The sequence below is a fragment of the Centruroides vittatus genome, unplaced genomic scaffold (genome assembly GCF_030686945.1).
Source record: "Centruroides vittatus isolate TY-2023 unplaced genomic scaffold, ASM3068694v2 contig_150, whole genome shotgun sequence".
NCBI lineage: Eukaryota > Metazoa > Arthropoda > Arachnida > Scorpiones > Buthidae > Centruroides > Centruroides vittatus.
In genome coordinates, this window is record NW_027120928.1 from 1,284,625 (window position 1) to 1,356,713 (window position 72,089).

The window sequence follows — 72,089 nt, forward strand, 5'->3', positions numbered from 1 at the left end:
TTGTTAAATACAGCCTTTTCTGTCCTATCTAATTTCTTAAATAATTTTTAACTTGTTTTGAAACAGAGAAATCTTCTGCACTGAAGCCGGGCCCCTCCGAATTACGGGCCCTAGACATTTGTCTACTTTGCCTATTCGATAATCCGGCCCTGGTCTTTATAAGTAATAGTACAGTACATATTAATTAAGTAATTATTAATTATATATTTTGGACGTAAGGTTGTTAGGGTTTTATAAAAAATTTTTTTTGTTAAAATTTTTTTTTTTGAATTATGCCTAAATATTACGTAAGATAGGTAAGGGGAGGGGGATGAAAGAAAATATTACGGTTTTTTACACGGGGGTAGGTGGGGGTGTAGAATGGCCGAAATCGCCCTTACGTAATTTATGGACGGCCCCTTAAGATAGAAAACAAGCGTTGGAAACGTAGGGTTGCCGACAGGGTGCTGACTATGTCAAGAGGCTCGAGCGGTCGCGAAGGGTCGTATGTAGGCGATCGGCACTGAGACAGACTCTACGGTTACAAGAAACCGTTTATTTGACACGAAAGAAGCTTACAAGATTTCCGCGATCTTGGAAGTTCTAGGTCGGTAGCAGCCTCGGGGTCTTCCTCTCCTTTCCGATATAGTCTCATTTCGAAGGAGTGTCCCTGGATCGCGAATGGCCTGTTCCCTCGACGACTCCAGGACGATGCGGTCGACTTCCGTTGATGCAAAGATGTCGATCCGAGGTCGGGAGACGCAGACGAATATGGGCACGAGACACACACACGACAATAGATCCGTCACTTGGAACTTTCGGGAGAAGAAGCCGTCGCGTCCTTGAATTCTCAGGTTTTATCTGTTTTCCTCCGATTCCACTTTCCGATTGGTCTCTCCTCGTCACCTGGTGACAATTCGAAACCTTTCGGGGGCGCGGGAGAGGTTAAAATCGAAGTTTAATTCGATTCCCATTCGGAGATAGACGATCTACGTTTCTCCATTGTTCTATTGTTTAAAAGTTCGCGTCGTTTTCATTAAGAAAAACTATTTCTAACTTCTATTTTTTTTTCTAAAAAAAATAATTTTTTCCTAAAAACAAATGATTTTAACGCGAATTTCAGTGAGGTTCGGACCTATCCAGGACCTATCATCCTCACAGAAAATATGAACAGATAGAACTAGAGCTGAGAGAGGAAAGCAATTTTTCCCCGGACCGAAAATAACTTTAGGTCCATTATGGCTTTTACCCACTATAAATTATTATTTTTACTAACCAAAAACTCTTTTTAAATCTGCTTTTTATTAATAAGCATTATACGAATTTTGTTCAAATTAAGAAAAAACAAGGAGCTCTTTTTATTCTCTACCCTGTGGGCACTAAGAGGGTCTCTCTAAGCAAGCCTATTATGGGTTCGGCCAGGCCCACAATGGGGCAGCTGGTGGTGAGGGACGGGGCCAGACATATCCGGACGGATCCCCCCGAAAAATTTCTGGGGATGTTTCGATCAGAGTGGTAGGTTGCCACCTTGACCGCGGCCATCCGGCTGTCGAAAAAAAACGGGCTTCGAGCCCCACGTAAGCTGTCGACTGCCTTCGATATAATCGTTGCGTTACTTTTCTCGTGGCTTTACCATTCTCTAACTCCACAGATTAATAAATGCAACAGATATAATTAACTGCATATCTATATGATTGTAACAAATATACAGTATTTTTCTTCACTTGTATTTTTTCTATAAATAAAAATATGCGCTTTCTTCTGATGTTATATATATTTTTTTCTATAGGTTATGTATTGGGTTTTTTTAAAAGAAATAAGAAGGCGGATCGAATTAGAAAAACAAAAAAGAAAGTTTTCTTCCTATTTTTGTAAGTGAAGTAAATTTAATATTAACCCACCAATTCCACTACAAAATCTTTCTGCAGTAAATGTCAGAAGTTCTATAAATAACTACGCGTACACTACATAGCGTTGGTGTTTTCCAACTGTAGCATATTTTATTGGCACCCTTTGAACCATTCTATGACGCTTTTGTCTATTTGTAAAGTTCATTGGCGCGACGTAAATAAATAGTCACCGCGCGGCCATCCGACGAGTGATGTCACGTAAGAAGCAAACGAGGCTTTCTCCAGTTCTATAGAGCTTTTACGAAATAAACAGATAAACAGTTCTGGTACAAATGTTTGAATCCATAGACATACTGTAATTTAATATTTAAAATGGGTACCGGATATTACAGTTAACACAATCAACAATGTTAAATATTTATTTCAATAAAATTTTAAAAAGCATACGAATTATATTTCTGGAATGCTGAAAGTTTCTGTTTTTTTTACTATACAGTATATATATTTCTAAATTTAAGAAAAAGATTTATAACATAGAACAAAATTACAATAAGTCATACATCAAATTTTATTACTAGTTATTTGTATGTTTATTACAAACCTAACTATTTTTTTAAATACAGCATTAAATATTTTTACATAATTATTAAAATTATTGAAAACAATTGTAACTACAGTACAATAAAAAAAAATTACAAAAGAAAATTTATATGCTTTCTTATATATGAGCTAAGGTTTGGTTTATTTGGTTACGGTAATGCGAAATGCCTCCCGAAAGGAGTTTTATGGGAAACTGACTCCTAATTAGATGTTTTTTTTTTAAAGCTCCTATTTAGGCGTTAGATACACAGAGAAATCCCGGAAAAGCCTAAGTGACCAGCTCGTCCTGGCCAGGCACGAAACTGCTACGCCCTCGATCGGCAAAAAGTTCGAATGCTTAATTTCTATTAAATACAAATTATTAAAATAACCATTAATTTAATCAAATTATTTTTTTACATTTTCTAATTATAATTAAAATAACTTTGATATTCTTTTATTGTTTTAAATTAAATAACGAGCATTTTGGCGCAGTAATTTTCTAGCCGGCCGATTGGTGGAACGTGTTTAAAATGTCTGAATGGCCGAATTAGTGTTTATCAATACGTGATGGCCGTGTCGTGTAAAAAGAAGCATTCTGTATCTTCGATGCGATGCAAGAAATAATTTAGTCGTAATCAAATACAGATGGAAGTGTGGAATGAAGTGATTCGATCTTTTGCCAATTTGCTTTTACGAGTATTGTCTTATCTTGGAGTTCGAGACGATCATAAAGAATTAGATTTAAATAAGATGAAAATTAATATCAGATTCAATAATAATACAAATGTCGTCTTAGATCTTAAGCCAGAATGGACTGTTGCTAAGGTTAAAGAACTGCTAGGATCAAAGCTTAATACTTCTCCCGAAGAGTTGAGAATGATTTTTGCTGGAAAAGAATTGGATGATAATATTAAAGTAGAGGTTAGTGAAATTGGTATATTTGATTTGAATAAATTGATTTAATTCAATTGTCAATTTGGAATACGTTAATGTATTATTTCGTTTAATAAGTAATGGTTGATGTTACCCTGGGTGTCGAGACGGCGGCTCGTCTTCGATTCCAGAAAAACGGAAGCGAGGAAACGGTGGGGATGCACGTTTTAACCTAACCTAACCTATTCTAATAAATTACCATAATTATTAGAATAGGTTAGGTTAGGTTAGGTTAGAACGTGCGTCCCCGCCGTTTTCTTCCTTCTGATTGCCGGGATCGGAGACGAGCCGCCGTCTCGATACCTAGGGTAACGTTAACCTAAGTAATTCTGTACGTATTCTATTCTTATATTTCTCCTACGTTTTCGACGGTACAAAGTAACGTCTCGCGGAACTCCCGTGGATTTGTAAATAGACGATTCCGGGTTGCTTTCTTTGGGAGTATGGAAAAATTAAAAATTTTAAAGCGCGGCTCGTCTTCGGAGGCTGCGCAAATCTAATTGGGAATTAATAGTAGTTGTTAAAATTGGAGAAGAAAGAATGAATAAGACGAGACAAATTTTTACGTTTTATGCTCGGTACATTGATGACGATATAGAAATATGGAGGAAGAACACGTAGGACGTGAGTTTCGTCGAGCAGATTTCCGACAACCGACTAGGTTTGTGCTTAGGGAAAGACTGGGAATCGGGAGATAGCATTCGCTTCTTAGAGTTTGTGATAAATTTCACATTACAATAAGAAAGACATTTACTACTCCACTTACATTCCACTTCACTCAAAGGATCCAGCTCGTTACAAGATTTTCATGTTTAAGGATCTGATTAAAAGAACTTTAGATCTGAATTTGGGAACATTTGGAAAAAGAATTGCACTTGCTTTGAGAAATAGCACTAATCATTATATTGGCAGCTATTGTTTCAATAAGTTTTTAACAAATATAGCAAACAGGGATTACAGAAAGATGATACTGCTAAAGGGAGACAGATGGCAATCTTTCACTATAGCCTTTACTAAATTGGAAAGCAGGTTTCTGTAAATACACTTGAGAGTTTTGCCAACAAAAAGAAATTGCCATTATAAGAAATTAACCCTATTTGACTGTTTAATGAATGATAAAGAGAAGCAGAAGCAAGTAGAAAAAGCTGGAGTCTGTGAAATTCCTATGAAGGATAAGGAAAAAATGAAACTCTCATATAAGTGCATCCTGAAAGTCATTGGAAGTTAGACTAAGAGAATACAAAGATGTGAGGAAAGACAGAAAATCTACAGCATTAGCAGAGGAAAGTCTAAAAGAGGAAGCATGGTAGAATGGGAGAGAACTCATATACTACAGGAAATTAGGGAAAAAGAGAACTTATCTGAGGCAGAGAGGCTTTAGATTTTTAAACAATGACTATACAAGTGCATAGTTAATATTAGGGATACAAAAAGGCTTTCTACTGTGTGCATAGAAATGGTATCTACAACATAAAAGTACAGTACATGTAGACAATAAGTACAGAGTGCACAGTGGAAGGTGTACAAGGACCATTTTCTAATCTTATAATGGCACTTTTCCACTTTTTGGTTGTCATATTGTGTTTTTAAATTTTTGGAATGCTACACCATAGCATTTAAATTTTACAGTTGTGTTCACAATCATTGGTGATTTTCAAACCATTGGAATTTTGTGAATGTGTACAAATTAATTTTTTTTGTGCTGTCTCTGAAGATGACATATTTAGTTCAAAAGTAATAAGGCATTTTGAATTTTTCTGTACTCCTAAAGAAAGCAATGTGGAATCAAAACATTTTGTATTCATTAGGTTGAAGAAAATCTCGTAAAGGATTTCTAAAACATATTTCACATTTTTATAAAAAAAAATATACGATATATGATTTTTAAGTGCTAACTAAATGAAATAAATTAATTTCGGTATTAAATGTATTCTAAAGGTGAATTTCTAAAATTATTTAAAAGTACTGGCTATAGAATATGAAGTTACAAGTTCATCTAGTTAGTTTCTATAGTTAATGGATAACAAGTAAAAGTGAGATATGTATTTATTTTATTTTTTATATATTGAAAGCATCACTAGTAAAGAATAAAAACAAATATTTTACTTTTAATATTTCACTAATTAGCATTATGATTTTAATGAAAAGGATTGTCTCATTCATTTGTTTTAAAATTATGTCTTTGGCAAGTATGGCACAGATTCAGAAGATGATGTTATAATTTGTTTCTAAGATTTTTACATGCATTGTATAAAAAAAATATGTACTGAAAGCTTAATTTTATTATTTAATTTTTTCAATGTTTGTATGTTTTATAAGTTTGTTTTTATTTTATTTTTTTTATGTTTTATTTAACACTAAAATGATTAAAAATTAAATTACAAAACTAGAATAAGATGAAGAGATTTGTTTTGGAATGAAGAGAATGTTTTGATAAAAACTGGAAATTTGTATTGATAACAGTTAGTGTATTGTACCGTATTGTATTGTACATATGCAATAAAATTTTTCAACCTGGATGTGTTACAACATGAAGAGAATGATGAAAACAGACTAAATAAAATCAGAACTAGCTGGATAAAATAATATAGTACTTGTCTACTTTCATGTAATAAATAATTACTAATATGTCTAGAGTAGAAAGTATAAATCAATAAGATTTGATTGTGTTTTGTTGTTCAGTGTGTTAGATAAAAATGAAACATAATGAGCAGAAACTAAGTCTTCTTAGTAGAGATAGTGTCTTCGTATAACTAATCAGTTTTTCGATATCTCAAACTGGGTATATATAATTAAGCACTACACATAAAACCAATATTTAGCAGGAACTTCACAAATCTACAAAAGCAAACATTTTCACCTACATTGAAAACTTTTACCCTGACAATGACTGTTTAACACAGGTGAAAAATGTTTGCTTTTGTAGATTTTTGTAGTTCTGCTGATATTGGTTTTGTGTGTAGTGCTTAATCTGTTTTCACATTAAGTATAATAATCTATAACACTAATAAAACTTACTCTGCTCATTGTATTTTAAGTAATAATTTAATATTATAATATAATAAATATATTTTTGTTATTAGGACATTGGTGTGGTCCATAATTTTTGAGACAAGGTTCATAACAAAATAAAAATTTACCAAAATAATAATAAAATTTTTAATTCAAAATAAGCTCCATTTTAGTTACAACTGTTAATAATTCAGATTACTTGTACACTTTGACAACAGTTTTGAGAACATAATTTTAATGGAAATGAAAAAATTTAAATGAAAAATTACTGCCATTAGTATGGCAGTAAAATCTCAGTCTCAGAACTTATGGATTACATATGTGTACACATGTTAGGATATTAAAGCAATTACCATATTTACTCACATATAAGTCTATCTCGCATATAGGACGAGGTGTGACTTTCAAGATCAAAATAAAGAAAATTAGATTTATTAATACAATTCTAATTTTATTTCATTTAATCACAAATAAAATATCAAATGCACGTAATTGTACACATTGTCCTGCAAAAATTGCTGGAATTTTAAACTTTAAGGAAAAATCTTGTAAAATCAATTACATAATTTGTTCACGTAAAGCTAGACAATCGAGAACCTTTGCCAATTCTTAACGGTCGAATTCACTCTTCGTCGATTACACTTCCGAGTTTCTTCGAATTCTCCGATTTCCAAATAATCATTTTTCGTGTAAGAATGTATAAAAACTTATATCGGGTTCCCGTGTAATTTTGGAATTCAATTCAAAAACTTTGCTTTTCCTATTGCTATTCGTTGTTACTCCTGACAATACACAAGAAGGATTCAAACGACCCAGAAAAAATACTTTTGTTTTTAAACACTAGAGGGTGAGAATCCGGTAAAAAATGTGAATACGCAGTTTACAAAAATTATACAAAAACGAAAAGAATCCTTCGCTCGTGCATATAGGACAACCTAGGTTTTCGAAGCAGCGAAAAATGGATAAAAACCTCATCTTATATGCGAGTAAATATGATAATTATTAATGAATAAGTGAAATAAAATGTATAATGATAGATATTTGGAAAAAATTGTATTGAATTTATGATGTTTAGACTAGAAATCTGTTTACTTCTTATAATTTTCTATATTGATTTTAATATCAAATAAAGTTGTTTTGATAATAAGGAAAGATTATGATATCATATGCAAAAAAAAAATCAAAAGTTTAACAAAATAATTTTAAAATATACAGTATATGCATATATATATGCAATGCAATTTGCAATCAATGATGATCATTAGATCATACTGTGGTTCCAGAGGATATCTCTTATTCTCTCATGAATAACGTGATCTTTTACCTTAAGCTTCTAGCATTCTTCAGAATCAGTAGAGTAGAGAAGATGTCAAAAAGATTTCTGATTTCTAATTTGTGTGAATATCAGGATTTCTTATTCATTTGTGACAAATTGCCTGTGTAAATGTCATTTTACTCTGTCTAAACTGGAACCAAAACTGACTACAACTAGTAGAAAAGTTCTTTCCTCATCTGATATTAAATTAGATGTTACAATTGAATGTGTATTGGATCTAAATAACTGGGAAAAACTCACACTAGATCCCAATTATAAAATGACTGACAAACACAGCACTAAATTTGTTGATACACTGAATTTGACATTTGCATCCATTGCCCTTCTCTGGTCAGTAATTTTTACTATTACATTCCAGCATAATTTATTACTAGCAAACAGTAATAGATTATGCTTGACAGAATGATGTAATTAACAAACAAAGCAGTCATCATAGCCAATTCAAATCTGAAAATAGTTTCTATTTATCAAGAATAAATAAAATAATAAATAAATAAAAAAGTTTGAACAGTGAAATTCAAGCATTACTTAAATTTTGCATTACTTAAGATGACTAATTTTGCTTGGCATTATAGAGTGTAGTATACAGGATGTATCAGTACAGCAGTTACAAACTTTCAGGAGTACACCTAGATGATGTGAAATCACATAGAAATGCATGGTCGGAAATGCTTTCCTGGTGCAGTAGTGATGATACAAAACACAAGAAAGGAAGGACACAAACACTACAGCAAAAATGCTGGGACGTCTTTGGCTGGTGTACGAAACTCCCATTAACAGTGCCGAGGAACTTGTTGCACGCATCGTGGCAGCTGCTGGAGAAGTCAACATATTTTTGACAACGTTAGATGTTCAATGCGCCGGAGATGTGAGGCCTGCATCAAGGCCTGGAGTCGTAATTTCGAACACCTTCTTTGATTTTTGCCGTACTAAGAATAATAAACGTTTTCTTACTCCATTCGTGTTTCTTGTGTTTTGTATCGTCACTACCGTGCCAGGAAAGCGTTTCCGACCATACATTGCTATGTGATTTCCCATCATCTAGGTGTACTCTATTCTTCCTGAAAGTTTGTAATTGCTGTACTGATACACCCTGTATAGTATATTTTAGTAAAATTATAGTAGAAATGAATCAATCAATCTGAACTTAGATATGTCATGTTTCTAACAAATACAAAGTCTTCCAATAGAAAATCAAAATAAATATTTTACTAAAAGAAAGTTAAAATTGAAAATAAATTTTAGTTAAAGAAATAGTGATTAAGGTAATTAAAACTAAATTTTGTTTATGATGATTAAATGTAATTTGTGGTGTTTATTCAATAAAATAATTACTTCAAATTCATTGTAAAATAATAAAGTTTAAATTTCACTAACTTATTTCAACTAATTTAACTAAATTTATTGAGTGTCAGTGTCAGTTTTTTCAATAAAACTTTGTATTTTGAACTTGTACAAAATTACGGCATTTAATTGAATGTCATATTTTTATTTTATTTCAGGAATGTGACGTTAGTCAACACAGTATAATTCATGTTGTTCAGGTTAAAGGCAGGCTTCTACCAATTTCAAAGCCTGCAAAATCATGTCGTCTTCTTAGTGAATCAGTTGTGAAACTTCAAATATCTGAAGAAGAAAAAAGAGCAGGATGCTTATTACAAAGTAATAAGTCACAAACTTACTTAATTTTAAATTTTTTACATTTTATTGAGTTGCAAATTTTAACAATTGAATTTATTAACACTTTTTAATATTGACGAACGTTTTCGAACCTTTCAAGGTTCTTCTTCGGGTCGCAACGAATTTCCGTTAAAATGTCGTCAAGATCGAATATTACTTGAAATTCGAATACGTAAAATTCCGTGAAGCCCCGTATATTTACAAATTCAACAATACATGCATCAACCACAAAGAGGAATTAAATCTCTCTGTGGCGTGGCAAGTACTCGTAAATAAAGAGCTGTAAATTCTCCTCAACACTACATATCTAGTGCGCATGCCTTGTAGAACTTCACGGAATTTTGCGTATTCAAATTTCGAGTAATATTCTATCTTAACGACATTTTAACAGAAATTCGTCGCAACCCGAAGAAGAACCTTGGAAGGTTCGAAAATGTTTGTCAAATCTAATTTTTTCATTTTTTGGATGATTAAATACTCACTTTTTAATATGTTACTAATTATTTCTAGTCAGTTTTTAAGTTCAGTTCATTTTATTTGTGCAAATTATTTTTTAAAATATACATGCATTTGAATTATACAATTCACATTAATAAACTAAATCACAGACATAATAATGAAAATCTTGAATATTGAGATTATTTGTCATTGAAAGTATAACTTCAGTTACTTCTATTTTTAACTGAATATATCTAATTTCCCCAAAATTTAAAATATACTCAATTATCTGATATCATTATTTACAAACAATTAATTTGTGAATTTTTAGTTTTTTTTTTATTACTATAATTTTATGCAGCTAATCTATTAATTATCTGTGTTTCAAAGTGGTTGCTGGTTATGTGGTGATATGGGTTATCTATTGATTTTAACGTATAATTACAAACTTATCGAACACGTTTTCTGCTGTCTGAAGTCACTAAGAATGTCTTTATAAAATGTAAAAAATACTTTATGTATTGCAGATATATAGTCATCTGCCATTATAATTTTTCTTGAAATCATCATCAAAGACACAAATGCCTTTCATTCAGTTTATTTCCCATTCATTTGCTTTGTCACTTTGCATATTTAATTGATATTATTATGCATTCTTACCTGAATTTTTATCTTAAAAACGAATAAGTTTTCAATAATTTGAATACTATTTCCAAAACAAAAATAGTTTTATGAGTAAATATGGTTTTTTTTTGTAGAAAGCTAATATAATTTGCAATTTTAAAATGTAAAAAGAATACTTATGTTTTAAGCAGTTAATACTTATTTTAACAAATGATACTTAAATATAAAAATTTGAATCATATTTAATACATTTTATGAGTTTCTTTTAATGCTATAATAATACATTTATAAGATTGATAAATTTTTGTTTTCATTTCAGAACCAGAGAAAGCTCATTTTTTCATTTATTGCAATGGTGAATGTAAAGATGTCTGTCCAGGAAAACTCAGAGTTAGATGCAAACTATGCAAACAAGGAACTCTTATAGTGTCTAAGGTTGTTTTATTTTTACAGTACATAAAAGAGTGATTAAACATTTTTTATTTTTTTTTGTTGCTATATTTTTATACTAAAAATGGTTAATGTGAGCTTAGGTATACAAAAATAGTGGCACTTCCGGCCGCCATCTTGATTACGACTATCGGCGAAAATATTTATGCAAATTAGGCCTCGCGGATTATTAGACACTAATAATCCCTATTTTAAATCTATTTTATGTAAAAAGGTAATTATTAAATTGAACAAACAGATTTACTTACATTAAGATGCTTCTTTTCCCTTCTTCCAATGCTTGTTTTCTACAACAGTTGATTCTGACGGACCGGTCTGATTTCATTTCTTCTTGGTGGTTTTTTCGCTCTTTTTTGTAACATCACATTTCTTGCATGTTTCCTTTTTCACTTTTTTCTTATTAGTACAAACGGGAGCGGCGGGAACAGTCTCTGGTTCTTTCCATTCGGGAATTCTGCCTGATCCAGGAAATATCTTTCTTAAATGTTGTAAGAATATATAAAATCTTTCGCCGGGTTTCTTAGATGGCCAGTCTAAAAACTTCTTGTACATAAATGCATACATGTACGAATCGGATAGATCGTCGGTAGAATGTTTCGGCAGATTTTTTTTATTTTTTAAATACCCCCAGAGTCTTTCAATATTTTGGGTGTGATCGCCTGTAGTTGGATTAACAAAATTTTCTGAATGGTTGACTGTTCTATGTTCAATATCGATTCCGTGCAGATCGTCTATATGCGTATAGCCTTTCCACTCGTCGGTCAGGACTGTACTCCCTGAGTTAACAAATTTAGAAATTATCCAGTTTAAGGTGATTTCAGATCGATCATTCACTTGACAAATAAAGTAGTTCCTGTCTTCTCTGCATATTCCACCGACAACCCATTTTGTACTTTTCAATTTCCGACCTTTTTCATATTTGCGTTTGCATACGACTGTTTCGTCTATTTCTACAGTTTTGTTTGGCCCGCCAATTTTAAATGTAGTTAAATTATGCATAGCAACCATCATTACAAAATGGATGTGGTTTGACCAGTCTATTCCAGCTCTATTAGAAATACCTGAGGCTAAGGCGGCTGTTGTAGTAGAGCAGTCTAATCCAATGTAATGCGACATAAACGAAAAAATTCAATTCCATGAGATTTTGCCGCATTTTCCTTTAAATGTTCCTTCAAAAGCTGAAGAATTGCTTCTGCATGTTTGACATCGCATAACACATGATTCTCTGTCAATTTGATAGATTATTTTACATAAATTAGAACACTTTTTACACACATCCTGTACGTGCTGTATTCCTAATGTTACTGCTAATTTAAAACCTTTATCAATTCTGGTATCAATACCTAATTTGGAAAAGTCAGATTTGAACAATTGGAAAAACGATTGAGAGGTGCATTCAGCCCAAAATGCTTCAGAATTAATATTAAATGAACCAATTTTTAACAAATTACTATTAATAAATAACTAAATTCAAAAATTAGGAGTTTTAAAAAACTCAAATTCAGTATCACCGCAAAATCTACAATTCTCCTACCGTGTCTCCACACAAGGGGCGTTTCAAAAAATAATTTGCATATCACGACACAATCGTCAGCAGCTCCCTCTACTTCGCAACTCGTTTAGTCATTACATTTGAGATTACTGGAAGTGCCGTCATTTTGTATACCTAAGCTCACATTTACCCTAAAAATCATAATTTTATATAAATCAGAATTGAATTTAATTAAATATTTCTCTCTAACTTTTGTAATGCATAATTATATATTTTTAAACTTCTGTTGAATAGTGGATTTACTGATTCTTAATATTTGTAATCTGTGCTCAAAACTGTATGTAGTCAAAATCAAGTGCATAATTATAAATAGTAAGCAGTCTAGCTTATAAATGTTCAATATAGTAGTAAAGTTTTCTTAATACAAATGTGTAAATATTTAGTTTGTGAAGAATCTATCAGAAATAATAAATGAAATGAGACTAAAATACTAAATAATTAATACAAAAAAGTCAAATATAGAAACAAGAAACAGCTCACATTTATAGTTTGATAGAACAATATTTATCTACACAGTGAATTTAAAGTTACAATGTATAAGTATATAGAAAGTAAAATAACACTTAATTACATTCTCAAAACAAGTCTCAGGATTAGCTGGTGCATCTATAAAAAAACAAAAATTATAAATATAATTAGGGCTACAGAGCATGATCAAGGGTAGTGGCTACAGCCTTCTAAGACATCTGATTTGATATTTATTACATTTATTTTTTATGCATTTGAAATATAAATTAATTTTTTACAATTTATAATTAAAGTTTATTATACAGATTCTGGTCTATACAGGTCTAGACCCCAGGGTACAGTCCTGTTTTTTCTTCCCTCTTGACCATCCTGAATATAATAAATGTTTAATCTATTCTGAAATAAAATGCCAAATTCTGAAAAATTATTTTCAAGTCTAAAATAAACTCATAGACCTAAGAATGTTTCATCTCTTGATATCTTTGTATTGATTGCTGTTTACTTTATAATCAGTAATTTCAGATATTTTATTAATGGTTCAAAAATATTCCTAATGCCAAGGTAACCATAAGATCATTGTAATTTTTTATTAAATGACATGTAAGAATCATCAGTTTATCAGGAAAATGATGAATATTTACAAAAGTATCTTTGCTCAAACAAAATACTACCCCTCATCTGAAAATATGAAGTGGTAAAATTATGCGAATCTTATATAGAACAAGATATAACAATAAGTGGAAATTTGAGAATCGTTTTTCTACTTGTATAATCAATATTTTTTTTCCTTGTTTGATCCTTCAGAAAATTTTTTAACAAGATACAAAACAATACAAGTATTTTGTAGTCAATTCCAGCATTATTTTAACATCTATTATATATTAATTTGAATGTTTTTGTCTCAATAGAGGTTTCAATAGCTTAACCATTCTATAATTAAAAAAGTATATAAGAACTATATCTGTTTCAGGTGTTGAGACCCATATAAAATAATTGAGACATGAAATAATTCATATTTTCAATTGTATTATTTTAGCTGATATATGATGCTATATTTCATGCATTTTTAAAATGTTTATGTAGTATAAACTTTATATTATATAAAGATTAAATTCATATTTCATTATATAATTAATTATTTCTAAATTAAAGGAATAAAATAAATGATAAAAATTTATTTATTTTCTTTGATATTTATTTTTTGTAACTAGCATATATAATTGAATCTTATAGGATCCAACATGTTGGGATGATGTATTATTGCCTAATCGAATTCCTGGAGTTTGTCAATCACAGAATTGTCCAGGAAATATTGCTGAATTTTATTTTAAATGTGCATCACATTCGTCAACTCAAGAAGAAACAGCTGTGGTATTATATCTTGTTAAAAATAATTTTCGAAATGTTTCGTGTCTCTCCTGTACAGAAATAAGGTATGTTAAAATACTTCTTAACATTAAATAAAATATCTATAAATATTTTAAAAAACTGTTTAATTAATTTATCTATAAAGCAAAAGTTTGTGTTATTTCATTTAGTTATTTTATGTTTGACTAATGTTATTTTTAAGTAAACTGTGCTAAAATTTTACATTAATTACAACTGTTTAAAAGTTTTCAATAAGTTGAACATTTATCTAATTAAGCTTTAATGAATTTTTAATTTTAAGGAATTTTTTCATCCTTTTTAAAATATAAAATGATAATTTATAATTTATTTTCATTGTACAAGTTTATCTACATAGTTTTGATATCTATTATTCAACTTATACCATGGGTACACACAGATTATAGAATCTGATTTTAATTTTAATATGTGAATGAACTAAAATAAATCATTTTGCAGATTCTTTAGATTTATTCAAAGTTTTCAAATAACATTTTGATGTAAACTAATGTTCATAAAATAAACAACATAAGCCATATAGTGGAAAGAATACTAAATATTATTTGTCATATGTAGAAACTGTGGAACCTCGGACAGCATGTTGTTTTAATCAATCTCTAGCTTATCCTTCAATAATATCATACAGAAAAATTTTGTACACTTATAATTATTTTATATTTATTACTTTTATTATAACTGAAGATTTTACATAAAAAAAGTTATGAGCAATTGAAAAAAGCATGTGAGACAAAAAACACTCAGATGTAGCCATTTCTGACAAATAATACCTCAGACAGTACATTAGTATTTACTTATTTCACCTTTGGCTTGTATAACAGCATTCATACGATCATTCATCATATCAATAAGATTTCAATATGCATTGTGACGATGTTTGTATATAAGATTTTAATAAATTTAAAATTTATTAATTTAGGATGATAAAAGTATTACTATTTTTATAACTTTTCAGTTCTGTTGTATTGGTTTTTCCTTGTAAAGATGGACATGTAATTTGTTTAGACTGTTTTCACCTTTATTGTTTGAGTCGACTTGATGAAAGAACATTTATTCAAGATGAAAAATTAGGATATACCTTGCCATGTCCTGGTAATATTTTAAAATTATTTGATATTTTTAAATTAATTTAAATATTATTTATATGTATGCACATTATAGCATACTATATATCAGGTAAGGCCAAACTTTTATCCCTTAGGGGCTACTTATTCGGTAAAACGTAGTCTGCGGACGACTATGAATATGGGCAAACAATTTTAGGATTTTTCAAATTTTTCATAGATATTTTCATAAATAATTAACAAGAATTTCAACTAAAAAAATATTATGGCAAATAAAGAAAACAAATAATTATATTTTTTTATTTTATGAAGCACAATCATATTTATTAAATTTTAAAAAAATACAATGTAAAGAAATAAATACACAAAAAATTTTAGCAAAATAAAGAAAAAAATGTTAGTTATATTTTGTTTATTTTTTGAGATGAAATACTTATTAACTTAAAAAAATACACTGTGAATAAGCAAATGAATAAAAATGTTTAATTGGACGAAATCTGACATTGCATAAGCACAGCAAGTTTTTCAAAATTTGGCAATTGCCATTTATATGCGCATGAGTTGCGATTACAATTAATTTAAAAGTTAACATTCATTTGCATTGTTCGTCGGGATAAATACAAACAGTATGGGTACGTTACACAGACAGTCTATTATTGTAAGAATAAATTATCGAATTATAAGAAGAATTATAATATATCGAATTATTATTGTAAGAATAAATTATTGAATATTAAGATTTTTAAACATCAAGTGAAAGCAAATTGTTCAACTTTAGCTTCGTGGGCTACTTTCAAAACGTTTGCGGTCGACCGGTCGACTGCAGTCTACGTGTTGACCATCCCTGCTATATATTATATGTAAATGACTATATATAAAATCTAATATATAGTTTAAAATCTCAGAAGCTGACTAATAATTTTAATTTTAAAAATATACCAATATGATTATTGTTACAATATAATCTCTTTATAAATGAACTTTTTTAATAATGAACTTTCCAGAATAATAAACTTTTATATTTTTCCCATCCCAACCTCCACAGCAGTTCATGACAAAATTTTTCAGTTGTGCAAGCATATTTATTATGAAATTTATACAATTTTCATTTCACTGTTATAATTTCATTACAACTTCTTTCCTCTTCTTTACTATTGCTTCAAATGGTAAACAACTGTAATCAGAGAGAGGGATAAACTCAGAAGTAATTAACAAATTACAGGTGTACTAACCACAACAACAGCCACAAGTTGTCATGGACACAAGTGTAAGGATGGCTATTTATGCCTCTTTTAATTTTATTTACCTTCCTCACTTGAGGCTCTAGGTCAGTGGTTCTCAAACTTTTTCTGGATTTCTTGCATGACTGTCTTTTTACAATTTTTTAGATTGCTTGTGAACCCTTTAAAATTAACTACAATTAACATATAGGCTACTGTTATCAAAACATTTATTTAGAAAATGGCAAATCTTAGTCATCAAATTGTACGTAGTATGATGCATGCTATCATAGTATGTAAGCAAGCAACTGTTACCATTCATTACTTGTTATTGTTAATAGAGGTGAGTTTGTATATAAAATTTTTGCATCCTGATACTTCTGGTTGATGGCACGCATCATACTACGTAACCAAATGGTACAGTACATTCAATGGGATGGGTACATTTTCTTTGCCCGAAGTGACCCCTTTGCAGTCCCCTAGAGAACCGTGGACCCCAGTTTGAGAACCACTGCTCTAGGTTAAAATGGCACCAAAGGACATCCATGGAAGGGATACTTTGCTGGGCTTCTTCTGTTCAGTGGTACAGAATAGGAAGCATATGATTTGGAAGTTTGAATTAAATTGATAACTCCAAAATTAAACAGTACTTTGTTTACATGAAATATGTAAAACAATATAAAGAATATCTTATATTGTTTTACTTATTTCAAAGTACAAATATAATATCTTTGTTTCATATGTGGACTGCATTTTTAGCTACTTAACTTGTTTATACTTTATATACATTTTTCATTATAACAAACCTTTCAGTTTAACAAACCTCCTTAGTGGTTCTCTCAAGTTTGTTGTAATGAGATTTCACTGTACTTTTGTTTGTGAATTAAATTACAAGTATCAAATTTAAGATTTTACCAGATTTGAAATTCAAAATTTTAAAAATTTACACAGAGTAAAGCTTTCTTATCTTTTTATACAGGATGTAATGAAACTCTGTACTAATATTTGAGGTGGAGTGTTAGCAAAGCCTCTTCTATGTGGCTTACAAAATTGTGTTCATTCTCAAATCTGTTCGATCAGTTTTTGATTAAATCTTGCCATTTTCAATTAATTGCAATGAGGAATCCAAAACTGTAATAAAAAAAATGGGAAGTCTGTGACTTCATTTTTAATATAAGTTAGTTTCACGAGTAGTCACAACAAAGTGATATTGCACAAATTGCACAGCTTTATCTTGCAATTTCCATGGTTGCTATCATGTCTTCTATGGGCTTTGCTGCAGAATTGTGTTTGTTCTCAAGATTTAATGGGTCGATTTTGATAAAACTTTGCCATTTTCAATTAATTGTAGTGAAGAATTCAAAAATGTAAGGAGGGTTCATTTAAATGTAAAAAAATGATAAATAGAATTGCTTGGATATATTATATTTTTTATATATTAAAAAATTTTATTTGTTTATGCAGTATCAAAATTTATTGTTTCAGCTACTTAATCAAGTGCTAAGATGTAATTCATTTTAAATCAATTAATTTTATCTTACAACACATCTCCATTTATGTTCAAACTGTATTGTTGTAATAGATTAAAGTCTTTTAGTGTCAGTAGAAAGGAACACACAGAAAAGAGTATTATTAAAATTTAATATAACTGTTATAGTGTGTACAGGCACAATGAAGTGACGTTTATTTTTCCAACACTAGGCTAGTTGAATCTTTATTTAGTTAGAACGTGTTTTTCTACATCGACGTTTCGGGCTTCAGCCTCTCATCAGCTAACTAAACATATATAAAAAAATATATTTTCTACATGACATAAATAAAAATCAAAAAACTAAAAACTCATATAAATTCTTTGTAGACTATACCTTGCTTTAGCATGGGTACTATACACACAGCAGAAATCTGACGACACTTAGGTTTTACATTTTCAATATCCATTTTTTCATTTTCAATATCAATTTTTTCACGCAACTTTAACTCCATAAAAAACGAAACCTTTTTTTTAATTTTATTACATAAATAAGATAACTTCTGTAGAAATTAAAAAGTTAAAAACCAAAATTTACAAATTCCAAAGGTCGTTTTTACTACCTCATCGACCAATCCGACAATTTGCATATAGCACTGTGTGCCGTAAGTTGCACCTATTAACAAATTAATTAGCCAACATTTAGAAACCCTTAAGGGAATTACAAAGATTTTTAATTTTCAATTTTTTATATTACAATAAATCACTATTTGGCTTAACGTTTACTCTGTATATTTTTTCTCTTTATCTAATTTACATAACATTAATACGGAACATTAATTCATTAAATAATTCTGTCTTTACCATTCGATTATCGCAAAATATAATAATTTAGTACATTTCTTCATATTATTTTCATTATATTATTTTTAACCAATTATTATGAATTTTAACACTTAAGTTTTTATTTATACAACCTTGGTTTTTGTTTCGTAGTATTTCAACGCTTTCTTTAAATTTTCTATCATAAATCCTTTTCTCTTTATGTAAAATCTGTATATTTGATTGATTTATATTACAATTATTGATTACACAATGATCATAAAAAGCTGAGTTCAAACGACTATATTTTAAATCGGATATGTGTTCTTTGACACGCGTTTTTAATGTTCTTTTGGTTTCGCCTATGTAAAAACTATTATTCTCACAAGTACAGGGTATTTTATAAACGACATTTTTAATTTCATTTTTATCTTCTATATTATTTGTTGAACGTTGTTTCTGATTTAATCTAGATATTAAATTTTTATAATTTGGTGCAAGCTGTATGTTATTTTTTCTAAGTTCTTTATTAATTTTTTCATATACACATTTTATATATGGAAAACTTAAGTATTTAATTTTTTTATTATTTGCATCTTTTTTGGAAGGGAAAGGGCCTTTATTATGTATGTTTTTTTGCCAATTGTTAATTAATCTTGTAGGATATCCATTCAAACTAAATTTCTTTTTTAGACCGTTTATATATTTCTGATTTGTTTCCTGTTCGCTGGTTCTACTAAGTATATTCATATATTCCATATAAAAGATATTCCTTTTTATATGTAAAGGGATATTTGAACGATAATTCAGTGTCTTATTAACTGAACATTGTTTCCTAAACGGTTCAAGTATTAATTTTCTATCTTTCCGTTTAATCATCACATCAAGGTATGCTATGCTGTTATCAGTTTTTTCTTTTTCTATAGTAAACTTAATTTCATTATGGATACCGTTAATTAATTCTTCTATCTTGTCTATTGTTGTTTCAGCTTCGTTATATACTATTAGTATGTCATCAACGTATCTTCTATAAAAATCTATACCCAAAATGTTTTTTATTTTAATATCGATTTCAATCATTATTAATTCCGCTAATTTCGGTCCTATAACTGACCCCATACTAATGCCGTCTTCTTGTGTGTAATATTTATTATTTAATTCTAGGTAATTACTCTTATAAGCAAACTCAATCAAATCTATAATATAAGGGTCTACATTCATTTTGTTTAACTGATTATTAATCAATTTCCATGTAATTGACGGATACATTTCAACAACGTCAATACTAGCTAACTTAGATGTGTTGTTTATCTGAACCTCTTTTAATTCTTGTAAAAATCCTTCCATATTTCGAATAGAACAGATTGAGTTTTCGTAGTCTTTAAGTTTTCCTTTTAGATATTTCTCTAAGTTATACAATACAGTAAATTTGAAGTCAACAATTGGTCGTACTTTTTCATTTTGTTTATGAGTTTTTAACTGAATATTTAATCTAGGGGTTCTTTCGTTATCCTCGGATAGTATAAATATCTTTTCGTTTTTGGTAACCTTTTTTTGTTTGTATAGTATATTAATTCGTTTTTTTAATTCTTCGTATATTATGTTTTTTGGATTTATCGGTAATTCTCTGAAATTCCCCTTATTTATAATTTCTAATTTTTTCGCTATTATCCAGTCTCTGGTTACAACTACAATTTGTTTTGACTTATCCGCTTTTATTATATTAAGGTTATTATCATTTAAATACTTGTACAGTTTTTCTATTTCAGCATTATATTTATAATAGTTTTTATCTCTAATTATTGTTCTATCTTTTTGCCTTATAATATGATGTTTTATAATATTACTTAAATTAATTTTCATTATCTCAGAATCTACTTCAGTCAGTCCTGCACAAGCTTTATCTAAGGTCGGTATTATATCTATTATTCTCCAGTTATTAGGACCATTAAAGTCTAATCCTTTTTGCATAATTTCTAAAATATTTTCAGGGATCGCGTAATTTGTTTTGTTTAACACAAGGGACTTTTTCCACTCATTTATTTCTTCAATAGATGGATATTTAAACTTTTCTATTAATTTTATACTTTTAGCCTTTTTGTAATTGTCAATGCTATCGGTATAAAAGGTTTTAACTTCTTCATTTTCATGTTGGTTTCTTTGTTTCTTATATTTTTGTAGGCTGCGCTTCAGTCTTCTAATTCTAATATATTTAAATTTTACGGTTGATTTCATAATTCTATTATTAATGTAATTCCTCTCATATGCTGGTATGTTCTGGCTAATAGACTTAGGAAGGGTAAGTGTTTTTAACTGTTTATTCTCTGCAATATGTGCTTTTAAGTAGTCTATATCAACTTTAAGTCTTCTAATCTCACCTTGTATCCTTGTAGCGTAGCTCGTTTCTCTGTGTGTTTCCTCCTCCATATCTTCCAATATATATATGTCAACTGCCGTTTCAATGTCAATAATTTGTTGATTTTGTCGAAACCGTGTTGTGTTTGATTAGTGTGTACAGGCACAATGAAGTTGTGCACAATGTTATATTTCTAGCTATTTTGTTTTTCTTCAAGTCTCAAGTTAACTGGTTATATGACATGACTACTTCTGACTTTTCCTGACTACCAAAAATGTTTAGTTGCAGTTTCAGTTTCTCATGTTTTCTTTGTAAAATCAGCAGGATTTTATAATGCTTGATTCATTTTGTAATTAATATTGGCACAAAAATGAATAAAATACAACACAGATAATTTTTGAATTTTTCCACAATTTTGAATCCCTGCCAATATTCTAAATGAATTATTATTTCTTTATTCCTGAATGATAAAAATAAATAAAAATTTTCAGAAAATTTCAATAGGGATGTTAGATAAATTTGTTGCACTCAAATATGTTGGAAATGTATGTAAAGTACATTTATTACGTAAAAATTTTTAAAAAACTTGGCCAATGATATTTACAATTTATAAAAACATAAAATGCCATCAACATACAAAAGAAAAAAAACAAAAACCTATTTTGTTTTTTTTTGTTTTGTGTTTTTGTTTTTTCTCTTCTGTTGTTTCAGCCAGCGACAGTTCAAAAACAATTTTCATACATGGAGATGACTTTTCATGGGAGGCTACGCCCCCACAATAGAATGCAAATTGGAAGCATTTTATCGTGGGGGTGTAGCCTCCAATGAAAGTTCATCTTACTGTATGAAAATTTTTTTTTGGACTGTCACTGGCTGAAACGATGGAAGAGAAAAATGGAAACAAAATATTTTTGTATGTTCATGACATTTTATGTTTTTACAAATTACATTTATTACACTTATACTATATTTGTGTGTAACCAATATAATTAAGAACAAAGAAATGAATTGAATAAAATGATGTAAGGTAATCATGACACAGACTGACCCCCAAGTGACCCGTGTCATGATTGGTGTGTCATAAAGGGACACAAGACTTGGTATCTTTCCTCCCTTCCAAACATATGATGAAAATGTCACAGTTAAGTATGAAAGATCATAGTAGGGATAGTGACATCCTGACCCAGTAAAGTAAAATGACAATTAAATGTATAATTTCAACCACAGTAGAACAAATGTCAAAGTTTTATGTAAGTGGTTTATCTTAGTAGGGGATGTAGCAAATATCAACAATTTGATAATTGGATTCACTGTCTCATCTAGTGCTGTGATTGTGCTAATATTATTGAATAATTTATTTGTAAGGAAAAACACATAATTTTGTCTTCAAAAAAATTGTTCATTTAATCTAAGTTCCTTTTGATGTATGAGAAACTGGTTTCTGGTATACCTGTCTCACTGGGTGATGGACATTATTTATCTAGAGAATCGGTAAGATCTTCAGAATCAGGAACCTGACACCACTTAGTCAGTTTTGCAGACTAAGAAGCAATGAAAGTATAAAACAAAATAATAATTTACCAGAATCTTAGGATGTTCTAGTTTGTAACATGGGCTGACAATGGAGTTAGGCACAAACAATTTGAATGCACTAATTAAAATATTTATTTATTAAGAAAGAATGAACAAAATTATACAAATAGGTGAAATTCTAAATAATACAAAATGAACATATTAAAGAATATAAAATTCTAATGATAAATGATCATTATAGGAATACAATATAATGTCAACCTATTATTTAGTTCCTTTTTTAGAGAGAGAGAGAGTTTACATAAATTCATATTATCTATGGTACATGTATGTACTTGATGCTATACAATGAGTACTCTTCACATGAGGCACAAGTTTAAAGTTTCTTCATATTATCTTTTCTCATCTCAGAGGAGAACAAGTGAGAGAGCCAGAGAATCGGGAGTGCCAATCTTATCTCAGTTAGGAATACATGAGTAGAGAACTGGGGAGAGGGAATGAGAACAAGAGTGAGGTCACAAGAGAACAATGTGAGAGGACTAAAGACTAGAGTGGAGAGAGCTAGTTGCAGTTTGGAGGTGACCTATCATATTTTATACCAAAATTTCCTCCAATCAGATTATTTGAAATAAACCCTCCACGCTTCTGACACATCACGGAAGTTGGGTGGTCTTGCAAATAGTGTGTGAGAAATTCCACACTATAACTTTTGGAGGAACCGAGTTGTTTTCCTCCATCCAAACAGAAAGTTCCTTTTTCAACTTCACTTAATTTTATAAAATTAATAAAATATTTATTTAAATATATTTTGATAGAAGTTTAACAAATTTGTTAAAATTTATTTCTCTACTCAATTCTCACAAATGCCATTTTAAAATATTTTTCAATTAAATTGTTTTATTACACATTGGAAATTATTTAGTACCCAAGTAAAAAATTTTTCAGCATGATATAAAATTGGTTATATGGAAAAACATTGAAACTATAGCTGAACATTTTTTGGTGGTCATTGTCACGGGAGATCAGTTACTAGGTATCAGTTTTCCTGGTGATCAGTTCTTCTGTCACTCACTTGGCAGGCAGACAATTGGCAATGGTCAGTTGGCAGATTCATACTTAACTACATTTAGGATAACATCATATTTTTATTGGAAGATGTTTAATAAAAGTGTAGTGGTATATTAAATTTTTCATTTTAAATTAAATTGTTAAATACAATTATACTGATAATATGTTCTGAAAATTTATTAAATTTTACTTAAAATGTTTCCAAGTTTATGATTTGAATATAAATTTTGAAAATTAAAAGAAAGTTGCATTTCCAATAAAGCATTGAATGATAATTACACTTTATAATATGTAAATATGCAATAATTTATTTTAATTGTATGTTTAAATTGTTATTTTACAGTTGGATGTGAAAATTCTTTAATTAAAGAAACTCATCATTTTCGAATTCTTGGTGAAGCACAAGTATGTATGTATAGATATTTATTTTGTATGGTATGATTATATACTTGAGTTAAAATAAGATATAGTGATTATATTGATCTTCAATAATTTTCATTCATATTAATGAAATTTTTTGGCTAATTGAAGATAAAAAAGTAACAAATTTTATTAATATTAAATTTATTATTATATATGACCATACTGTATCATATAAACATTCAACTTTCAGAACACTATATTGTTATTTTTTCCATAAAATATAATATATGAATCATTTATAAACAAATTAATATTACTAAAGTTTATATCAGAAAATTAAACAATAAAGCCATATTTTAATGGATGTTATATTTCAGCTTATCCAACAAAATGTAATTTTTATTATTTTGAATATAACAAACTATAAGTATTCCCAAAATATTTATGTAGAAACTAATTATGATAGTGACAGTTTTGTTGAATGAATAAATGAGCCGAGATTATTTATTTATAAACAATCAACTAAGACCTGTATTTTTAGGTGAACAATTAAATTTTAAAAATAATATGAGCAATTATCAAAGTATGTATTAATATTCAGAATTTTTAATAAAGCTTATAAATTTATATCATGGATGCAGAATGTGTGTGATTATGTGAATGAGATCCAGAATAAATTTCCTCTGGACTCTTAATTTACAGTAGAAAAAATATGTCAGTATCTACAAAAATATTACAAAAAAAAAAATGAAGTAGCATCTTGGCTAGTCCTATAGACATAATTGGGGAGAAATTTTTTAAATTAATGTCAAAATGCAGGGAAATCCTGTATTACACATACAGTGGTGTCTCATATAACGTACTTAATCCGTTTCAGTTGCAAGTCCGTTGAGTAAAAAGTCCATTATACGAAATGCATTTTCCCATAGAAATACATGTTAAAACATCTAATTCGTTCCGCTGCATAAAATAACCGTACTGTACCATTAAAAAAAAATGAAAATGGAGCAGTCACCAATTATGTCGGGTAGTCAGATGTTGTGAGGAGGAGGTGGAGGAACACTTTTTTTACACATTCATACAGACAGACACACTTTTTACACATTGCAGCAGGTCTCTTTTTTATTGTTTTTTAATTGGAGTCAGATTCAAGAGAGGTTACTGGGGCTTGCAGGGTCAACTCCTCTTGTTCCATCCTTTGTATTTTGGCAGCTGGCTTCTTGAAAAACATGTCCAAGGTGGTCTGTTTCTCTCTCTCTTCAACACCTGTCGGAAATGACGGGCGAGGGTGTTATTGTAGAGATCATTGATCCTGTTGGCCTCAGCTGTGTTTGGATAGTGATAGTTGGTAAACTCCTGAACCTTTCCCCATTTGACAAGGAAGTCCTTGATGGCAGCAGTTGAAATTAGTTGATTGGATTGCTCCTCTTCGTTGTCAGATGAAGCTTCCCTTTGAGCTTCATCGTGTTCCTGGGCCAGAAGTGCTTGGAGCTCTTCAGTTGTCAGCTCTTCTTGGTGTTCTTCAATGAGCTCCTCCACATCCTCCATTTCCACCTCCAATTCCAACTCTCGGGCTGTCGAGATGATCTCCTGCACCACTTCTGTATCCTCAGCTGGTTCTTCCTGGGTCCATTCAAGGAACAAGCCTCTTCCAGGCTGAATTGAGGGTCTTCTGCATGTCTTCTTCCCAGGCCTTCTGGATGAGTGTGATTGCCACAAGAACATCAAACTTCTCTTTCCAGAACTTTTGGACAGTCATGTCTCCACAAAGCTGACATTCTTCAAATACCTTCATGAAGAGAGCTCTGGTGTACAGTTTTTTGAAGTTGACAATGATTGCTGATCCATTGGCTGAAGGATGGCAGTGGTGTTTGCTAGCAGATACTGCACCTTGATGAAAGGATAGCTTTCTTCCAGGATCTCCTCCAGGTCTTTTGGGTGACCAGGGGTATTGTCCAGTATCAGTAGGGCTTTGAGCGGCAGCTTTTTGTCCAGAAGGTATTTCTTTACAGCAGGAGTAAAGGTTTCCAGGATCCATTCCTTGAAGACAACCTGGGTCACCCAGGCTTTTTGGTTAGACTTCCAATGGACAGGCAGGTTGGACAAAGAAGAAGAAGGAAAAAAACAGCTTACTCTTCTGCAGCCAAAGAGCAACTGTTTTCAAAGGCTCCCAAAATATCTACATCAAGAAGCTATTCTGGGAAGCCAAGAAGGGAAAAACATCTTAAAAAAAAAGCAGATTGTCATTGGCAACAGCAAAAGACTGGAAACATCATTTGCACTTGTTCGCAGAAAGTTCGTTGTTTGCCTCGCGTATCTGCCGAACGGAAAGTCCATTGTTCGAGTCACGTAACGGCCAAACAGAAAGTCCATTGTTTGCAGCATCCGTTATTCGAGGCATACATTATACGAGGCACCACTGTATATTATTTCTGAAAAAGTTGCCGATAAAATTTTCTGATACTTTTTACTTATTTTAGAATAAAGTAATTTTAACTAATTTTATTGAAATTACAATCTGTTTTATCTCTATTTTTCATTTATAACATTTTACTGGAACAGATATATTGGTATAAACAGTATAACTTCTGTCAGAGAAATTTTCTTTATCTGTAACAGCATCCGTTTTTAATTGATTTTCTTTTCATTTAAGACAATACAAATGCTTAATTTAACTTATTAATGAATTACAAATTTAAACCAGTTGACAACAAACAATAATCAACATAAATTTCACTTAAGATTTTGCTGATCCTTCAGATATGTCCCCAAAATTTTGGTTTTTTCCCTTCATTCCTTTTCTACAAATAAGAAAATGTTCCAGTCTCAAATTTTAAATTATTTTTTCTCCTTTTTTCTGTGTTCAAAAAAAAAATTTTTCAAACTTTTTTACAACTTTATTAATAAATTTTTATAAAAATTAGCTGTTAAGAGTTCATTCAATATGATTAAAATTATTACAGAACTTTAGAAAATCTGATGAATAAATATTATAAGTAAGACAAAACCTTTCACACTTTGTTTCTAGCAGGTTAATCACTAAGTACAAATGTTTTTGGCCATTTTGAATGGCCTTCTTCAGGTACAATAAGGTCATTGAAACGTCTGCTTTACAGATATTTAAAGTATTTAGTTATTTATTTATTTTGAGTGCAGAGAAGAATAAATATTCATCAGATTTTCTAAAGTATCATGTTTTGATTAAAATAATTTAATAAGAAAGGAGAAAATTTTTCAAAAATTTATTATTAGTTCTTATAAAAACTACAGGCTATCAGCAAAATTTTATTATTTAAAATGAAGAAATACAAAGAATGGAAACTGTTCAGTTTTCAGTCTGTAAAGCAATGCATTAATATTTTTAATTAACAGAAGAAATATAAGAATTTCCAATACACTAATACTTAAATATAATCATTCTTATAACAAACAATAAAACAATAGAACTGAAAAACAAAGTTGCTTGTTAAGTATTATTGTTTCATGGCTTGCAGTTCCATTTTGTTTATTGCATTGAAGAGGGGTGATCACCTGGTTGTATTTGCTGAATAAAAAAATTTTAGTAGAAAGGTTTGTTAGCTGTCTCATTTATCTAGACACTTGAACACCAGAGAAGAATAGAAGAAAGATTACTGCTGAATATAAGTCTTTATAAAAGGCAGTTTACACTTATAGTTAATTGTACTAACTTTGAACCTGGTCTTATATATGATTAACATACAGTAGAGTCTCAGAAACTCAATTCTTGATAACTTGACATTCTGTAAAACTTGTGTCATTCAAAATAAACAAGACAAAAAAATACATATAATTAAAATTTTTATTTCTATAACTTAACACTACAATTAAATAAATCATTCTCGATAACTTTTTATCTTTTTGGTCCACATTAAGTCCAGTTTGCAGGACTCTACTGTACTGTTAAAAAGTACAATTGCTGTTTTAATGCTAATTTATATTCCTCCAAAAAATTGTTATCCACAAAAATTTTAAATAAATTATGATATCATTGATAAATTGCTTATATATATGTATACAGTATTAATTTAACATAAATTAGTTGTTAATTTTTATGATTGAAAGATTAATATAATTATCACATTGTAATTCATAATTTTTATGTAATATATAGTATGCAAGATACCAAAGATTTGGAGCTGAAGAATTTCTTCTGCAGTCAGGTGGAGTTTTATGTCCGAGGCCAGGATGTGGAGCAGGAATTTTACCTGATCCTGAGTGTCGAAGAATAGTATGTGTTCCCTATGGAGGACAAGGATGTGGAGTAAGTTAAGATTTATATTTAAAAACTTTTTAATTATATTCATAAATGAATAATTAATTTTAATATAAAAATTCAATTTATTTAATATATAATAGGAAATAGAGCTCACTGTGTGTGGTGTTACCAAATATTTTTCTTCCAAGCACTTTCGACGAATGTATTTCCGTCGTCATCAGACGAATAAGAGATTTTTATATCGAACATGAACGTTCAAATAGAAAAGAACAATTTTTAACATATATATATAATATAACAATAAATATAAATTTAAATAGAACAAGTTTTTGGACCACATTCGATATGAATCCACTACGATTTTCAAATACATACAACGTTATGAATGGGATGTAATGCAGTGCATGCATGGTGCTGTTTCCCGTCAGTGGTGTGACAGATGATGTAAATCACTGTTTAATCGTTTGTATAGGGCGATCCTTATGTTGGGCAGTTCCAGAGTAGGTGCATTGCATGTTTCCAAGGATGTTATGAATAGAGACTCCCATATAAAAATGAGCTTTCGGTCACTGCAGGACCCAAGTATAGTAGACTGGGCCCATAACAGGTTGTAATTCATGTCACGCACCCTTCTTGCAAGTTCAGTGTTGCACTTTCCTTTTGCCACATCATCCTGGTGTTCGTCAAGCAGGTAGCCAATATTCTTGCCCCAATGTATCTTGTATTATTCCCCATTACAGGATTTTCCAATTGAACTGCATAAATTCCTGACTTCTCAAAGACAGAGAACTTGTCTCAGTCATTGCAGAGGAGTCTGTGCAAAGCCTGCCCCTTCCTCTATTAGGTAATGGAGAAAGGAGCAGGAGTGGATTAAGTTGCACTCATAATATCTAGTCAATTAAGTTGTGCTCATAATATCTGGTGGATTAACTTGCACTCATAATATCTGGTTGAATAATATCAAGTTATGCTCATAATATCTGGTGGATTAATTTGCACTTGTAATATCTGGTAAATTAAGTTGTGCTGGTAATATGTGGTGGATTAAGTTTATGCGTAAAATAATCTATTCAGTTTTTATTCAGTATAGGACAGAGATTATAATGAACGAGTGTAATATCTGCTGATTTTTGTATTCTGAACTTTTAAAAAATGAAAATGATACACTAAATAATAATACAGTTTGCACACTGAATTGTGTGTACTTTGTGAAGATATATTTAATTTTTATAAAAACATATTTATCATAGTGTAAAAGTTTCAAATACAAAACATAGAATATTATATTAGTCAATGTTATATATCTGATATCTATAGCTTTATGGACCACTTTTTATTGATAGAATGTGTTTCTATCACAATTATGTTTGAATTCAAAGTTTTCGTAGAACAATCCATTTAATTTTAATGATTAAGTGATTAAATTAAATTTATAATAATTTTTGAGTTTCAGTTCACTTATATTCAAGTAAATAGATTACTTATGATGATATGACCCAGCTTAAAATTGACAAATTTTGATTTCTCTTATTGTTTTAACACATTATAACTATTATTTTATATATTAAATAAGAAAAAAATTTAAAATCTTTTAAAATATAACGTTCAAATATACTGGATATACTGTTTAATTATGTAATTTATATATTAATATATATATTTAAGTAAGAAAACACTTTACAGACATGATGTTTTCAGATTTCTCACATATATTGGAAAAGCATTTAAAATTTTTATTTGATTTAAAAAAATAATTATTATTTAGACTAAAGTGTTCAGTTATGATTAAAATTAATATTTTAAATCATAACTGAACACTTTAGTCTATTATAAAAACACACTTTATTATAAAATTGAACATCATTAAATGTTCAATTTTATAATAAGAAATATCTAGACACATGCAAAAACCTTTGTAAGCAGCAAAAGCAATTCAATTAAAAGCATTTTTGGTCATTTTTAAAGACTATCTTCAGATAGAATACATTTTTTCCAAGTTCAAAATTGAATGGATAAACTTTGGGACATAGAATGCCAATTATTTACATTGATTATTTATTGTATCTACTTTTATATATGTTCTTCATGTATTCTTGTGTATGTACTGTATTGTTTTATTATTTATTTAGTCATTATGGATTTTCATGTATTTATATTGTATTTTTATTTTATTATTTTAATTTTTAATTTAAACTCATCAGCATTCTATGTTCTGAAGTCTGTTATATTCTATTTTTCTCTGAGTTCAATTTTGTATTCCATCTAAAGTTAGTCTTTAAAAATGACTAAAAATGTTTGTCATTAAACTATTTTTGCTGCTTACAAAGGCTTTGTGAGTGTCTGAATTTTCATAATCACAGTTTCTATTTTTAAGTAAAATATCAACACTTAATAGCATTGTTACATTTTTTGCAGAATTAAAAATATATATATTTTTTATTCTAATAAAATCAAGAGTAATTGATATCAGTATGAAATTATATTTAATATGAAAGTTCAATTTAATTTTAAAATTATATTCTTTATTATACAACATTTTTCTTGTTTTTATTAGAATAAAATATATTTTTATATCATAAGAATTAACACAGAATGTTATCTTCTAACTTCACATTTACTAACTCTTTATAAACTATGTTTTGGGAATAAATTTGGCATTTTCATGTATTAAATTTATCTGTAAAAATATATTATTTTCAGTAAAACTTTATAAAATTGTTTTTATAAATACTGTAACTATAAATTTAATTTTTATTGCTGGGTGAGTATCACATTAATACACATATCCAAAATTTAAGAATGGACAACGTATGTTTGTGAATAGAGAACTGTAGATGAATACTTAGAGATATGAAAAGAACTATATTACTTGGCATCTAAGATAGGGTAATAAACAACTTGTAGGATTTTTACAAATCAAAGCAATAAAAGTAAGTTTGTGAAAAAGATATATACAGCAGTTGGACTTAGGTGAAGAATGGGTGGAAAATGCTTAACAATATCCAGGCAGAGAGATCAGTATGGAATATGTCCCCACCAAACTGATGCAGTACTCAATATTGCAGCAGGCTGGTTCTTGGGATAGATTGGGTCACTCTTCTCTCAGAGCAATTGTGTTCATCCGTAAGTTTTGGATACATGTGCATATTTTCTAAATTTAAATTTATTAATATGAAAGCATTTAATTGAAATAAAATAAACTTAAGAAAATAATAATCACAGAAGAAAATTAATATGAATGTTTTTTTGTTTAGTATGTTTTCTGTAGACAGTGCCTTCAAGGTTATCATCTAGGCTCTTGTGATGAAGAAGAGCTATCTACTGATGTTAATAATGTAAGTTAAGTTGAAAAATGAAAAATATAGTGAACAATTAATATTGCTAAAATTATAAAAGTTGTGTGTTTATTAAATTTTTCTGAAGTTTAAAAATAGTTATCTAAATGTTTATTTTGTTTTTCTATAAATTGATTGTGAGTATGATTATTATTCTTGGTAACTGGATTGATAACATTTATTATAATTATATTTTATTTTGTTACTAACAAGTAAGTTACAACTGGATGTTTAAAACTAAAACACAATAATCAACTTATTTTCCAACAGTTCATCTAATAACTAAATAACATTTTTCATCACTTTTAGTGTTCATCATTGAGCTTACATATTCTTATAAATTTAAACAAATCTTTAAAAACATCATCAAATCATACTTTTGAAATAGCCATAGAAATTTATGATATTAAATCATAAGTTTCTATGGCTATTTCAAAAATAATTTTCTAGTACAATTACTACTACAAAAATAAATTGTGAATTTAAAATTCCTATATAAAAATAGAGATTGTCCATATCTTTAACATACCTTTTGAATCACTTCCGTTTGATATAAAGTTAAAATTTTGCAAATATAATTTCCCTGTTCAAATGAAAAAGAAAAATTACAAAAGTTTTATTTAATTAGGGCTCATGTAAAGGAAAAAAAAATTCTTACCTAGATAATATTGATAAAATTGCTGTGATAAAGAGTTGATGTTTTTAAATAACTTTTCATTTACTCACATTCTTATTAATCCATTCATAAATTATCCTGAAGACTAAAAAGCAGTTTGTAAATTTTAAATATTCTTGATTTATTTAACATTTCTATTTCTTTTTGTACTAAGGTTTTTGAAAGTCACTTATAAATGGCATGTAGTTAAAAAAATGTAAGAATAGTGTGAGATCCCGGGGAGGTAAGAGGGAGTCGTACCTCCTTTTCCGGCAACTCGCTTGTCAAGGATGGCTGTTACGTCGACGGCGCGTTACGCGTTACGCGAGTGGGTAAGGAGGAAGGATGGGGTCGACGATAAGGCGAAGCCGACAGTCAAGAAAGACACCATTTTAACAAAACAAGATTTATTAAAATCGAAACGAACAAAACTACACTTCTACCCTCATATACAAAAAGGGGTCCGGAGAGAGAGAGTTTACAAATATTTGTTCATACCTCTTAACAAGTCCGTAATAGATGGAATCCGGTAAAATGAGTTGTAGACTGTCGTAGATGGGCACTTAAAACTGTAGAATTCTTTAGAACTTTAGAAAACCTCTATAAATTCCATAATAGACGGAGTTCGGCAAATGGAGTCGTAGTTGGACACTGGCACTAAAAGAACTTAGAAACTTTTGTGGGTCCGGCAGATGGTGCAGTGTACGTCGTACTCAAGAGACGATTGAAGAGCACTTTAGGGGGGAAGGAAGCGTCTTTTATAGGTTTTTGATGGGAAAATCTGTCACGTGATCGATAACTGATCGCAATTAGGGCCATAGGTGTTCCCGGGATTTAAATAAACGACTAGTTCGGACGCTAACTGTAAACTATCGTGCAAGATGATCTACCTGCTCCGAGGGAATAACGGCTTGTTGACAGTTAGGGGACAATCGTTGCCAGTTGAGGGTCAACAATTTCCCGGGTATGGAATGTTGTTGATTAAGTCGTTTATAACTGGAGTGAAATAATTCAGAAATTTTAGGTTCTTAACTTCCAGATTTCACAATAGTATATTCACAGATCCTGCATTTGTTAATCTATCATAATGCACCCAAAGTATAAGGTAAATAAAATAAAAAAACAAAATATGATGTAATTCCAAAAAGAAAAATATTTGAAAAAATAGGAAGTTAAATTTGAAGAATAACAAGATGATTTTTGCATGACATTTCTTACTATTAGATGCAAGAAATTTTAATGAATGTGTTAGAAAAAATTAAAATAAAGTGTAAAATCAATAAAGTTATATCTGTTTGTTTCCTTTACTATAAAAAACATTTTTTTATATAACAATGTAATTTTTGTACTACAAAAACACATAAAAATAAAATCATTGAATTATGTTATTTGTTTCCTTCAAATGAAACATAGACTCAGACGTCCAATGTATGCGATTTATTGAACATGCAAGGATTTACAGACACAATACACTCAAACTGAACAACTCACTCATTCATAGGTATACTCCTCCACCTGTACACTAGTGTCTTACTCTTCCTCAATATTGTCAGTGTTGCTACTACAGTCTACAATTCATTTGAAGGAACAAAATGTATTTAAGTTATAAATATTCTTATTTTATTTTATTTTTTTTGTTTATAGCACTGCAATATAAAACTTTATATTGTGTTTTAATGAAAATATAATATAATAAAATGTCCGTTTATAATAATAATAATGCATTATGAATGTTTTAAAAATTATTATTTTGATGAATCAAGAATTTTTATTTTTTTTCTTTTTACTTTCAAATACTTTTAATACATTATCATTGCTTGAAATGAAAGATTATATTAAATTATATCCTAAAAAAAATATTAATTTTATATAACATTTGGCATTGTTTAAAATCAATAAATGAGTCATTCACAGGCCAAATCGAATAACTCCATTTGTAAATCCTTAATATAATTGTTATTATTTTCGAATTTTTTGCGTAACTAATTTTATATATCGTTATATGAAAGTACATTCTGCAATGTTTATTTAAGTTTAAAGTTTAAAAGGAATTTTAAAAAATAATTTATATTATCAATTTTTATACTTTTTGTTTTGTGGAATTAATCGATTTGGCAAGTGAGAGGCTCAAATGATAATATAAATTTGTATTATCTACTTTATAGGTACAGTATGTGATAGATGATTCTAGAGCAGAAAATTCTAGATGGGACATAGCTAGTAAAGAAATGATCAAAAGCTATACTAAACCGTGTCCTAAGTGCCGAACTCCTACCGAAAGAGATGGTAAAAATATTTATAAATATTTAAAATAGGAAAATGAATTTAAATATCGTAAGTCCAGTATCATTTATATTTAAAGTAATGGTGTTGAAACAATTAAAATGAATTGTTATTTAAATCGATACAGTTTTATAGAGTAGGCACTTTGTCTTATGATCTTTCTATTTACGACTATATGAAGTGGAATATATATCAACAAGCTCTCTAAACCCGATTTATAGTTAATTCAAACCAAAGGATTTGTCAAATTATCAGGCTATTATATGGCTAAGTAAATGATTAGAAATTAATTAACCACTTACCTCTAGACAAATTAATTAGTTTCTAATCATTTACTTAGCCATATAATAGCCTGATAATTTGGCAAATCCTTTGGTTTAAATTAATGAAGTGGAATATTTAAATGCTATATTTTTTGTTGTCCATCTGTGTGATATTATATACTTCAAACTGTTTTTTCAGGAATATGATTTTAATATATGATGATGAACTTATAGGGAGTGCACTGATTTGTTTAATAATTTTGTAGAAACCATCAAATCTTATAAGTTTCAAGCTGATCAATATCATTTTAAATATAATTAAATACTAAGTAATATAAATTATTCATTGTCTGTAATAATTGTATGAATTTAGATTACATAATTAATATTATCAGATTTTGTTGCAAACAATTTCAAGTTATCATTTTTTACATTTAAAAACTAATAGCCTTGATAGCATTTTATTCATATAAAAACTTTATGAAATATATCAAATACAATTTATTATTATTACTTTTTGCTTTATCATTTTAAATTACTGTAATTATGTTAATTGTTACCTGAGAAATATGCATTGTACACCAATCAATAGAGTAACTGTTTGAGTGTCATCTACCATCTGTATTCAAACATTGTTTTTGTCTGCTGCCTCTGGGAAGTCCCATAAACAAAAATGATAACTCTGGAACAGAAAAGGCATTTTTCATTCTGCCATCCAGAAAGTATGAATCAGTTATCATTGTGCAACAAGAATACTTGCCTTACACAGTAGATCACTTTGAAATTGTCTGCAAAACTTAAAAAAGCATTGAAAATCATGTTGCACAATGATGACTGATTCCAACTGTACAAACTTCAGAACACAAAATGCTTTCTCTGTTATAGTGTCTCCATTTTTGTTTACAGTGCTTACAATATGCTGGACATGGCATACTTCTCAAGTAATAATTAACATAATTACAGTATTTAATGAAAATATTTAATAAAATATTTTGTTTAGCCAGAACATAAGTACAAACTTTAAAAAAAAAATTCACAAAAAAAGAATTCTAATTCTTCTAATTCTTCTTGGACTAACTTTATAAGTGTCTTTCTCCTTGTCTCTTTGAATGCCTACAGGAATAACAATTTCACAGGCGGAGATGACCTTTCTTTAGAGGCTAATATTCCCTGCCTCAATATGTAAAATGTTAAAAAGTTCCATCTGACGGCTGCTTGCACACTTTAAAAAAATTATACATTTAATAAAATATTTTAGCCAATAAGTACCATAGTGTTTGTTTATCTTAATTATCTATATTCACACAGAATATGAGAAAAAATGAAGGTTATGGACCTATCAAAGGATAGAGAGTAGACAGGAAAATAGGGTTTTAAGTTAAAAGTACTGATAACACTAGTTTAAGGCCATTTTGCAACTGTGGGAAAAATTTTTTGTTATTTTTGTTAATTCCTATGCACTGAACATGAAAATGAAGTTAAAAATTCCCTGGCATGTAAGGTTTTTGAGTTAAGATTTTACAGAATTTAAAAATACTTGATGCAGAGACTTTGTGTTAAAATACAGATATGTGGAAACTTAAAAGTTATAGGGCTGTTACTGGGATTTCAATGTGGTTTTACCAAATATTGTTTTCTTTGTCTTTGAGATAGTAGTCAACACAAAATCATTTTAAAGTAAAAGAATTGCCTCAGAGAGATGAATTTGTTCCAGGTCAAGCTAACATAAAGAATAAATCTTTAGTTGATCCCAAAAAAGTGTTGCTATCCCCACTGCATATAAAACTTGGATTAATAAAAAAAAACCTTTGTCAAAGTGCTGGATAAAGAGGGAGTTGCTTTCAAACATCTTTCAAACAAATTTATTTCAAAACTAAGTGATGCTAATCATATTTGATGAACCTCAAAAACAGAAAATTACTGTAGGATGCACAGATTGCTCAGAAATTGAATGATGAACTAAATGCATGTTTTGAAGGAATTGTAACACAGTTTTTGGGCAACAAAAAAACAGAAAACTAAAAATCATTGTATGAGAATTACTTGAAAACTACAATAAAATTGGTTGTAGAATGCCCCTTAAACTATACTTTTTAGATTTACATTTTAATTTTTCCTTGAAAATTTGGGTGCCATCAGTGATGAGTGAGGGAATAGGTTCCACCAAGATAACCTAATAATGGAACAATGGTATCAAGGCAGGTGAGATGATGAGAATCTGTTACTAGTTCCTTTCGAGAGAAAGTGGTATAAAATATAAATGAAAATCAGCTTTTACAAAAAAGTTATCAGCAGTAAATTGAGCATAAATGTAATTTCATATGTATTTTTGTATGTAAAACAATTTTTCAGTTTGATATAAATTGAATTTCTCTCTTATTTTTACCTATATTTACAATAAATAAAAATAAAAATTATATTCTAGAACTCAAAATATATATGTGCTGAAAAATTATGCTCGCTATATTCATAAAAAGGATGCTTTATAGACCCCTATACACCCACTATAATACCAGTTGCATAAATTTTTTATTATTTGTTGAGTAATGTAATTTGACTTAACAAGATTACATTATATGGAAAACCCTATATACTGTGCCCAGGACTTGTTGACATCTTTGAGTTAACACAGTTTGACTTAGTGAGGTTTTACTGTATTTTAAGATGATAATTTTAAATAAAAGTTTCATTTTTATTCAAGAAAAACAATCTCTTTGTATTAATTTTAAAAAATTGCTAATTCTTAATGATATGAAAATATCAATCATGTTGTCTGTCGTATACAAGATCTCTTTGTTGCTGCCTTATAAATATTTTTAATCAGTTTCTTAGTTAAGATTTTAAAATTTAATATATCTTTTAAATTATAAAAGTTAATTTTTGTTGAAATGTTATTCTAAAATTTGTCATTGTGTAATTTTTAAAAATACACTCATGTTTGTGAAAATTGCAACACCATGGAGGAATTGTGCAAATTGAACCAAACTTACAGGAAATGTGAAGTAAGACATGCAAATGATTAGAATTACAAAGCAATTGTGCGTGCGTGGAACGAGAAACGGCTCCTTACCAGCCACTTGTTCCAGGTATATGAAGTACTGTAAAGATGCATTGAAATCCATTTATCTTCCTCTGTCTGCGGTAAACATTTCAATGGTGGTCACTATGCCTAGTCAAAAGCGGAGGAAGCCATACCAACAATTAACGGAGTTTGTATGAGGTCGTATTGTTGGTATGCGAGAGGGTGGATTTTTGTATCGAGAAATCGCAGCCTGCACGCAGTGTAATGCCACAACAGTGATGCATGTTTGGAAGAAATGGACAGAGGAGAACCAAATAAGGCGAAAACCTGTCAGTGGGGCAAGCAATAGCACAACAGCATGGGACGGCAGACACCTCATCCGCATGGCTGTGACAGACCGTACAGCATCCTCTCTTGTGTTAGCACAATGTTGGAGCACGGCTACAGCTGTTTTGTTGTCTAGCTCCACAGTTTGTCGCCGTCTGCTGCAGCATGAACTGCATGCAAAGGTTCCTCTATGCAGGATTCCCCTCTCGCTAATTCACAGATGCCTTCGACTTCAATGGGCTCGGCAACACAGCGCGTGGCGTGTCCAGTGGCAACAAGTTGATTTTTCCAATGAATCTCGCTACAATCTGCAGTACAATGATAGAAAAGTATGTGTCAGAACATTAGAGTGGAACGTCTGCTCCCACAGCGTGTTATCCAGCGTCATACCACACAAACGCCTGGCATTATGGTGTGGGGAGCTATTGGATATAATTGTCGATCCCATCTGGTGCACATTGCGGGCAACCCGAACAGTGATCGCTACATACAGGAAATTGTGGAGCCAGAGGTCCTCCCCCTTCTTCGACGCATTCTGGGTGCTGAATTTCAGCAGGATAATGCCCGTGCACATGTTTCTCGGACGGTACAAGCCTTCTTCAGTGCACAACAGGTTTTGCTTCTTCCATGGCCTGCTTATTCCCCAGATATGTCGCCCATCAAGCATATCTGGGATTTTATTGGTCGGCGACTCGCTCGTACAGCTGGTGGGGCACACAATAAGACTGAACTTTGGCATCAAGTCGAAGCCATCTGGAATGCCATTCCCCAGGATTACATTCAGAACCTCTACGATTCAATGCCACGACGTGTACAGACTCTCGTCACTCAGTGTGGCGGACACACAAAGTACCGATTTCCGACGATCTTTTTGTTTTTTTGTCTTGTAAATTTGATCGTTTATTTGTACCACTATCAGTAATATGTGGAATAAATTTCATTAATTTCTGACAATTCCTTCATGGTGTTGCAATTTTCACAAACATGAGTGTATAAATTTTTTGTAAACATTTATCTTAAATGATTAATTAGATTCCATAAACTATAATAAATAATTAAATATTTAAAAATATTTCCAATTATTTATTTTATCTAATATGCTATTGTTCTATACAATTTGATACAAGAAATTGTTCATTCTTCTTACAAATAAATTAGAGACAACTCATAAGTAAATAGACAGACACCCTGAATGTCTTCCAATGCATGAGACAATATTAACTCTGAAGAATATATTGCCATGTTGGAGAAGAGACTTCTTTGAATATTCTCTGGTGGGATAATGGACAAATATGCATTTGCATTGGAGCTCCTTGACACACTGCCAAAAAGAATTGGCTGGTAATATAAGGCATCTGCAAGCTTCCATGGGCTAGTTAGTCATTTGACATGATTCCGATCAAATACATCTAGAATTTGCCGGATTGTGCAGTACAGTGACATTCACAAAAATGCACTTCCCATGGAGAACTTTTAGATTGTTTGTATGTAAGTAAGCCAACATTCCACAAGCCAAGATAGCAGGGTCCACCAGTGGCCAACTGGTTCTGTTCCCTGAACACTGGGAGTTCAGTCACGGGTTTGCACCTTGCCAGGACAGACTGGAGTTTTCCCAGTTTCCTCCTCATCTGTAATGCCTGAATAGGGGTTAGTTACCCTTAAAAAGACCTCCCATAAGGCATCTCCCTAGGTAGATCGCATTGCTGTAACTTAACAAACAAACAAACCAAGATAGCAGAACTCATTGATTTTATGCCCAAGGTTTAATTAAGGCTTTGTTAAGGTTGGTTAAGATTTTGTGGTTTTAATATGCATATCTGACATTTGTATTATGTGGATACTATGAAATAGAAGACAGTGTCTGAAAGTAAAGGTATCTATTTACTTCTGGATTGCCTTTGCACTTATATGCAATACAGTAAATTTACTACTTTAACTAAATAATTCTTTAACTTTAATATAATACTTTAACTAAAATTAGTCATTATACTTAAAAAATCCTTCTTTACGAAATCTGTTTCCAAATTCAAACAGTTTGAAATGATTTTAATTTTTTCGGTCTTGTGTATATATCGTTTTTTCTTTAGAAACATGATTTTTTTTCTATGTTTAAAATTTGCTTCTTGAGTTTAAGACTCATATTTTTGAAGAGATTACACAGGGTGACTCAAAATCATTTAAAAGAACAATTTATTCATTACAAAATTCCTGTCTTTGTCATAAACTTAATTATTTTCCAACTTTACAAAAATTATTTAAAATAAAACTTTGCTTGTTTAGTGCACAAATTACAATACTTCGAGTACAATTTATGATTCATATTCGCAAGCATTCCTGGAACAAAAATAAACAAAACAGTTAACAACTTACTGTGGCCTATCCTTATTAGAAAAACTTCATGTTGTACTTCAATAATTTATCTTTAGTTGCCTTCTAAATATTTCTGAACCAATAACCAATTAATAAATCCCATTGTCACAATAATAACATTTTATAACTTATCATTCATTTTTGTCTTAGTGTAATCTTTGTGCATTACATGTTTCAAATAAACTCCCTTTACTTTGTACAAGATATAAGAACAGATCTCGTATACATAAACCTGTTTTATAATAAAAAATATCAGCAAACCTGGCAATATTATGTAATAATGTAACAATTTTTTGTTTAAGATTATTAAAGATTTATTTAAAAAAGGGCTGAAACATGTATAAAAACATATTTTATTCTTTTTATTAAAGTTTGTTAAGGTTTATTAGAAGTGAGGATGGCCTAAGTTAGGCCAGGAACATTTCAGTTTTGTTTTAAATACAATTGTGATAATCTTAGGGTAGTACTCTCATTTCTGTTTTTCTGTATAAATCTGTCCCCTTCTCCAAACTTATTTCATATCGTTATATTAATTTTCCTTACATTAATTCTGAATTTATATTGTTTTATGATACTTTGTATCTATCAGTTTTCTGACATGTATTATATTTTATAAATAAATTTTAAATATGGCATGAATAGGATTATTTAATTAAGTATACAGTACATATAAACTATACATCATTCAATGTCCATTAATATTGATTTATTTACTTATTTTTTTAAATTAAATAACAGAAACTCCATAATTTATAGAATGTATTAGAAAATTAGAAGGGAATGTATCTCACAAATTATCAACTGTACAATGTAGTGTTATGAATCTATTAAATCCCTTGTGGGTTATTTAATTTGGTGTTATATGTAACATTATATATCAATTTCTGTATGTCATCCTCTTGGGGTATGTATTATCTCTGATTAGCAACATTGTGTGTGTGTGTGTGTGTGTGTGTGTGTGTGTGTAAAAGAAATTATAGCTGAACAATTATATAATCTGTGTGAACAATTGAATGATTATTTTTTAATTTAAACTGAGAAGAATTAAAGATTAATTGTATGGATAATTAATTAATATTAACTGCATCTTCCCTCGACTGGTAATTGTGTCGGCAACGTTTATAGAAGAAACGTAGAGTTTCTTCTACAAACGTTGTCGATGCAATTACGAGTCAATTAATAACTTAAAAATAATAATAAATTCTGTGGTTTTTCTATAGAAAATACATGTTAAATTTGCATACAAGAAGAATTATTCTTTATACGTGTATTATATTCTTTATATTGTGTATTAAGCTAAAAAATATTCTTAACTTATACCTAAAATTATATTATTTTTTATTGTTTTCTACAGTCTTATAATTTGCATGTCATAAATTGCATTTAATTTTCATAATATTTAAATAAAATGTTTTAAGAATAATTAACTTTTAAAAAACTATTTTTACTACATTTAATACACTTTCTTTTATACAGGAGGATGCATGCATATGGTGTGTACCCGTCCACAATGTAACTATCATTGGTGTTGGTTATGCCAGACGGGATGGAGTCGCGAATGTATGGGAGATCATTGGTTTGGTTAAAACGTAATCGAACGCTTTCGTCTCTGTGATATTTACATTAAAAATTTATGCAGTTTACAATACAAAAATCTTTACCAGTTTTATTCATTTTGAAATACGAATAATAAGCAACAGAAATTGCCTTTTTTCGACCCGATATTATCCGCTTATATATATATAATATACGGGATATATAATAATAATCTCCGAGACTTTTTTCCTAATAAAATAAATGGAAAAATAATATCAAAAGAAACATCAAATTAAAAATTTGTTATTCTGAAACATGGAAAGATTTATTTATTAATTAGCAAATTTGCAATAATGATGAAAATCAAGAAGAAAATCTATACAAGATTGCAATATTTCAAGATTTTGTAAATAATAATAATAATGAATATTACAAATGTGAAAATATCAAAAAAAAAAAAACCAATTTTTTTTTGAGTTTTTCACATTTATATAAACTAATTTTGCAAAAGATATTTGTCAATAAAAAAATAAACTGAATTATTATGTAATTATTTATAAATAAAAAAACATATTTTAATCTTAAATAACTGTTTTAAGTTATTTTTTAATTTTATATCACATTTTAATTCTAAGAAGTGAGCTGTTTGGGGGGAAGAAACATAGTCTCAAAAATATCAAATAGTTTGACAGTTTTGGCAGTATTACACACATTTTATTTGATTAAAAAAAATTTTTTTTTTTTAAGATTTTTTGTTTGAAAGTTTGTGGATTATATATACAGAAGCTTAATTATCATTAAACTGTCCAAAAATTCTTTTAAAGGATGTCTTTACTCTTCAGACATTTTATTGTTGTTAATTATTGAAAGACACAAAATTCACATTTACAAAATTTATAAAAGCTTTAAAAAAAACTATAAAAATTTTAATTTTTCTATAACAAAGCTATAAACGTTATTGGAGCCGTCAAATTCGTGTAATGCGTAATAAAAAAATAATTAATTAAAACGTTAATTCAATTTAATGTATATTTTTTTTACTCCATAAACTTCAAATTTACTCAAATTACATTTATTTATTCCTAAAATTGATGATCTTTTATTACTTTAATGCATGAGTTTAACTGTTGAGTTGGCAGATATAATACAGGCTTTAGCATAATGCTATTTTGTGAAGGTAAACAGAATGAGAGACATTAAAATCTATACAAAATTTGTAATATGATGTACAACACAAATACTTATCTATATATATATATGGATGAGTCTTATAATTTAATAATAAAGTAGAATTGGTTGACAAAAACAAATTTCTTCTTTTTACCAACAGATGGCTGCATTGTGTCAAAGTCAGAATAATGTATTTTGTTATCTTGATTCTATAACATGTCTCCCAGGATAAAATTAATTTTGTCAAAGAGGAAAAATATTGCTCTGCACACAAAGAATTTAGAAGTAATTTTTATATAATGAAGTGAATTGGAAATTTTAAATATTTTTTACAAATTTTTGAATAAATTCAAAATTTGACAGGGTGAAAGAGTTTATTATTCCTCAAAATATTTAAATTACTTTCTTTGATGTAATCTTGAACATTTCTATTTGTGTTTTTGGAAGATTTCACATTTTAAAAAAAATTTATGGGAGGGTTCAAATCCAATTTTTGAATGTTTGTATGTTTAAAAAAAACACTTTAAATTGGAAGTCTTTGGAAGTGTTTATATTTATTCTCTTCTAATTTCTGAATTCTTTGGAAAGTTAGATTAAAAAAAAAATACAGATTTGATTTTTTGAAAGAGTTAGTGAATATACATATAGAATCTTTAAACCTTTCAAAGGACTTATAATAAAAAAAAATATTGTAAATTCAAATATTTAAGAAGAGTTTATATAAAAGAAACCTCAAAATCACTTTTTGGAAAAGTTTACAATCAATATACAACTTAAATTCAAATTTTCCAAGCTCTTACCTCTCCAAAAAATTTAAATTTTAAGCTATTTCACAAAATTAATTTATAAAAAAAATATGTAATAAAAACAATATCAATATCTAATAAAACTTCATTTTACATAGAAATATACAAACTTTTCAAGTTATATATAACATAAAAGAGATATTAAGATTGCATATAATATTGAAGTTGTAGAAGTAGATAGCTCAATGTTTAAATACGGAAAAAAATAGAACAAAATAAAAGATTTTACGTCGATATTAAATAAAAAATTTAATATAACTACATTCTTTAGATCGATTGTATTAAAACATAGAAGAGAACACACACCACACACACACACACACACCTACAAACACGCATGGTGTACCTCTCTCTCTCTCTCTCTCTCTCTCTCTCTCTCTCTCTCTCTCTCTCTTCCTTCTCTTCTCTTTCTACTAATAAAAAAATAAAATAAAATAAATATTCCTCTTGTTTTATTTATTAAAATTAGATTTTATATTTTAAATATTTAATATTTTTTCTTTTATGATTATTGATTCATTCATAATTTAGTATAGAAGCATTTATATGATTATTATAAATTTTTTAACACCATATTTTAAGTAAGTTTTCTCGTTATTTTAAGTACATTTAATAATAATTTTTATTTATTTATTTATAGGAAGCTTTCGACGTCGTAATTAATTACCGATTCTTTTCTCCGTTTAATTATCGGATAAGATAAATACCGAAGCCGGCCGATCGAGCGCGCGCGCGTAATCGTATACCGCAATAATCATTATCTTAAACGTAAAAGGTACAAAATAGGAACCGACGTTCCGATAACGGATCTTCCTTTTTTTTTTTCTGCAAATGCGGTCGACGAGGAAAGTCGGGATTACCGTGGGAATCGTTTCCTTAAGGATACCAATCGACTTCCTTCTTGTGGATAACAAACTATTCTTAAGTAGAATTTACTTTTGTTAATAGTTTCTTTCTTTGCTGGATTTTTTCTAAAATAACATAAGAAAAATCAAGTAATGAATGAGATTATGGATAATGGATGGAAAATTTTAGATTTTTTTTTATTTTAAAGAAGTTACTTGGACAGAAATGTTGAAGTTTCCTAAATTAGAATGTGTTTATAAAGCAAAATAATATAAAAACTAAGCTATTATTTTAAAAAATACAAAATAAAAAACTGTTTTGATAAGTTTTTTGCTTGTTTTTTTAACTTAAAATTGAACAATAAAGGTGGTTATTGGTAATGGGTGAGTTGAAGAATCTAAGGATTTAAGTCTTATTTTTGAAGAGATTTTTTTTTTCTTTTTATCAACTGATTTCGAGAAAAGCTTTAAAATTTTATAAATCTTATAGTAATGTATTATTCTGACACTTATTTCTCTTTCTAAAACATTCAAATATTGGCTAATGAATGTGAGATTGGGAAGGAATGGATGAAGAATGTTTAAAAAGAGGGAGACAAATTCTGTTTTTTAAATAAGTGATTTAAATAAATTATTGCCATAGTTTATAATTTATTATATACTGTACTTATAAACCACTTATTACACGAAAAAGATTATTTTGATAATATTTTTTAGTGATACATCAAAAATACATGGTGTGAGGACTAAAATTAAAGTGTAATATGAAAAATCTTAGAATTTAAGTTTTATTTTAATATTAAATATATAATTAAATAAAATATTAAGAAATTCTCATATTTTAATAAATATTTTTGTTTATGATTTAATTTTTTAGAAAGTCATCTGTGAGTAAAATTATTGATAAAGAAGTCGAGGAAAAATTTTAGAATTTAGAAATGTTTTTAAACATTTCTTTACATTAAATAATTTTTAAAAACTTAAAGAATATTATTTTTTAACGACAAATATTTTCATAATTATTTTTCTGATATTTTAAATAAAATATCATAAAAATTAGTTATAAGTAATATTCTTCATCTTATTTATTATTTAAATCTCCTTTCTTAAGTTTTTTAAAAAATAATCACAGTTTTAATTAATTAAAAAAAATTATATTTAAAAAATCGAAAAAACGTTACAAATAAACAAAATATTATTTTAGCCAATAGTTTCTATATTTTTTTCTAAATTTATCAGACGAAACATTATTAAAACAAGCCAACGTAGTGGATTGTGGATAGTGAATGAATATAGAAATATTAAATATAAAAGAAGGAAAAACTTTTTTAATAATTAACATTTTAATTAATTTAAACAAAATATTTTTCTTTCCAGCCATTGATAACCAATTACATACAAATGTTTTATTATTAAATCCCAAAAGGAAGAAGAAGAGGAGGAGGAGGATGAAGGAGAGGAATTTCCAGTTTTTTAATACATCATTTGAATAATTCATTACGATTTTTTTCATTTTCTTTTTTCATATTCCAGACGTTTGTACATTAATTTTACTAAAACGATGATTTCCAGATACTTTGACTCTCATTTCCAGGCTTAATATTACCTATAAAATGAATCATTTTCCACGAAAATAATCACAATATAAGTAAAAAAATAATTAAGAAAAATCAATTTTTAAATATTTAAATAGATAAATTTAAAACAATATTTTGCTTAAAAATAAATAAATATATTTATATATATTTAGTATTTAAAGCTTAATTACCGAAAGAGAAGTGAAGTAAAATATTCACGTAATTAAGCCGAGTCTTATCTAAATGACTCGTACCGATTACCTAGATACGTTAATAGAAAATCCCACAATACCTGCGCTATCGAGATTAACATATATTTAACATCCGAACTAACATTATTAACAAAGTATCGAGTTAGTTTTCGATGATTTGTCATCCCCATTTTAAATTCTTCCTCGGAACTTCTCCTCTACCAAGTTATCCGCGACGAAACCGTGTTGAAAGTTAGTTAAGTGTTATATATATAATTAGAGGAAGAAAAGGGCCAGAGGGACGTGAATTTAGTGGGTAACTATAGCATCACTACGAGTATAATTACCAGAGCATCATCGGATTAACCGAGATTAGGTGGTAAGTTAGCTAACAGATTATTAGTTAGACTACAATGCGAGTGATTTACTCGCAGGGATAAGTATCCTGGGACGATCCACTCGGATTCTAACAATTAAGACAATTTTCTTTAATCTTACGAAAGTAGCGAGTCGTTATCGGTGCCTTTTTTTACCCGGATAGAAGTTCGACTTACTCGATTACTTCGTATCTTCACTCTCCCGATGAATTTCTATCGTCGCATTATTAAGTAAATGATCTGGAAGTTATTAATTGTCGAGATATTCTTAATTGAAAGATTAGTAAGACGTTCGTTTAAATCATATTTATATACTCGACATTCCACATGTAAGTTTTAATTAATTTTAAGCTTTAATTTAAAGATGTAATGTTCGTATGTGTGTTATAAGTAATATTTGTTTCAATTATAACTTTTCGTAAGTTTTATTTAAAATAATTTATTTTCATTAATAAAAATTGAGATTTTTTTTAAGTAAAATTCTTAATTTCTTTTTTCGTGGAAATAATATTTTAAAATCGATTATAAAGATGCTAGTAATTAAGGGAGAGTTGGGTTTATCGGTATGAAAATGTATGCATATCGTGAAATTTAACGTTAATTAATTAATTTAGAATTTGTTTACATATTTTTTCAACGTTTCTGGATATTTTCGAATCAATTTTGTGGAATAATTGTCTCTAGAATAGAAGAAAAATACAAAAAATCTAGGTATAAGCGTATCGCGAACTGAAGTCGAGACGAATTTCTATACTTAAAAACATCCGAGAACATTTTCTGTGTATAAAAATTAGATAAACGTAAGCGAAACATCATTTAAAATGGATCGAATCTATCTTAAAACAGTTTGAATAAATTTAATATGCAAATCAAGCAGTAAAAATGCAGAAATTTACCACTAATAAATAAAGCATTCATTCGTACACAATACATAAATATTCATACATTTTGCAAAATATAAAATAAAATATTGATTATAATATAAAGTATTCGTAAACTTTACAAAATTTAAAGCAAAATAATTTAATATATTCCGTAAATTATTATAGGATTTAATATATAAAGGCATCCATCTTTGCACTTCTCTAAGCTACTTGTATCGTACGATATTCAAATTCTGTTAATGGGTTGATCGATATGTTGTATAATAAGCTATAAATTTATGATTTTACCTATGAATATTTATCGTTAACGTTTAGTATCTCATTAAACAAGCTACGCAGTATATAATAAATAGCTTTGTAATAAAGGTATTAAAGATACATTTTAACATTATTAAAGTTATAAGGTGCGCATCTTTAAATTTTAACGTTAAAAAAAATATATATATAAATTTATACAAATAAAATTTATTTATTTATTTATTTTAAAGGTTTTTCTCGAGATTAAAAAGTAAATAAAGGAAAAATATTCTTTAAACTATTTTGAATTTTCCAATTTAAAAATTCGCCACAATTAATTTGCATAAACTATTTTTAAAAATTGTTTTTTCATTTTAAATTTTATTTTAAATGGAAAAATACGATAAATTTGCATTATTATATATGTAAAAAAGAGAATATTTTAAGAATTTATTTATTTATTTATTTCCTAAAGGAATGATTGAAATTGTCAGTTGTAATATAAATTCTATATCGAAAGTTCAAATGATTAAGATCTGTCAGAATATATTATTTGTAGCATTTTATTTAAAAAAAATACATATAAAATAAATAAATAAAACTATTTTTCTTCTATAAAGGCAGAAATAAACTACTAAAATACATTTTATTTATTTTCGAGTTGTTAGAAAGTTTTATACTTTGCAAATATTATTTATCTACTTGCAAGGATTTCCGATGCAATCGCAACTTTGTAAAATAGTAAATTTAAAGAAAAATTATTCTAGAATTTCAACGATTGACAACTCGATGAGATGTTCTTATTTAAGTCTAGATTTATAAATTTTCTACCAAGTTGTTTCGCCCGAAAATTATCAGTTTTTGAAGACATTTTTAAATTTTTTATTTAAAAAAAGAAGTTCGAAAGTACTAGAAAGCTTTATAAATTATTTAGAAAGCATAAAAATATTTTTAAAAGTATTTTTCCATTTATTAAAGCTATTAAGACGATAAAGAAAATTATTTTTAACATTAAAAATAAAAGAAAGTTATGTAAATTCAGCAACGAAAAACATCAAAAATTATTTTAAAAAAGCGATAAAAATCGGTTATTTTATAAATTGAAAATTAAATCAATTTATCAAAATAATTTCCATTTTATTTAATATAAGCAAAATAAATTCTTTAATACTATTAAATGTATGTAATAATTCATTATAAAAACTTTAAAAAATTGTGTAAATCTTTATATTATTTAAATCTGACAAATGATGAAATTAGAATATTTAAAATAGGTTTTTGGCAACAAATTTAATGTCGACATTTTCATTTTTACGCCAATAAATTGGATTTTTTAATACGCTAACTTTATTTAATATAATAAGAAAAATATTCTAAATAAAAATGTTTTATTTATTATTTAAAATAGATTTTTGGGGAGGAATGTAATAAAACTAAAGGGAGATTTTTTCTATCGATACATTGTTAAAAAATTTCAATAACAACATCGCTTGTGATTATAGAATTTGTCTCGGATATCGCATCTTGTAAGTTTTATCTGGATTTTTTCCGCATTTACATGGACGTTGCAAGTCGATGATTTCGATGAAAGATACTGAAAATTCGCCTTTCTCGCTGCAATCGCTACACGATGTAACATTATACCGTAGGAAGTGGAGGGGTTTCATTTCCTGTTAACGCACCAAACATAATGGAGGAACACCCTTATCTTGTCGGATGAGTTAGATACTTGCCTCAATACCTTGGATTCTGATCGCAACTACCAAAATTGAACAAAGAATTCGTCAATCTTTCGGACGTTTATAAACGTTCCCGGTGATAGATTGGATGCGAGGAAAGTGTCCGAGTCTGGACAGATGTATTGTTATTTAACGTACAAAATATCATATATACACTTATTAACCGTACATAAAACCGTATACAAACCTATACATTAATTATTCGTATAGAAAACTGTATACGAGTTTATTAACCACATAAAAAACAATAAAAATACAAATTTGCATAATTGGAGTTACTAAGCAAAGTCGAAGATTCGGACCTTACTCGATATAGATATACGCTTAGATATATAACTGAATGTTGTTATTAACGTAAGAACGATTATAAAAATAGTACATTTTCGATAGAAATATTGAGGTGTGAATGGTTAGTATCGTAGAGAATGCGTCGTTTAACTATTGAAAGATGTCATCTTGTGGTATTTGTATTGATTCTCGCGATGTGTGACGTATAAGATTATATGTAATCTATCTTTAGCCATTCGCATAAATTTAAACCACAATTGAAGTCGGTATATAATTTGATCGCGGGATATTTTGGCGATTAGGTCACGCTAAGGGTCAAGAATTTGCGTGTTCATCGTAAAGATCGTGATTCACGAATCATCTCTACTTTCTGCAGAAGGTTGTTGACACCCTTAAGCTGCACTGTTTTAGAAGGAAAAAAAATATTATTTATTATTTTAAAATTTTAACTCGATGATATTTTTTAATTCTTAATCATTTATAATCGATTTTTTAATGATTTAATTCGAGTTTTTTGAAGCGCAAAAGATTATTTTTGTGTGTGCAAATCACCGAAAATGCTTCATTATTATCTGTTTTTAAAGGTTTAAGTTGTAAATCTCAATTAAATAATAAATATTTTAATATATTCATCATACTAACAAATTTACTAAACAATAAAAATCACATATTTATCGTATAAAATATACTTATACATCAATAACCGTATTAAAAACTATATACACGTTTATTAAAATGTATATATTAACCATACAGAAAACTAAATATGCATTTATCAATCGTATAAACAACCTTATACAGTCTTTTTTTTACAGTATAAAACTGTACATACATCAATTATACACATAATAAACCATATAAAGGCATTAATTAACTATACACGTTGAGTAAAAGCCGAGAACAAATAAATTAGTAAAATTATACGTATAAAATTAATTTTTACTACTTAAATGCTTCATATTCTAAACAATTTTTAAGCACGAATTATAGAAAAATCTACATTTTTATTATAATAAATTTTTATTTTTCTGGATAATGATTCAATTATGGATGTAATTATATTTCGGGAAAGGTGTTTTGTACTTTGATTTTTCGATAATTACATTTGTTTAATTTTTTTTTTACATTTAATTGATTTTTTGCCCTCTTCTTCTTGTATTAAGCAGTCTTTTGCCAATCTTCTCAGCATTCACTACATGTTCATGAAGGAATCTGATGCTTCCAAGCTGTCGTATAACCTGCATCTTCATCCTTCCTTTCTTTAATACTATCGATCCTCGGTTTCCGAGGATTTCTTTCATCTAAATTCGGCTCCAAGGTTATAGAATTTCTACAAAATTTTCCAATTTTCTAATAAGAATTACTATTATTGGCACATATAAAATGCTTTTAAAAATCCTTAAAAAAAGTAAAAATTTTATTATCATAATAAGAATTAATTAATTTTAATTTAGCTATATTCTAAAAATATATTCGTACTTCTTATAAATAAATCTCAAAGTTCTGTATTAAAGATTAAGTGATGCTAATTACGATAATCGAAGCACAATCTTAATTAACTTTGGCATTAAAAATTTATTTATTTTCAGATTTCTAATGAAATTTGGCATTTGTAAGGAAATAAAATTCAAGATTTTATGAAAGAAATTTTTAAAAAACCAAAAAAATATTTGTAAAATGATTAAATTGAAAGGAAACACTTAATCATGTTTAAGAAAGGGCACTCATTATGATGCCAAATAAACTTACTTTGGTAATTTTTCAGAGTTAATCTCCTGCTCTTTAATTTTAAAGCATCCGTCCTTAATAATTGCATAATATTAAGAAATGTTCGAACCACAATAACGCTAATAAAGTATTTAATCAAAGAATAAAGTTGTTTTTTCTAATGGAAAATTTGCACTCTTTAAAGATGCAAAACACAATATATTTTCTATACATATTCTAAAGCTAATTACGAATTTAAAAAGCGTTAATTGGCTTAAACTGTAATTAATTTACTAAAATGACATATTTCGAACATAAGTTTTGACTAATAAATTACTTTAAAATATAAAATAAAGAGAATAAAAAGCTCGAAGAACCGTATCATCGATTGTCGAATTTATTTTTTCTTAAAGAGAAAAGAAACAGTTAAACGATGGTAAATCTTTTTTGTCGACAATTCGACCAAAATAAAGACACTATATATAAAATTATGGCCTACCGAGACCGTATCTTCCTTCCATAAATCTTCCATTGAAGTGTCACAATGTATTTGATAGCCCCTCGCTAGATACCAGTTAGTTTGACGGTAAGAAAACACATTTTGCTCGCATATCTCCAGTAAAAATTATCTTTTTCAATATAGTTATTGTGTTTTTGTTTCCTCGTACTGTTTCCTAAGTAAAACAATCATCGATTCGCTTTAATTCGCTGACTTATAATAAATAAGAGCCTCGGAAATCTAGCTTTCCAATGGAATTTCCACTGTTATTTATCTCGGAAATAAAGACTTTTATAAACTTTTTACTGTAAATTATTAAGAAAAAAAGCAATTTTCTTAAGTTTAATTTATAATTCAGTGACGTAAATTTAATATTTTCCAGTTAAATTAACTTCAATAACATATAAATATGTAACCATCAAACTCTTCATATTTTAACTTCATAAAAATGATGTTGACGAGAAACGACGATCGCAGCTTTCTTTATAGCACAATTTTATATTTTATAGCAACATTATGGAAATTGTATTGTTTTTAAAGCTGTTACAGTTTCTTTTTGTATGCATTATTCAAGTTAGGTGATCCTTTGGTAGTCAATAGCATTGTCTGAATTGCTAGTTGATACGCTACAAATTTTAACAGTTGCGAGTGAAAAATACCGAATAAATTTCCAATTCCACTTTAATTCAGTTAAAATTTTCTTTTGAAATTTGTTTCGTTTGACATTTTTTTCCATTTAAATTTTACATATAAAAATTTTTCCAACGTTCTTACCTATCTAATCACGTGGCATAATCAATACTTCGGCTGTCTTCTAAAAATTCTTTATTTTTATTTTAAAAAATAATAAAAATAAAGTAATGAACACGTAAAAACAATGGTAAATTTATATTTTTCTACATAAAGAGTAATTTATAATAATAATAATAATAAAATTTTTACAAAATTCTTCATCAAGAATTTACTGAATGAAGTAGAGAATGCGAATGTATGATTATAAATTTATATTTATTTATAGAATTTAAAAAATAAATAAATAAATATTATAATAATTTATATAAAAATTTCTTTAAATAAACCAATCGTAGGAAGGAATATAAAATTAAAAATGATTAATTTTAAGCGAGTCTAATGAGGCTTGAATTTTCGAGAAAGTCTTCTCGGCCACCGTCATACACGTGCCATTTTTTATGCCCCTCTTGTATTTAAAGGGTTTGCAGCTTTGTAACTTTCCTCCCCCCTCTCTTTATGTTCTTCGTGTTCTTTGTGCTCTCTGTGTTCTCCCTTCTAATCGTTTATATGCGAGTTTACGACTTTACTTCTGCAAGCTGCGTGTTACAATCTATGGCGCATGGGGTGAAATTTCAGAAGGATCAAAAAAAAAAAAGGTTTAAAAATTATTTTAAAAAAATTTTTACTATTATAGAAATCTAATTTTTATAATAAAAATAAAAATTATAACAAGTAAAATCTCGGTTTTAAAATCGAAACGTAAGCTACATGATATATTTATGTCATATTACAGGTAAAAATTTGAAGAAATCATAACGTTTTAATTATCTGGTCGGAAAATGTTTCGCATCAAGTATTGTACAGTACGTGCCAATATATTTTGAATTACGATCGGCGAAACCCATCACTTCCGGATGATCATAAATTACGCGGACTTTACTATGATTTAACATTTAATGACGACATCCCACCGAATTGTTGTTCTTTCTTTTTTTTATATTTTTTTCTGCTGATTTACGAGTTGTGTTTTATAGTCTTTGAAAGGAAAGTGTCAGAGAATGAAAATGGATTTATTACTAACACATTTGGAGCATGTTGTAGGTTTCCAATGGATCATCAATTTTAATGATGAGAAGTAGGCTATATATGCTGCGTTGAAATGCTCTAATTTGTCAAAAATATCAAAGAAAATGGTAACAAAAGGCAAAGTTCTCTTTATATTTCTTTGTTTTTTAGAAGAAAAAATTGTTTATAAATAAATCAATTTTTTGTGTTAATTTAATTGAGTTTTTAACTTATTTTTTAAAAATATTTAAGAGCTTAAATATGATACAAATCAAGCAATAAAATATATTTTTATAGTAAAAATATTTTAATGCTTGATTTTATGCTAATTAATTCATTAATGTTAGTATAAAATACTTTTTAAATGTTAATGTGTATTTGTATATTAAAATAACAATAATAATAATTAAAATTTTCTTATTTAACATACGGTATATAAAACATAATAAATTTGTTTACATTTTAAAAATTGCTTTTAAATTTTAAAACTAAAAAATTAAATGAAAATACTTTTAAAATAATGTTTATTATATAAAAGCATACATCTTTTATATAATAGAAAAATTTTTAACAAAAGAATACAACAAAATTTCTTAATTTAAAAGTCTTTTCGTGTTTATATAAACGTTAATAATTTAATAATAATAATAATAATTTTTAAAAATTTCAACGAAACTTTTTACATTTTTTAACTTATAAATTATTTTTTTAACAAAACAAAAAAAACTAGTTTAAAAATATTATTTAATTAAAAATTATTATTATGAGACATTTTAAAATTAATTTTTGAATATTTCTTAAAGATTTTTGTTTTATTTTTTATTTTTTAATATTACTTTGTATGTAGTATAAGTATGTTTAAATTGTAGTATATACTAGCTGCATATTCCCGGCGTTACTGTGTCTTTTGAAGAGGTGGGAGAGGTATTAGTAACTAAAATATACATTTATTGATTTCGGTATTTACAATAATTAAACTACAAAACAAAAAAAAAAAATATTGCTCGGACTAAAATTAACAGGAAGGAACCCCGACATATTCCTCCCATAGACGTAACATTGTATATTTGCCACTTCGCCACGCCCGAACCGTTACACCTTTCTCAAATCTCTCTTCGGCGACATTATCTACTAGATAAGAGCTTTAATTTAATACCCGAACCGTATTCGAACCCCCAGCCGTTTACTCGAACTAAGTCGAACAAAAACCCTCTTTCAATTAATATACAGCTAATTACTGTACGTTTAATTGCATAAATATTTTGTATACCTAACGAAGAGTGTAAACTCAAATACGCTAAAACTTTGTAATTTTATATATATACAATTAAAAACTAAAATTATTGTATCGAAAAAACTTGTCTCCTGTAATTCCTTTGTTCCATAATGGAAGAGGCAAAATAAATAAATTATTATTATTATTTAATATAAAAAAATATTAATATAATGCATCTTAAAATTCTGTATAGAATATTTTTTTTATTAAAATTTCCTTTTCTTAGAAGATTTATATACGAAATATTTAATTTATTTGATATGTTAAATTCACACAAGAGGTTATTTTGTTTACGTTTACTGTTGATATACTGTATTATCGAGTTTCTTTCTCTTACTATAAATATGAAAGGATTTTGTCAATAGCGGTCAAACATATTTTTATTTGTTTGTTTATTATTATTATTATTATTAGAAAATGCAAATAAATAAATTCTGTGTTTTCCTTTCATAGGATCATTATTCCTGAATGAAAAATCATCACATTGTTAACTCTGCTTTTTTCCCTAAGGATCTTATTAAAATTGAAAATTTAAATATATATATTTTAAGAAAAATTATTATAATTATTAAAACAACTCTGTAAAATACATTTAAGTATTTAAAAATATGAATTTTATCGAGTTAATTTCTTTTCGACAAATTCTTTATGAATAATTTAATTTTGATTGTAAGATTTAAATGTAGGAATTATTTTATTTAAATTATGGAAATTATTCAAAAATCCAATTAATAATTTTATTTTTATTTTTAAAATATTATTTGGTAAAAGCTAAAGATAAAATTTTTTATTCTTTAAAAGATGTGGCTATGGATAAATCAATAAATGTAAGGAGGAATATTCGTGTTTTATATATATATATACATTATTAATAATTTTAAAAATTATAAAAATTGCTTTCGTGTAATAAATAAACTGATTTTTTAAATAATTAATGCTTTTATTATAATTTAAATCGATGAATTTAATTTAATATTTATTATTTTTATATCGATAAATATTTCTTTTTGTTCGTCATCTCAAGGCTTATTTTATGTTTAAAAAAAAACAATTTGTGACATCTTCGTTGTATTTATAACATTTAAAATTATTTTACATTATTTTTTTTATTTTTAAAAATAGCAATAATATAAATATTTAATGAAATTAGACATCGAGATTGAACCGGATGCGTCACGCCTCATCACTTCTCATCCCACTCTGTTTTCTCACCCGCATCCTGATTAGCATTTATAAATATTATAAATGATCAACAAAAACAAATTGCAGTGATATAAACTAACGAGAATATTGTTAAATATTGCATATTCGACACAAATAAATAAATAGAAAGTTTCTAGAAAAACGAGGAAAACTTTTAAAACTTCTTAAATTAACGTTATCACGTCATACGCGACGACGTTTTAGGATTATTCGTTTTAGAAAAATACATTTCCTTGCCGAATAATTTAGGTTATAATAGTTTAAAACATTCAAACTTAAACCATATTTTCAATGTTTTTTTTTTTAAGAAACCACATAAAAGAGCGAACTTCTAAGTCAAAACTCAGATAGGAGACCGAAAAAACCGAGTAAATTTATTTAAGAAAAGCCTTAAATTGTATCTCATCCACTAGAAATTTTATTTATTTTTATCGTTTGCTTATTTATTTATTTGTACGCGTTAAGCGTACAAATAAATAAATCTGAAAACATGGCAGACATAGTTCCTTTCATACACGCTCCTTCCATACTTAGCATGATTGAAAGTGTGCTAATCTTTGATTTTAGTACTGTGGTAACGCAATACATTTTGCTGTAGTAGACACGTTTTTATATCGTGTTTTCATTGATCAGCAATTTAATTCGCAGCAGCAACTATAAACACCTGCGGAGACCCGATAAGCTGCCTCTTTTCCCAGACGAGTCAGTCTAGTCTTCGACCTGATTTACTGGTCAATGGAATCAAATAATGCCGACAGGAAACTGTTTTCGTAGCTTCTCCCTACGACAGTTTAACGACCTTTTACTTTATTGAACTTTAAGGACACACAAAAAATAAAGAGTTTATTATTCTCTCTCCTTAAAAAAAATTCCCAATGATTATTGTTAGGCTACGTGTTTATAGAATCTCTTAAGTCGTTCCTATTATTTTCTCATTCATCATCCTAATGCTCCGTTCGGAAGAAGGTTATCGTGATACAAAATAAACAATTTTTCCAGGGAAATTTCCAGTTTGCCGTTTATACGTTAGCCGTATCGTACAAGATCTCCGCTTTTAAAGACGTCATAAATTTTTTTGAATTGAATTTTGCCACTAGAAAAGTGGATATTTTTATTTAAAAATATGTGTTAATTTGTAGTGTAATCTCTATAAAATAGCGTCGAATCTTTTATACATCTATCAAAAATATTACATTGTTTTTGGAGAAATTTATACAGAAATGTTTTATTTTTATTGTTATTTCTATGTCTTTTTTTTTGTATATATTTCTATTAAAAATTTATAAAATTTTGCAAAATTTCTATATTAAGAGCATTTTAATTAAAGTATTTTAATTTTTTAATGTTATTTTTTCTGATTTTTAAAAAAGTTTTGTAATTTATTAGTGAGCCTTTCTATAAAGACGTTCAAATTTTTTGCATACATTACTATTTTAAAAAAGTTTGTTTTCTGGTACACATTACTACGCAAACGGCTCTAATTTTTTATGCATATTTCTATAAAATATATACTATTTTTGTATCCAATTCTAGCGAGAAGTCTACCGATTTTCAGTGTAAATTTTAATAAAATTACTTGTTTTTTATGTACAATTTCACAAAAAGTCTCGCTTTTCAGTGATATTTCTAAAGAAATGTTCTGATTTTTTGCCAATATTTTTTCAAAAATTCTGACATTTTCTTTTTTGTGAATTCTTTGCCCTTTCCTTAACTGTACAGTTTTATTTAAATAAAAATCTGTTCCAGTAAATGTAATTTTATTGAAAACAAATTTTAATCTTACGAATTAGGATGTAAGTTAACTAATTTCACATATATACTTTAACTATCGACTGAATTTCTATTTAATTTCCATCGTACTTTCTTGGAAAAATTTAAATACGAGAAGAAAAAGGGGAAAATTTTAAATTAGGAAAAAAAACAAAGATGTTCATTCAGTTACTTTCATTTAAAATAAGACGTGAAGAAAGATGCTTATCAATCGTCGAAAGAACGAAACTAAGTGGGACAACGATTCAAAACTCCACCCTTTACTTACCTTAACGTCAATTTAATTATTCAAACTTTATATGATTTTTTAAAAAAATCTCCCCGTTTTTTGTTAGAAAAAATCTTCTTCTCGCCCTCTAAACAGATTTCTTTGATAAATGATCTTTGAATATCGACGTTAATTAAAGTCTGCGGGGTGTAAATTGTAATTAAAGTATCGTTCAACCGTAAGCAAGGAAAGTAATTATTAATGGATGTGATAATTGGTGATTGGGTAAAATACGTGTTCACCTTCGGGGGTTCACTTCTCTTGTTTCGGCTTCTAGATTTTCATCTCAAGATCTTTTTTATAAATATATATATATATATATATAGATAGATATATATGTATATATTCACGTGTATAATATATAAATTAAGAGTGTGTCGACTTAATTTAAACACGATGTTTATGTAATAATATTGTCGTGTCTCATAAATTTTGGTACTTTAATTGTATTTTATTTAATTTAATTTTTATAATTTTACACTAAAATTATATAAAGTAAATTCTACACAATTTAATTTTAATATTTATTTTTATAATTTTATACATTAAACAAAGCAATTTTATGTTTAAAGGCGACGATGTATCGTCTTATACGACGTTAAACAACTAATAAAATAGTTAAATTTTATATATTTATATTCAAAAAATTTTATTTTTTAGAATTTAATTATACTTTTTACATTTTATAACTAATAAAATAATTATATTTAGGGAGAAAGATTCGTTAGCTTAAAAAGTCCTGGTGTAAAAATAGAATTTGCTAATTTATTTTTAAATTTAAAATACGATTTTTTTTAAATTAATATTTATTATTTGTTAAAAATTACTTTTTCATTGCGAATTATTGCTCTTAACAATATTGAAAACTGTTCAATCGAGAAATGTCAAATAACTGTTTGTTGTTTACCCCGAGGTAACGATTTAAACATTTTCGCACTGACTATCAAAATTAATTGAATAATTTACTATGCCTTTGATTCACGATCTAAATATCAACACTTTTCCTCACTCTAGTTTAATTAATATTAATTATTTAGTTAAAATTAATTAATTTAAAAAAAATTATATCACGTAAATGTGAATTTTTTATTGTTTGTTTTAATAAATTTTAATTATAATAATAAAGTAGGCTTATTTAAACAAATTTTACAATTTTTTCAACCTTTTACTATTACAGTATTAAGAGAAACAAAAATGTATACAGTATTATAGATAAAGTCTACAATATCTACACAAAGTTATAATTATATAAATCGAAAAAAATATATAAAATATCACAAAATATAGAAATTCTGAAAGAAAAAAAAATCTCCATTTCCGATTGAGCATAGTATTGATATTCGATTGACAAAAGGGCAAAGGAGGAAAGGAAAAAAAAAAAAAAAAATGGGTAACGAACGAAAACCAACAACCAACGGTGCGATTACAGTAGGTATGGCGCACAAAGAGACAGACAGACAGTATTGAAAATAACGACTGGACCTCTAGGGAGTCTATATAAAGCTACTAGAGAGTTTTCCATCTTCTGTCAACCCCACGGGATAACATTAGTTCCTTTACTATGATCAAACCAATGTAGTAAATGACTGTTGTGCACTATTCACAAAAGTGGAAAGAATGAATCACGCTACTATTGCTTCTAGTCTCCTTTCTTCTTCTTCTCCTTTTTTTAACTTTGCTTCCATTCTGAGAACTAGTTTGCATGCTATATAAGTCTCACGTAATGACAAAATTGATGAAACTATGTATTACGATGACATACGTCACGAAATGCTTATCATATTTACTTTTTTTTTCTTTTTTCTAATCGAGAAAATCAAGTATTCAACATGCAACAATTTTCTAGTAATTTTACGTGTCTTTCGGGTCAGTGATTTTAATTTTTTTTCTTTATTATTATTTTTTTTTATTAATGCCATAAATTTTACATCAAGTGATGCCAATGTTATATACGACCTATAGTTATGGGAAGATAAATGAGAAAATTAATCAAACATTATAATCGATAATTATATATTTTTTAAGAGAAAAATTTAGAATCCACCCCGAATGTAATAATACACTTACACGATAGTTTTACTACTAATTACTAGCTGGAAAACTGTAATCTTAATGGTTCGGATAGCCAAACCCCACCGGATATAAACATCATCTGGAAAACGGTATTCGAAGAATTTAAAAAATAAATAAATTAAAAAAATCTAATTATATCTAAATTTAGATATATACTTAGAGAAGTTATAAATGGAAAAATCTAAGAAGAGATTGACGTAATTAGTAGTGCGAGAAAAATAATAACGCGACAGTAATGTACACACTCGTGTGTTACAAATTAAATGTTGATTTATGAAGTAGAATATAGATAAATATATATATATTTATGTTTTACTCGATTACCAGTCACCCTAATTTGATATCAACTGTGGCAGGGTTCTTCTCTTCATCATTCTTTTTTTTTTCCCCATTCTTCATCGAAGGAACTATGTGGAGCATCAATAGAGGAACTCGACGGGTGTGCCTTTCCCTATTTCCACAACAATACTGTTGAATTTTATTGCAGTTAATTCCGTCTCGCAGAAAGTGACTTATAATTGGCTGAAATTGTCGTCCAGTTGGACTGAAAGGCCTCGGGGTATAGTTTGCGTGGCTTTGACTGCTTTGAATGCAATCTTGAATGATGTAGAACGGGGAGAGTAACATCTGCTCTAGTTGTTTAATTAAAAGTTTTATACATAATAAAGAATTTGTAAAGAATGTTGGGGGTTTATTGAAATGTCTTCTTCTCATTATTTAACTACGTTGATTACTTTATCGAATAAATATACAATATTTAAAATCCGGATGGAATCAAATAACGAATGGAAACAAGCAAAATTTATTTTTTTAATTAATTGTTAACGAGTTGAATTTTTTAAATTTATATATATATATATATAGCTGGAATTAATTGTAAACTGTAGCAAATATTATAAATTAAATAGTTTTTGCCACAATTTTATAGTTTAGCAAAGAATGAAACAGCTTTGGTTAATGTTTGATTTAGAATTTTTATCATTTTTAATGAAATTTGTACAGCGAAAATTAGAAAAATAATTCTTTATTCGTGAATTGTTCGGTTCGTGAAAAGGAAATAAAGAAAATGCTCCATTCATAAAGCATTCTATTCATGAAAAAATAAATAAAAAAATATATATATTTTATAAAATGTTTTGTTAGTGAAAGGAAATAAAGAAAATCTTCTATCTGTAAGAAAAGAATTAAAAATATGTTCTATTTATAGAAAAGAAATAAAGAAAGACTTCGCTATTTGTGGAAAAGAGTTTAAAATATATTTTATTTATAGAAAAATAAACGAAATGCGCTAATTATAGAAGAGAAAAATATGAAAAATTCGCTGATTTTCGAAGACGAAATAATTAGAAATCATCAAAATTTTGACTTTAAATAATGTTTTGAATTTAAAATGCATTCCATTATCGGAATAAATATATATATGAGTGTGTGTGTGAAAGAAAAGAAATTTGGAACACGATATCTGTGGAAACACAAACGGAAATTGGAAAGAGAACCAGAGGGATACGTTTGACACGGGAAATTGAAGGGTGGACGTTGTCTGGATTGTGTCATAACCAATTCCTCATATCTTCGCTTCTTCCGTTTATTTTCCATGCCGAGGATGTGGTTCACATATCACGTTAAAAATAAATACCTTCTAGTGGGAATTGCGAAATTTGTCACAAGAATTGTGACGTGCGGATCAAATTTGCAATTTGTTTCGTTCGAGAAGAATTTTTATTAAAATGCTCTTTTCGTCTAGGGAAAAAATCCCTACATTATATATGTATATTTTTTTAAAGAATTTCTATCTTTCTACGTGATTATTCTTGCTAAGAGACGTTGATATGTCTGGTGAGTTGGATGATTCCTTGATCGTTAGCGACCGCAATTTAAAGAGCATGTAGAGGGTTGGCTTCTTTCTCATCTATCGAATCTAGTTAACGCCTCTTGACAAGGTTGGACTCGAGTAATTTGCTACGTGTCAATATTATCAATTATTTGCTGTAATTATCGACTGGGAGATATCATTAAATTTCCGATCTGATCACTACATCCTCATTCTAGTAGAGGTCAGTCGATGCAACCACGACTTGGAAAGTGAGGGCGGATCTCTTAATGACGATGTCACGGATATTAATTTATAAAAAAGAAAAAACTGCCCCTAATTGTTACCTGTCGGCAACCCGGAAGGAATTTTTTTTTAATTTCTGGCGCCGTTTTAATATTATTACAAGAATATAAATAGAAACGAAGGAGAATTATCATTAAAATCTTTTCATTTATTTTGTTTATATTATATTCTGCTTCTGTTTTTGTAGAAGTTATATTTATTATATTTTTCTTCACATATTCTTTCGGGCATTTCTTATCGTGGATTATCATCAACGATCTATCAAAGATTTTATAAAATGTAATCGTCAGAAGCAAATTAAAAGGCCTTGCTTAATCACAATTATTGCTTGATTACAATCAATGATCGAGGATTGCGATTAAGCGAGACCTCTTAATGTACTTCTGATGATTATATTTTAAAACCTTTTTAAATTTTAATATTTGATGATAATTTTTTGTGTTAATTGTTTTATTGGGCTGCAATTTTCAGATTGCAGACATACTGTATCGTCCGTCGTCTGTCTTACGTTAATCTCAACAACTGAATTAATAATAGATAAAAATCGAGACCAGATATGAACCCAATTAAATATATACGAACTTCCGGTCTGGATCGGAAATTAAATTAGAATATGATTAAAAATTGCAGCCCGGCATTGTAATGACGACCAATAATATACATTCGATTATTTTTTATTACGTTTTTCTCGTTTAGTGTTCTTTTGATGTTAATACAATAAATCGAGACATTTCATAAGGGTTATATATTGTCTGTCTATGGTTTGGTTTCTCAGATAAATCAATTTTCTAACATGTGTCAACACGGTCAATATATTTCCTATATATGTGTAGACTTACGAACAACAGAGTTGAGTTGAGTTATAAATTTTATTTTAAAAAATATACTAAAAATTAATTAACTTAATTCATTAAATTACAAGGAAAAACATAAAAAATAGCATTTTTAAGTGAATTTTTTTGGTCTTTAATCACTTCAAATATTGATAAATTCTAAATTAATCTTCTGTAATTTAATATTTTATAAAAATTTTGATTAGTTTCAATATAATTTTTCATATTATTTAAGGCTTTTAATTGCTATAAAATGTTTTTTATTTTACAAAAAATAAATTTAATATATTATAATTATTATAATATATTAAATATAATTAATTTTAATAAATAATTATATAATTACTTTTTTAATATAATTAAATTTAATTCTAGCATTGAAAGTGGAACAAAATTTATTATTTCTGTAGTTTTATTTGGAAATTTTTATGGAAAACAAATATTTATTAAATTAAATAATATATATATATATTTATTTATTTATTTTTTTGAAAGTTAAATATTTTATTTAAAGCTCTTTCTTTGTAATTCGTTAATTAATATTTATATTATTATAAAATTTATAAGAAGATGATGTGGATAAATGTCATCAACAACATCGAAGTTAATTAAAGAGAAATAATTAAAATTAAACAATTATATTTATAATAAAGTAATTTTCGTTTTTATTTTAAATACAATACTTAAAAAATTGTTTTTCTATTAATTGTTTAATTAAATTTACAGAAAATCTTACTTTAATTTCTTTTTAAGTTTTATTTAAATTATCATCCCGTAATGACTTTTTTACAGCTTTTTAAATCTAATAAACTTAAAAGCAATTTGAATTAAATTTTATTGTCATCATTTTCTAATGAAAAAAATAATATAAAAATTATTAAATAATTTAATAATTATTACGTAAGTTAATATTTAAATGCATTTCATAAGCATTACCTTTTAACAGGCAATTAATAAAATAAGCATTAAATTTGATTATTGTTTTTTTTTTAATTTTTAAAAAGTGTAGTCACTTAAAAAACATAATAAGTTAATTTATCTATCCACTTAAAGTAATCATTTATATATATATACACGTATAAAATAATTACAATCTTTGGCATGATTAACACAGGAGAGTTTAAGTATAGATTAGCGTGTTTTGATTTATTTATTTTATATTTATTCAGCAAATCATTATTCTATTCACTACTTATAGTAAATATATTCGATAATTCATCAAAATTTTCATCATATAATTATGTAACATGATAATCTCAAGCGAGTAGTCATTTCACTAATAACTCCTTATCAAGTGCATTCAACTCATCAATGTTGAAAGTTTCAAATATGGATTTCTATATATTATAACCACCGAGGAGTGGAAAAAATATATTACTCGGCTAGTTTCATTTCTTTCTGTTGAGTTAAATCTCTCTGATATTTCCCATGACGTTGATCATTAATGATAGTAACAAATTTCCCAAAGGACCGACATTACTAAAGCCTAAATTATAATAATAGATTCAAGGCTATCCACTTTTGTACGGGGGGTTTTTATCGTTAAAAAGTCACTAAACTTACAGGAAACAAAGGTTAGATTTTATAAATTATGAATTAATAATTAAGATTTTATTACTTTAAAGTGAAAATATGATATTTTACGATTAATTTTATTTTTTTGTTCTTTGCATAAAATTATGTTAAAGTTATGTATAGGGTAATTACCAAGTCCTTGCACAACTTTAGACTTTAATAACTTTGGATGTGTACGGGATAAATATGTACTGTACTGTAAACTGCATATAGAAGCTTTATTATTAAAGTTTTTATATATTAGTATTGTCAATTTTTTATAAATTAATTTTTCGTTAATTCTCGGAATTTTTAACGGATTGGAAATGGCGATAATGAAGTAAACAATTGTCTGCTATAAGTTTCAAAATTGGAGTTTATAACAGGAAACTTTGTTATTTGTTGTTCTAAATCTAAATTTTTATTATATTTAATCCACTTTATTTAATTAAATATATAGTTAATTAAATATACAATAAAAATAATGTCTAATGAAGTTTGTATTTTATTCATGAATTAGCTTGTTTTTATTTGTAAATGTGTAAATTTTATATTAATGAATAATTTTAAATTGATTTGAATAATAATTTTTACGTAATAAAATTAATAAAACTTTAAATTTATTAATAAATTACCTTTAAAACTTAAAGTAAACAGTTAAAGATTTATGAACTTTAGTATAAACTCAAATAAATATAATATAAAATTTATAATATATTTTAAAATATAAACATATTATTATTCTTTAAGCTAATATAATATATTTAAAATCGATTTTGTTTGTAAATTAAGTTATAAATACATTACAGTAGAATATAACGTATAGTCTATAATATAACACATAATTATAATTATTTATATTAACTTATAAATAAATTTTATGTCCTTCTTTTATTATAATTATAAGCTTATATATTTAATTTTTATAAATTAAAATAAAATAATTATATATATTTTTATTGTAATATTGGTCTAACAATTATTTTGCAAGTGAATTATAGAAATAAATTTGCTAAATTTCGAACAGAATTTCTTAGAAAACACTAAAAATAACGTGGATTAGAATTTCCTTTTCGTGATAATCTACTTTTTTAATCTAATTTTTCATGATTTTTGTTTAATTCTAAACCTTTAATTTCTTTTTCAGATAAGATCTTCCAAGTTGCTATGGCTACTTTTATTTTTCTCTGTATTCACTTCTCAGAAAGTTTACTCGATTAATTTGCATGTAACCATTATTTTAAAGTGATTAATAGAAGTTTATATGAAGAGTAATTACTGTAATGTATATATTTATAACAATCGTTCGAAATTTTTTAAAGAAAAATAATATTTTTGTTGACAGTATATTTAATATATACGTAAAAAAGAGAGCATCTATCGTGTTCAGATATAGATTTATGCTGTTAAAAATTGTTTTATGTCGATTATATTAGCCGTATATTATGTGAAGAGATAAAGTAATCGTTAGAATAAAAATTGCTTAGAAAGTTTTAAACTTTATTTTAATTTTAAACTATCTAAAACTGAATTAGCGATTATAATTAGCGATAAGATAAGCATGTAATTAACTAGTCTTGATTTTAATTTAAAGGAAAAAATCCTTACATGAAATGTTTTTTTAAATATTTTATCGTAAAGAATTGTGTAAAACACAATTCAGTAGAGTAGGGAAGTAATTACAGTATTCAACGAATAAACTATATCTTCATCGGGTCTTATCACAGAAGAGCTATCAACGTCATTTCGATCAGGCCTCAAAAACATTTACTGAATTTTTCATGTGTTAAAGGAGAAAAGGCCTTTATATTTTTGTCAAATTTTGTTTAAAAATATAATAAAAATTTTTAACTTTCTTTAAATTAAATTGAAAGTTTCGAAACGATAAGCAACTAGAACTTCTCTCGACCTCGACCCCGATTAACGCTATTAATAAATAAAATAGAATATATTTTTTAATCAAATTGTGTTATTTACAACTACATATCGCTTATAACATTCCATTTTTACTTTCAAGTCGAAAATGTAACCAATTAAAGTATATGGATTGTTAAGGGAGCTTTATTTTGCTGAATTGGCAGTATTGTTTGACCCCTTCAAAAGTATAGTTTCTACTTGCTGAATTGCAACTGTAGTTAGACAACTTTACTGAATTATATTATATAAAGACTAAAAAGTAGAAATAAGTTTAGCTCATACTTTCCAGGCTGACATTAAATAAAATTCCCCTATCAATTTTTACTTTTCAAACAAAACGAATTTCGTGAATTTTGAATATTTTATTGATAATAAAGGGGGGAAAACAATTTTTTAATTCTATATTTGTTATATTTTTATGAACGAGAAAGGAAGAACGAACGAGAGTTAATTTATAACGATTAAATATAATAAATCTCTAAATTTTTATTAACTTATTGTTAAAAATATATCAGTTATATATAGAGCAATTATATTAAAAAGTATGTTAAACTGAACAATTATTCTTTATTCTGTAATTTATTATATGAAAGAAATTAGCCATTAAATTCCGACATATTGTTAGTGATTATTTCAATTATGCTAGAGACATTAGGTTATAATTACAGTCAGTAAATTACAACTATAGTAAATAACTCGCAAGAGAAGCTTCATAAAATTCTAATAGTTGGTAAGATGTATTATACGAGAAAGTTCCTCTTAGAGAAAGCTTATATGAATCTCATGTTATCACAAGTGAGTAAGTAAACATCTTCAATGAATTACTATATTTTTATTTACTCAATAACGATTTTTATTTGAAGTAAACACGTGTTTTTCTAGTATTTAAAACGAAGGAAATGTTTTAAAATTCATTATTTCAATTAGTCGAAATACAGTAAAATATTTCCTTCACTTCACAGAACTGTAATTATCTTCGCCTTATTTAATTTTATTAAAATAAAATCGTCTTTATTTAAACTTAATTTACACTTTTTTATATTCAATTTTAAAAACTTCGGAGTTTTTTATATAAATTTTAATAAGCAAAATGATAAATTCCAACAATCAAACTTAATGTGAGAAAATCGGGGATGACAAAGAAGCGAAAGTGGAAAACTAAACTGAAATCCTAATTGAAACACTTAAGAAAAATATAAGATTACGGTATTTACTTATTACACAATTCTTTCTCACTCCATAAACAAGATTTGCAGAATTTCTAAAGTTATTTTTCGTTATGAAATTCAATTGTAATCAGCCAGCAATAAGATCAAAGAAACCAACTCTTTTAATCTTCCAAGGAAAAGAATTAGAAAGAGGAAAAAAAAGAAAGAAAATACATTTGTAGGAAGCTACCAAATGGCAACAACAGCATTCCCTCGTCTGCATATATATATATATATATATATAAAATTGATTCCCATTAGGACATATTGAATTCTAACCAAAGATTCTTCTGTACAGAACAAGGGGAGATGAGGAAGGAAAAAAAAAGTAATATTTTCGTCGTAATCTTTCTGGTTGACTGCAATACTCTAATATGCAAAGAGGTATTATTCCCAAAAGGATGTCGTTTTCCATTCATAGCACATCTTTTGATATTTATATTTTAAAAATTCGAAAATATTAAAATCATAATAATAAAAATTACATGTAATATTTTCAGTAGGTAAATCGAATTATATTTATTTTTTATGATTGTTTCTACAGCAAAAACTCCTATATATATGCGTGTATGCGCGTTGGGATGGCTTAAATATTTTTTTATTATAAGAAGATAATTTATTTTATGTTTACATGGTTATGAATCCATTTAAACTTCTTATACATTTATTAATAATAACGATATTTTCTTTCCCTCGTTTTCATTTAGATAATTTAAGGAAATTGTATCACGAAGTACCTTTTTTCTTTTTTCTTTTTAAATTATCGATCTAAACGATCTGAAAGATTCTTGGTTCGATAGCGTAATAAAAATACAAGTTCGTTCCGTTAAAATCCTTATGGATTAAGCTAAATAATTTGAAGGAAAATAAATATTATTTTTCCATAGAAACGAGTGTCCAGCATTCTTACGTTGATCAAAATATTTTGAGCTTATATATACATAATTTTAATGCACGAAATTAATATTTAACAATTCATTTCGTGCCTAAAAAAAATAAAAACAAATTGCACTTTACGTTTACGAAAAGTAGCAAATTAAAGCCATAACAATTACGCAAATTGCAGCTAATAAAAAGAAGAAAATAGATGAATAGTTTCTCTTTGTAAACAATAAATTCGCACGTACTTATTAAAATAAATTAAATGACTTTTATTATATCTATATATTATTTTAAAATAAATCTTTACTAAAGTAAATGAATGCCCAATTTGTTAAGAATAACAGAAAATGAGCAAGAACCGAAAACGAAAAAATAAAGTAACAAAAGAAAAGAAGAATATTCGATATTCGTCACATTGACATAAGGTATAATAATAGACTCCTTCGATAATTTGGATGCGTAACATCACGTTTCACAGTGATGATTGTAATTATCAAGACCTTTATCATATTTATATTTTTCGACGTTTTTACTCGTGCATTAAGTGCAGCCTACAACAAAAATGATGAATGATCTTTCGTCCAGAGTGCAATTCCCCCCTCCCTTTTTTCCTTATTTTTTAAAGCATCACTTCTTAAACAAGGAAGAAAATTTTATCTTAATGAGATCTATCTATTTTCATTAAAATTTTTCCATCTTTACTAATAAATTATTGTCGTATCGAGCGATTAAATAAATTACTGTGACAAAAAGCTTTATATATATTCTACGTTATATAGTGGAGAGCGGGTTTAATTTAATTAAACTAATCAAGTAAATTAGTTTAATTAGATAATATATCTTTTTAACCTTTTCTATGTTTTGTTGTAAACAGTATTTTGCAATTTTAATTTCAAAAAAAAAAGAAGAAAAAGAAAAACATTGCAGAAATTTAGGATTTCTTTTATAAAAATCCCTAAATTTTTAATTATGATTCTAATATTGTTTACATTATATCAATTATATGATTTATTCTTAAAATTAAATGAAGTTTTTCTAATAAATAATTCTCTAGATAAGACATTCTTTCGAATTCTTAACATTTTCGTAAATTAAACGCGAATAATTGCTTTAATAATTTAGTTTTAATAAATATTTTATAAATTACAATTAATAAAATTCACAATATTTTATATTTTACTGAAGAATTTATAAATCGGATGATATTTTAGTGCTATTTGTAAAATAATTTATTGGTTTCATTTATGTTTTGGGGGAATTTGATGGCGAATTCCAAGCAAAACAATGATTTTTATAATGAATTATTGCTTAATTTCCTATAAAATTTGTTTCAAATTTTAAAAATTGGTTCAAAGTGTCACATTAGTGATAATTGTGATGGAGTTAGATACATCGATGAAATAAATTTATCATATAATTTAATAATTGCGCTGTTAAATCGATGATATCTACAAAAAACTGGAAGAAAAGAAGAAATTCGCGTAAAAAATTCTTATTTTAAATAAAATTTTGTAATGTATTAAAAATATAATCAAAATAATTCGACCCTCCGTTTTATTTTTATTACATTAACGCTTGCAATTCAATTATAGTCGTTAATATAACGTTGCGATCTTTCCAATTTTCATAACAAATAAAAGAATAATTTATCATGAAAATAATAAAATAATAATTCTAATTAGAAAATAGAGTAATTAATTAAATTAATAATATATAAAAATTGGTAATAAGATAATTTCTTATCCATTTATCTCAAGATCTTCCTCACACAAATTGCAAACACCATTTATTAATAATCGTTTTTTTGTTTGTTCGCAGCTAATTATTAGCGATATTATTAATGTATTTTCTCCAGCAGATAAATGATTCTATTTCTATTGACACAAATGGTTCCTACATCCCAATATGGTTTTGCCCGGAAGTGGATCACTTATAATAATATCGCCAGTGGAGGGAGAGGAAGGAAAAAAAAACTCTTCTTTGTAAGTCCTCTCTAGCGAGCCTTTAAGTATGAGTCCTGGGGATAATATATGTGGATCACTTTCATTTTTATATCGTGAAGAATCCATTTACTTTGATCGCAGAAGAATGACCATCTCCAACAAGGTTAATTATTATAAATCACCATTGAGAGGTCTCCCAAACTATAAAGAAAATTGATACATAAATAAAGTTTATATTAATTTATGTTTTTATTAACCAATTTATTTATTTGTTTTCCTTTTTTTTATTGATGGATAATATAAATTCTTCAATAAAACAGATTTTTAAAGAATTTTAAAGAGTTTTTAAAGGAATTTCTACTTTCCCGGCCGAGAGGAAGTTTGGCGATGTCAAAAAATGACTCCTGCTCGAGATTTTTACATTTTTGGACTCGGGAATCCTCGGAACATCGAGAAATGCAAGAAAATTTCGGGAATATTTTCTGTATGTGTGGATGTTAGTGTGTGTAGGTGGCGCGATTTTGTTCACGCAGATTTAAATCTTAATATTAATAACTCCTGTGCCTTTCGTCAAAAATTTCTGAAATTTTACAGGAAGGTTTGTGTATTAGGGGCATCGATGCTATTAAATTTCAGTGTCTAAAGGTTAAAGGGGCGGGGAGATAGAGGGGACGATGTGTCGCATCTCGAGTGAGATCG

General features: G+C 27.7%; 1 protein-coding gene across 1 annotated transcript; it reads left to right on the forward strand.

The window, feature by feature from the left end:
• Positions 1-2,921: 2,921 nt before the first annotated feature.
• Positions 2,922-42,461, forward strand: park (parkin). Its single transcript, XM_067262622.1, has 10 exons — positions 2,922-3,332; positions 9,195-9,354; positions 10,754-10,869; positions 14,138-14,337; positions 15,264-15,400; positions 24,183-24,244; positions 28,335-28,484; positions 31,694-31,774; positions 34,595-34,715; positions 42,171-42,461. Exons 1-10 carry the CDS (start codon positions 3,057-3,059, stop codon positions 42,278-42,280), a joined length of 1,413 nt encoding a protein of 470 aa, XP_067118723.1. The 5' UTR covers positions 2,922-3,056; the 3' UTR covers positions 42,281-42,461.
• The last annotated feature ends 29,628 nt before the right edge of the window (positions 42,462-72,089 follow it).

Excerpts from the sequence above, each read along its gene's own strand:
- park (XM_067262622.1), top strand. The coding sequence starts at position 3,057 with ATGGAAGTGTGGAATGAAGTGATTCGATCTTTTGCCAATTTGCTTTTA. Across the intron at positions 3,333-9,194 it reads ATGATAATATTAAAGTAGAG|GAATGTGACGTTAGTCAACA; the intron begins GTTAGTGAAATT and ends ATTTTATTTCAG. Across the intron at positions 9,355-10,753 it reads AGCAGGATGCTTATTACAAA|AACCAGAGAAAGCTCATTTT; the intron begins GTAATAAGTCAC and ends TTTTCATTTCAG.